Below are 60948 nucleotides of genomic sequence, written 5' to 3'. Positions count from 1 at the left end.
TTTTTTCATTGTATATTACTGATGTCTAATAAACTCTATATTACATATGCTGCTAATTATCTTTTTTATCACTTTACAATCTTACTGGATTAGCATATGCATTTCTAAGAATTAAGGCGAGTACCAGTATTAGTGATAACAACCTGAGATAGATGCCTTTTGCCTGGGGCTAAACATGTAGAAACTCAATTCTTCTTTTACTTATGGGAATAAAGATTACAGCTATCTGTAGTAGTGAAAACTGGATTATATTACTCACTCTGATGACGCATGGCAGAATTGGGGCCAGATGGTTTTGACACTCTCAACATTTTTCCACTTCTTTCTTCCGAAGAGACAGAGGAGACCAAACAAAAGTTTTGGATTAAGCGCTATCTGGTTGCAATCTAGTACACTGGGGGCTACGTTTATTCTCTTCAGTGATAAAAGTTACGGTATCTGGAAGTCAGTGCTTTGTGCCGTGCTTTATCTTCCTTTCCAGCCATTCTTGTAGTACCAGTTGTTATTATTTGCACTCTAAGAGTGCTTGAAAGGCTGACAAACAATAGTGACGTTGTTCTGTGCACGTGCAGAAGAAAGTTTCCAGACTATAAACAAAAGAGAGAAAACTGTGACAGGCTGGATGATTTTAAAGTTGACTTATGCCCCGAGCGGAGAATTAGTGTCTGTGCCTCCTTCCATAAGAAACCCGAGACAGTGACGAAGCACTGTGAAGGCAGCGGTGGCTGTTACTGCTACTGCTCTGCCTAAAGCTGATGCTCAAGAATTGGGTAGCGACCGACCGATAGCTATTATTAGTTGCTGGCTGAGCAACTTACACGCTTCCTGGAGGTTTGTTCCCTATTTCATATCAGAGCTTTAGGAGACTTCAGGTCGGTAACTTGGGAGGTTGTCCCCTGTAATTGTAGCTAGGGGAAATGAACCCAACGAGGGTTGTGTGACGGCTGAGCTGCCTTGGGCAACACTGAACCTCTGCTCACCTGCCAGGCGGGAGGAAGGGACGCAAGCAATGGTTTCTTTCAATAATGGGCAATGAAGGACAATATAAAAACAGTACCATGAGTGAACGTTATTCATCTCTCTCTCAAGCAAAGACTTGAACATTACAAACCCATCTATGTATCTGGACTGTGTTAAAGGAAGTAATTTAAATACGAGGGCATCTTTCACCTCAGGGATTCTATACATAAACAATAATGTAGTTTTCTACTACGCTTGGTTCAGCCTTCTTGCTTTCACCAGCAACGTGTCTTCAAACACACATCGTTTTCCTCACTATGAATCAAAACTCCTAGAATCAGCACGTTTCAAACCCACAAACGCCTGCTTTTGGCTGAATTCGTTCCCTTCAAGCCCAACAAAGCCTCTATTTGTGATTCCCATTCCCATCACACTTTCAATCTGCATAATTATAACCCTGACACCACCAGGCTCTAATTACGCGGCTCACGAGAGGAGCGGCGTCCTGGGCCAGATCCAACCCGGGGGTGGGGTAAAGGCACCTTTGTTTAAAGACCCGCGCCGGGGCGGCCCCGCCGCCCCCAGGGGCTACCCGCGGAGGTGGCCCCCGCCGCCCTTCCCCCGGGCGGATGGCGGGGGAGCCGGGCGGCTCTTTGTTCCCGCCGTGTGCGTGTGCGCGGCGCTCCGGCTGCCGGAGTGGGAGGGGATCCCACCCGCGTCCTCGTCGCCGCTGACGGGAGGCGCAAGAGCGGCGGCGGAGAGGGGGCGGGCAGCGCAGCGCAGCGCAGGGCCGGGCCGGGCCCCCAGCGCGGCGAGCGGCGCTCCCCGGCGCTCCCGCCTCCCCGTCGCCCGCGGGGGCCGGGCGCTGCCCTCCGGCGGCGCGGCGGAGCAGGTGCCGGCGGCGGGCCGGCAGGATGGAGGCTGCCTTGCTGAAGCCGGCGATGATGGCGGAGGTGAAAGGGAGCGGCGCCGGCCCGGCCGTCAGCGCCGAACTGGAGGTGAAGAAGCTGCAGGAGCTGGTGCGGAAGCTGGAGAAGCAAAACGAGCAGCTCCGGAGCCGCGCCGCCGCCGCGGTCGCCGCCGGCCCGCCCAGCCCGCACCTGCTGCTGGCCCCGCCGCCGGCCCCCGGCGGGCTGCGCCCCGCCAGCCCCCCCTGCGCGGCGGGCGGCGGCGGGGCCGCGCCGTGCATGCCCAGCCCGGTGCCCACCCTGCTGTGCGCTGCCGCGCTGGGCCCGCCGGAGCCCCTCGCCTATTTCAAGCCCTCGCCCGGCCTGCCGGCGGCCGGCGGCGGGGGCCAGGAAGCCGGCGGCGGTCCGGGGGCGGCGGCGGCCACGGTGCTGGACGAGGTGGCGGTGCTGGAGCTGGAGGACGGCAGCTGCGGACAGGACGAGGATACATGGTACATGCGGCTCGGCCCTGCCCCGCCCCGGCTCTGCCCCCCAGACCCAGGTGTCCGTCGCCCCCGGTCCCCGGCCGGGCTGGCGGCGCCCGCCGCCTCCCGCAGCGCTCAGCCCGCTGGCGCTCTCCAGGCTCTGATTAGCATTAGCCCCCAAATCCACTTGATCTCGTTCTGCTTAAACTTAAATCTGCCTTCCCCCCAAAAAAACCCCGTGTCATCAGTGCGGTTAACCCTACGGGCGGAAGGGGGCCGTGTCCGGGAGGGGGTTCGGGTGGGGGCTTTACCCCCCATCCCGCCCAGGGGGTCGCGCCCTCGGTGGGGCATGTGTGCTCGTTTTCCCCTTTGAGGAAAATCGTCTCTCTTCAGTCTCAGGTCTCCCTAGTTTCAGCCTCCTGTTTACATAAGGAATTAAAAATAGGGGAATTGTTCCGGGAAAGCCTTTATCTGGGCAGCGCTGCCTCCCCATCATAAAATCTCTGCCCAATTGTCTCCCATTTTCAGGGATTTGGGAGGGCTTTTGTCTTTTAGACATTGATCTAAATGGTTGGTTGTGTATCTTAAGCGCCCCTGTAGCTCCAAAAGGCACGGTTGGGTGCTAGCAAATTGAATAAAGCAGAAATGAATAGTGAATGAATAAAGCAGAAAATAAAATCGACCTAGAGGAATGATTATGCTCACTTACAAACAAATAGAAGGGGAAATTACAGGCTGAAGATATAAATAATAAGTGAGCCTGGTGCTTCAAAACTTGTCTCAGTAACGTGGACGAACATCGTAGGGACACTGCTGGAATACTATGGAAATCACTGGCTGCGTAACCATGTTAAACATAATTGACGCTCAATTGTTTTAAAGTGTCAGTAATAAAATATATATTATCTGCATTTAAATAACTGTTTCAAGCGTCTGTCGAAGCTTCAGTGTAGTTTTTTATGCGGTTAGTTTTTAAATCGAGGTGAAGCTTACGTCAGCTGAGAATGAAATACTGTATAATGCAGCTGAGATGCAAGTAAACATCCTTACTTTTGGTAGCAGAGAAAGGATTTAAGAATTAATGCAAATATCATAAATATTTCTTGAATGATGGTTGTGCGTACTTTCTGGTACAAATAATACCATGCTGCAGTTCCGGAAGATTGCTTTTGAGAGTCATCAGCAAATTGTACGGACATTTTTGTCAGTGTTGTTTCATTGTGTGTACAGTTAGCCTGCGCAGGGCTGTTTTGGGGTTGTCGATCCGGACTTGAATCAAATTTTACATCGGTTCTAACCCCTAATTTTCCTTCACATTAAGGAATATCGAATTTGTTTGATCCCGTCCTGTTAAACAAAACATTTTCCCAGTTTACATTTCAGGGTGGTAGAAAGTCATCGTCATTTTAGGTGCCTTAGTAAAATTTCCTATTTGATTTGCCCCCTGGAAGCGATCCTGAATACTTTTTTTGGGGGGCCAGAACTTACCTTGATGTCACACATGTATGTGTCCACAGAAAGAATTTGGTAACAGTGATTAGTTAACTAATTTATTCCGCTAAGAGTGAGTTGGTTTAGCTGTTGAATGTTTTTAGTTCAAGGCTAAATGTTGTCCATGAAAGGTCAGCTGTGTGATGGCAGCTGCTTGGGGCTTTTTTGTAACGTCAGGCTTTAAAGCAAACTGCTATCTGGAAAGCCAAAGACATGTGCATATCCTAGTTGTTGATTAGTAATTTTAGGCCTTAAATACCTTTCCTTTTTTTTTTTTTAACTGCAGTTACAAAAAAACGTAGAATTGGCATCATTGCAGACAAGTCAAACCTCTTTTTGCTGTTCAGCTTTTTACACAAACGTCTGATCACTAGGAATTCATCAGTCAGATGTTTAGCTTTTGAAGCACCTCTGCAGGTTAACAGGAAAGCTGAAAGCTTTTTTTTTTCATTTTTCTCAGTATCATTTTTTAAATGTCTAGCCAGGCACCACAGAAAGTCAGGGGAAATGGGTCCTCTCCTCAGAGAAATTCAATAGTTGATCTCTGCTGGGATTGCCAAGAGAGGCAGCAATCGCAGTGAGGATGTTTATTCCTTGTGAGCTGGATAGAGAGTGCCGATTAACTTCACAGAAAAAAAAACAAACATTGAGCAGACACTGGAGAACAGTTGCTCTTGGGGGACTTGGGTAGCTGTTGAGCCAAAACCCTGAAGGTGAAAGGCTGCTACTTGTTAGCGGTCCTCTGAGGAGCTCAATCCTTTTTTTTTTGTTCTTGCCTTTTGCACCCGCTGTGTGCAGGCCAGATTCCTTTGCAGTCCGTGGAGTGTTTTGCTGGTGCCTGAGAATCTGCCTCTGACTGTCTGCAGCCCCATTGATCAGAAGTGGTCAGGCCAAGGAGCTGCGAGCCGTCTCCAGCGGCCAAGAATAGTTGCCTTCCCGGGAGATCTGCGCTCTCCCAGGTGACCCGGCATCTGCCTGTCCCCGCTAATCTGCAAGGGCAACAGCAGCAACACAGATCCCAGCTTCAAGAATTTCTCCATGAAATCTGCTTTGATACCTGGCTTCCTAATGCTCTTGACCATCTCATTAGTTGTCTACTCTTGTCTGAGAATAACGCATACGCGGTAGCTTTTCTTGCATTTTTTTTTTTCAGCCGGAATTGAATATCGAAATTGGATTTTCATTGTTTCTCAGCAAATGTTTTCTAATCTTTAAAACTCTGACTTGTACAACATTTGGTTCATCTGGGAGAAGATACTGTGTGTGAAAATTAAATTATAATCAGCATTCTGACAAGTTGATTAAATTGTTATAGGTAAAAGGGTGAAATAGATAACAGTGAAATTGTGATTTATATGTAAAATCAAATACTGAAATTATCTAATCTCCAGTACAGATAAATATAAAAGGGAAAACTGGTGGCATCTTTGGTGTGTGTACAGCTCCTAATGCCTTTGAACTTTGGGCAGTGCTGGAATTCAGACTGTGGTAATGATGAGGTGTAAGATTTTTGGGAAGTCTCCTTGAACTTTGATTTGACATGCCAGACCTGTAGAGTTCATATTTTGCCACCTACTTTTCTGAGGAGGGAAGAAGAAAACTAATGTAAACGCTTCTACTTCGTAATATCTTTTGTTATTAGAATATCATGTTGCAGGGCATTGCACTGTTATACATTATTAGTAGGCAGGAAATTGAGAATACAGAAGTAGACTTTTAAGTATTGCATATCTTGCTGATATTTGTGTGTATTTTGGTTAAGGTTGTACGTCTTGCCTAGCAAGACTCTCACTCCTCAAGAGAAATCACTGAGTCCTCTGCAGTGGTGCAGGCGTGTTCTGGATCATCCAAGTCCTGAGATAGAGGCTGCAAAACGTTCCCTATGCTTTAGGTTGGAACAAGGTAATCTTATTCTTTGAATTTCTTTACTAGTAAATTGGCACTTTTGGTCTGGCATTTCACTCATGTTTTGTGTTTTTCACCGTTTAGCAAGCTTTACGAATGGCAGACATGCAGTTTTTTCCTATGTATGCAAGTCTTCCTCCACTACATAAATGCTAACAATTGTTTGAATTTTTTTTTTCTGATCTTGCATTTTTTAAAGCGTTCTCCTCCTTCGTTACCCTTTTCTTCCCCTGCATAACTCATGATTTTTAAACTTGGCACTTTTCATCCGTTGCTTAAAATAGCGGACCTCTTGGCAAGAAAACTTTGATGCTATCTTTACTATCGGTATCTCTATTAAGATTTGAAAAACAGTGCTTTTGGTTTTTTGTAAAGCCAAAATTATCATGGTGCTGTACATTTTCAAAGGCCTATTTGTCCACATCTAATGTAGTATCGGGACTTTAAGTATTGGACAGACCAAGAAGAGCTGTAACTTGACTGCTAGCACTGCTTTGTTGGGCTCTCGGTAGCCTCAAGTACTGGGATCAATCTGATGGCTGTCTGGTGCCAGTGAACTTGTAGAGTTATATCTGGGTATGCTGAATTTTATTCTACATAAATATCAGCCACCATTATTCTTACTTTTTTACCATTTAGGGTCCCATTAAGATTGTAGTAAGTGTCATTGAAGAGAGTGATTAAGGTAGGAAATACTGTCTTAAGATTTATAACTCACTAGGAAAGAAGATGCAGATGAACAATATAGGAAGATGACAGGAGAAAGAAATAAAGCTAACGACAATATGAGCATGTGGTTGTATAAGCTAGCTACAGCTGTCATTAAGAGAGATTGAGCATGTACCTTTATGCTTTGGATGATATGGGTAGTTGTGAATTAGTCTTATCCAAAATCAGGCATTTAACTGAATCAGTGTCTGAAGGCATCTGTCGCTTTGCATTGACTATAAAAGATCCTGGAATGGTTATTGTCCTAGCAATATGCAGTTGAGCTCATTTGCCTAAAGTTAGGTGGACCAAACTGTGGTTCCTGTGTTGGTAATCATCCCACCTAGCTTTAGGGTGGAATTTGGCTCACGATTTGGACACCTGACTTTAGGTGTCTGTAGTGTGAGCTGGGTGTCAGTGCTTGGCAGTCAATGGGAGTTTCGTCCATAGAGTCAGAGGAATCAGGGGAGCTGCTCAGGTGACGAGGTGTAGGTGTTGGCCTTAGGATGAAGTCAATAGCTCTCTCGAGTCCACTGACAGTAATGGGTGCTTGGCACTCAACTTCCATCTGGTCACCTGAAGGTACATCTGTGTGGTGGAGGGTGTCCCAGTCTGGCACTGAATCCCAGTGTAGAGGCTCCATTGAGTTTGCCCCACGCAGTGCCATTCAAGATGTCCTCGGTTACCCTGGCTGACCTCCAGCTTCCACTCAGGATGGATATAGACCTTCCATAGGTCCTGTGCCCTATCTGCCGTTCCTGTGATGATATCTTGGTCTCCCCAAGGGCCTCTCAGATGGGCCAGCACACCTAGGTATGGGCAACTGAATCCAGTCCATAATGTGAATGTAGAAACAAGCCAGAGGAATGCATGACCTGTTTTTCCCTTACAATGTATTATTTAAATTTGATAGGCAATAAAGACGTTAGGCAAATTTATTGTTTCAAATTTAAATGACTCTATGGTTATCAGGTCAGTCTCTCTCTCTGCGGAGGTCACAGTGAGTGACGTATGTCGCATAGAGTTATGTTGACAATGAGTTGCTTTGATCCATATGTTCTACTTGTGGTGATGGGTTCATGAATTTGCTGGGCTCTGTAGAAAGTTTCTGAGAAGTTATATACCACGTATAAAAGCCATTATGGGAGCCGTATGTTGAAGGATGGAATGGACTTGTGTTTCTACTGCAGCAATTCTATGCTAAAATTGTTTTAATTAATAATTCAGTTAGACTTGATTAACTCTCGTATTTCTAAAGATTTTCTTTTATCACCTATACCTTTACAAACAATACGTAATAGCAAATGTCATATTTCTCACCCTAACTTTGTAGAAGTTGGTTTCACAATATTTATTCTTCTCCAGTTTTGAAACCAGGTGTGCGGTTGTTGTAAGAATCTAATAATTCTGTTTTAAAGTACAACAAACTTTCTGTAATCTGACTTCCCTGGGTTTTCTTTTTGCAGTCCACTCTATCATTAAGTATATGTGTATAAATACGTATACATAATTTTATCCTATTTTTAAAAGTGACTCAGTAAGAATGGCATTCTTCTTTTCTGGTACTAAAGTTTCAAACTTTGTACTTTTAAGTTGAACAGCGTTTTCCCCCTTTAGCCATGTGCCTTGAAAGGGCATTTTAAAGGGATTTTGAAATCTAGTCGTGCCTTTTCTGTTTGGCAGTGAGTCAATGGTAACACTGATGTAGTTGAGAATTATTAAATGTGTAGTCAAAAAACATTTATAATGTACCAATCTGTGATTTCTGAAATGGCTTATAGGTAGAAATCGCTTAGTAATTTTGTCCATGGTGCATTAGCCAAAAATTAACCCAGTTTAGATTGTCATAGCTCTTTAGGCACTATAGTACGCATAGAAATAAAAAGCAGTAAAAATTTATTTTTGTCTACAAAGTCAGCGTATCTGAATGAATGCACACAGAGAGAAGAGCTGTGAGCCAAAAGCAGTAAAATTTTGTCAGGCTATTTTTCTGACTTTTTACTAATTCCTGCTCTCTTCTATGATTTTTAAATCTGTGCTCGTTTATTCCTGCTCATGTAATTTTTCGTATTACATTATATCCTTGTTTTCATAAAAGTACCATTTGTTGTCTGAAATATCCCAGCATTAGGATAGCTCATACCAAGGCTAAAGGTCTGGTGAGAGACTTCTGCCAAAGCAATCCTAGGTAATGAAGTAATACAATGACTACTTGGTCTTTCAGGCTGGAGAATCACTCGAATGATGCTAGTTTCATCAACAACCTTTCACCTTGTTGTACTCACCAGCCTGTTTCTTTTCTAGTGAAAATGACTGTTTTAAGTATTTCATGGTGGAAGTAAGATTTCATTTTGGCATAAATCTTTAAGGGTATAAGCACAGTGGTGGTCTCCAGCAGGTGGTTCTTCTGTGAACTGCTGTGAGAACTTGGGCAAGCTTCTCAACGTTCCTCTGGTCTACCACTATGTAGGTAAAGCTTTTATTGGGTTTATAATGAACTAGGTTTATTACAAGCCCTATTTCTGTGGATTAGGCATGCTAGCTTTAAGGAGGATGAAAGTTAAGTATAACCTCCTGTGGTAAGATCTTTGCTTGGAATTGTTCCTATATATATATTTTTTATATATATATATATTCTAGTGTCGAGGTAAGATTTGTTTGGTTGTTTTTTTTTTTTTTCCTCTATGGCCTGACCTGGATCACTTCTTTCTTTTTGCTCTTCTTCAATCATCTTTTGTTTGAAACCTTTCTGGTTTGTTTTGTTTACAGCGGTTCTCTATCTACTGTAGGGTTAGTTCCCTCTCCCTTCGGTTTTTAATCTTGCTGTCTATTTTATTTCTTCAGATGCATTCAAATCAACAGGGCCACATCACAGTCTTAACAGTGTGGTGGAGCTTCTTCTGTATTTTCTTGGTAGTGCTTGGAGATGTTGGTATATGTCTTTTCCAACCTAAGCGAGTCTATGATTCTATGTCAGTATCAAGCCCAGTGAGCAGAGAGACGCGATGTGTAGACTTCCTAGCTGGTGCAGATGGGTATAACTCCTCTGAAATCGATGAGATGGTGTTGGTTGACACCCTGGCTGAAGATATCCTGTATAGCTTCACTTCTGTAAAATGCTCTGGAGGAGGTGGGTGGATAAACTGAGGAGTTAAGAGGCTTAGCAAGGAGTCGGTCTGTAGGAGCTCAGCTTTTATGCAGGGCTTCAAAGCGTATCTCATCCAGTTCAGCCTTCCAGACAGAAAACTCCTCTTTCTTGGAGAACATGAAGTATTGGCTAGATTCAGAGTTTGGCTTAGATGAGTTCTTATTCAGAAATGCTGCTTCAGATGTTTAAAAAGAGGAGGCAACAGAAGTTTGCAGGTTTTGCAATTGGCTGCAGTAATTTATAGTCTTAAGATTAAACTCTGCTTCATTTGTTAAAATGAATAATGTGCTTCAGGATGAATGCTGTTATGTCATCTGTGGATGATAAGGTATGTTGTGAAACAGATCCATTGTAGTTTCTCTCCAATTGCTTATGATTTCACAAAACCCAAGAATCTCATCAGTGAAATTTTAGCTTTTATTGTGCTGGATCTCAGTATCACATGTCAGTTCAGTTGGATATCCAGACATATAACATCCAGAAGAAAAACTGGGGGGGAAGATTTAATTTCACAGTACTGTATTCTTTTTACCTGTAAAAATAATCTTACAGCTGGTAGGGCCCCAGGCAGAAGGTTTTTACGTGGATGTGAAACTTGCTGCTTACACAGAAAGAGGTCAGGTTCTGTCCCATTCTCCTAATTCACTTCCCCCTCCCAAGGGTTCATAGTGAAGTCATTTAGTTTGGAGTCTTTATGATATAAAATACATTTCATCAACTAAGAATTGCTGTCATAGGGAACTTTTAAACTGTAGTCTGTTAACAGCAGAAGCAAACAGAAAATACTGTCAATGGACAAAAGCTTTTATTTTGTATGCTTCAGCTGGATCCAGTGCTGCACCCAGTGCAGGGTGGGATTTTTTATTATTCTAAAATAGGTTTAAGTTTATTTGCTGTCCATTGATGCATCTGAGATGTATGTTCTAGCGCTCAGGACTGGATTAATAAAATTTAATACAGCTTTCTCATCCTTATTTTTCATATGTAATGGAGATTAAAGTTTTATGTAAAACACTTTTGGGGTAGCAAATGATAACGTGCCGAAGCTTGCACATTGTTGTTAAATAACAACATTTATAAAGCTCTAGAAGGAATGAAAGAAGTGGCATGACTGATTCGGTTCCTTTCCGTATATGTTTCTGATACTAAAAGGCGATGAGCAACAGTAATTCCTATCAGCATCTGAGCATCTTTCAGGGAATGTGACATCTCGGAGGACAGGATGCATAGCAGTCTTTTGCTGTAGTACAAGCTTAGTGCTCAGAGCGCACGTATACATGCACAGGAGTTATTTCCTATTAGATTTCATTTATTTGACGTAACCTGTTGTAACAGCTGCATAATTCCAAGTAGTTCTTAGACGTTTTGCAAATGCTGATATCACTGGATTTTCTAACACAGCTGCTGAGGATGATTTGTATATTTCAATTGGGAAAAACTCTGTTTTGATACTCTGTTTAGAAGTGTGTGCTTGCATTTCAGATAGAATATTTCTCTCTAGCACTGGAACATTTCTATTCTGCCAGTACACCTCAAGATAGAAGTGTTTGGTTGAAAACCCTTATGGCAACAAATGCGTAGAAGATCAAGACGCTTCACTTCTTATTCATTTCACAGATATCCCTTGCCTTTTTCATATGCCTCCTAGATATGACTTCTACTTTTTATTAAATTATAATATGCATACTGTTTAAGAGTTTCATATTTGGGGATTGATTGTTGTACAGCTCATAATTAAATATTTTCTTAGAATTGATTTCTGGTTGTCATGATACTTACAGGAAGATGCTGAATTCTGAGGTCTGTGTAAAGGTTGGTAGAGAGGTGGTATTGGATCTTACCTCAGTTGAGAAGATATCCATCCCATTTTAGAATATGCGCTCTATTAATCCACACCAGCTACTGAGCTGGGATTATGAGCTCATCATGAGTGGTTAAACAGCTAGAAACACTGTAAAATTTAGTGTGAGGATTTCAGTAAGCTTATTTAAAATAAGAATAATATGCTTGCAATATAGGCTCAAAGTCTGTAATGCAGTGTATGTCTAAAACCAATAGTAGTAGCATCAACCCTGACAGTTACACTAAAAATACGGGCACAATTAGTGTTATCCAGCAGAATACTAATCACTGGTTTTGTTTCCAAAGTGCACAACTACTTTCCTGGATAGAAATGTCCTGGTTTTGGCTGGGATAGAGTTAATTTTCTTCCTCGTAGCTGGTACAGTGCTGTGTTTTGGATTTAGGATGAGAATAATGTTGATAACACACCGATGGTTTAGTTGTTGCTAAGTAGTGCTTACGCTAGTCAAGGACTTTTCAGCTTCCCGTGCTCTGCCAGCGAGAAGCTGGGAGGGGGCACAGCCAGGACAGCTGACCCAAACTGGCCAAAGGGATATTCCATGCCATATGACGTCATGCTCAGTACATAAACTGGGGGGAGTTGGCCGGGGGGGCAGTGACCGCTGCTCGGGAACTGGCTGGGCATCGGTCGGTGGGTGGTGAGCAATTGCATTGTGCATCACTTATTTTGTATATTCTTTTATCAGTATTATTATTATTCTTTTCCCTTCCTTTTCTGTCCTATTAAACTGTCTTTATCTCAACCCATGAATTTTACTTTTTTTTTCCCTCCCCGATTCTCTCCCCCATCCCACTGGGGCTGGGGGAGTGAGCAAACGGCTGTGTGGTGTTTAGCTGCCTGCCGGGATAAACCACAACAGGAATTAAAAAGAAACCTAGGTTTTATTAATGGACCTGGGGGCACTTGACAGCTTATCTGCTGAAGATATTTTTCTATGGAAAAGAGGATCTTTTCAAAACGGGGCTGTCCTGGAAGCTGTCATTTCATTTTTGCTCCTGCTAGTCTGTGTCTTGCTCATTGTTTCCTAGTCCCCAAGTTATTGTTATAGCTTTTGTCTTACATGCTGACTTTCTTTCACTGCCTATTTTTGATGTCTGCAGAAGAGAGCTGGGAATAACATTTCAGAATGTAGACAAGCCTTCTCCATGTGGTATGTAGAGATAGCACTGCTTCTTTACTAAAATGTTGTTTACTTCTGTATTTTCACTTTCAGGGAGCGCTTTGGTTCTTGTCTTCATAGCATTGCATCTTTTGGGAAGCTTTTCTTCAGACAGTTTTATGCCATGACCCCTAAGTATCTTTTTGTTGGTTACTTCTGGGATGTAGTCCACAGTCCTGCAATATGCTATACAGTCTTTCTCCTTGGCAGCTGACCTCGCGTTTTAATACATTAGAAAGAAGTTGATTATCTGCAGTTGCTTTACCAAGTGTTCCACATCCAGCGTATCTGTGTTCATATTGTGTGGAGATAAAACATTTACACCAGTAATTTGCTTTTACCTAGGGATCGTGCAAAGGTTCTTGTAATACAATAAAACTTCTTTGACTCTACCTGATAATGAAATGTAGTCAGTAAGCTCTCATCTGAATACTTGTGAGGCCTGGGCATTCACAGATTTCCTTGATCTTTTTTATGTTGCAAGGCAGAGGATAAGTTAGTATGAATGAAAGAGACATAGGAGTTTATAAAAATCAAATTCCCAAGTCTTTTATATAATTTTCTCTCATGAACCTCCCCTAAAATGTGATTTTCTTAATTTTACTTCTAGATGGAATATATTTGTAAAATTTGTAATTACAGAAAATGTTTTCTTGTGGAATATTCACTTTTTGGGGGGTTACATTCAAAAAGTCTTTGAATGTGGCTTGATCAAACACTGTAATTCAATACTTAATTAAATGAGAAGACCGAGGGAGAAAAGTAGTATAAGTCTGCCTGCAAGAGTAAAAATCACTTTTCTCAGCAAAAAGAAAAGCTGAAACCTAGGTAATTCTTGTTTTGAAAAGCATTTACAGCAGTTTAAAGATGACATTTTTGCTAATTTTAAAGAATCGTAAGAAAATAAGTCACAAAATAGACTTCAACATGTTCTTGAATATTTTATTTTATGATTGAAGTATTTGGCTATGAGATGTTACGGAAAACTGATATGGGGTAACAATTGATTTTAAAGTGACATTGAGCTGATAGCTTAGGCATTATTTATTTATTTTGTTGTTTCATTTATTTTATTGTTCTACCACAATTAAAAAGTCATGTAAACTGAGACACGAGGTGAATTTGGACCACCATTACCACTTCTACAATGTACCTGAAAACTGGTTCTACCCATCTAGCTGAGCTGAGATTGTACCCACCTTCTAACACCAGAGAAATCTGTATGGTAACACCATTTTGGGATAGCTTTTTCTTGAAAGTAGAAGCATGGAAGTACAGCTGATGCCTGAACATACTCAACCCTCTGTGCTCCGCTGCTGCAGAGGGGCATTGCAAATTCTAACTTGGAACAAGTAAGTTTTCCCACATTTGGAAAGAAAGCCAGCTTCTTTTGTATTAATTTGTCTTCATTATGTAGTACCGATATTGATCTTGCTACCTGTGCTATATTAATTCAGGATGAGAAGACTTGTACCTGGAAGTGCACATTTCTAAAATGGTCACACATAGAGGTAGAGGTGGCTAACTTTGAACATGTCCTCATGTAGTCAGATAAATTCCAGTATGAGAGTTGATGAGTTGTATCCTCTGCTGCACAGGAGAGAAGATCAGTTAATTTCTCTTCTCACTTAGCTTTGTCTGCAGCTTCTGGAGGACAGATTGTTTCTGATTAAGTAGGTTAAGCATTAGTAACTTGCTTGTGTAATTGTTGGTACTAAAAGTTATGATTAATTTAATCTAACTTCAGTAATTAAAGTTAGATAGCTGGAAAAAGCTAGTTGTCCATTGACTCTGAAGAAGCCAACGGGCAATTCATCCAACTTGTCTCACTCCATTCTTAGGCAATTGTCTGAACTGAGTCTGGAGATACTCATTTCTCTCCACTAATTAGAAAAAAAATTGGGTAGTACTTAACATTGGAAGGAATTAGATGACAATATTCCTTTATACTTTTAACAAGCCTTGAATATCCTCTGCATTTTGCAAGAATAGTCCTGATGCCTTTCATTCAGAGATGGTTTCTCATTGTCTCCTATTTCTTTGCTCATGGCACTTCAGACCTTGCTCATAATCATTTGTTTAGATGCCTAAGTTCATTCTCCAGAATGGGGACAAGCAGAACACTTGAGGGTTTTTTGTGTGTTTTCACATACTTGTAGCTGATCTGAATCTTTCTGTGATAGTTAAGCACAACATTTTTGTGCCAGAGTCCATACACTGGTGAAGTAGTTGGTGTAAATGCTATAGTATGTGTCTGCTAGTCTTAACTGAGATACATGGGGTATCGCTTTGTGTTGCATCTGAATCACAGGGGAAAATCTGGGTGATTGAAACCCCCTGGAAAGATTTTTTTTTTTTGCGTCTCTGTTACCAGAGCCAGACATAGAGCTGTTTCTGTTGAATCTGACTGTAAGTACCTTGTCCTTGGGTCTCAGGCATTTATTATGTCAATTCATAGAACATATTATGGCCCAGATTTATTCCACCTAATTTTAAGCATGTGTCTAGTATACCTAATTTAATAGCACAGTCACTTTGGCCATGATTCATTTATCTTAAAGGTGCTAAGTGTAATTTGACATGCTCTTGGGTCCTTGAGGTATCTAGATGGGTCAGATGGGTATGATACAGGAGCTGCACAACAACCTCACTCATCTGAACCATCTGGAGCACCTCAAATGTCATTACATTCTCGTTTTAGACAACTGAATCATGCCCCTGCTGTTTTGTGCTGAAGAGTAGGCTCTGCTCCAGACTGTAGGTATTTAAATGAAGCTGTCTAAACATATGAGGTATGTTTAGAGTGGCCAAATTCAGTAGACTTCAAGACGCAAGGGAATGCACCAGTCCATTTCTCCAGAGCTGAAGTTGTTGGAGTCTCAGACCCAGGAGACTCCTCGTCTCCAGTCCACTAGATGTGAGGCTGCTGCACTTCCCCATTCCAGGTCCAGCCAGTTGTAAGGCTGAGCCTTGCTGGCAGATCTCACACCCACACTCGTACATGCACGCCCCATGTACCTGCCCAGACCTACGGTCCCTCAAGTATCAGACCCCAGACCCCCACTCTCAGGTAGCTGACCGCTAGACCTGTTGTCCCTGTGGTATCCATCCCCCAAACCTCCAGTCCTATCCACTGGCTAGTCTGACTTGATGTTTGCTGGCATCTCACCTGCACACTCATATAGACCTCTGTTAGCTGTCCTAGACTGAAAGTCCCTCCAGTGTCAAGCCTTGTAGACCTGTAGTTGCTTGACAGCGGGTTACCAGATCTTGTGTGCTGCTCACTGGCTAGCGTGGTTTGAAGTTTGCTGGAGTCTCATACACAGGGCACAGAGGGCACCCTTTGCATAGAGAAATAGTTAGGAGAAGAGTTCAATAAGAAGTAGAAAGAGACTGATCAGGTGCAGGGCTGGCTCAGACCAGTGGGCTGACCAGCAGCTTGTTTCCACGTGGCCAGTGCCTCTCACCCCCCTTCTCTTCATTTCCCATGCATATTCCTTACCCATTCGTTGTGATTCCCCCCCCTTTCTTTGTCCTTGTCTCCTCCTGAATAAGCAACCTGTTCCTAATTCCTTTTGCCCATTGTTCCTGATTTTGCTACATCTATACCCGGATTTGGTATTTCTGGTGCTGTTACCTAAGTCATCTCAGCTTTACATGGTGTTACAGATGGGGTTACCGAGACACTGCTGACCTTGCAGGACTCTGCCCCCAAAGGTCCTTGATGCTCCCCTTCAGCTGCCTGTGATGTTCAGCTGTTTCTCATGGAACCCCCCTCAACCCCACGTGAGACCCGGCCATCCCTTGTGGTGCTGTTGGTCACTTTTGGCAGCTTCACAGCCTGTTCTTGTTATGTTGAACAACGTCTCGTGTCCGGTCCTGTAGTTCCTCATGTTGTGTCCAGTTACCTTCACCTCCGGCCAGGGAGGACAGGCTATCTCCTGGCATACCTTCACACAAACAGTATTTAAATTCCCATTATAGCCAACAGAAAGACAGGGCTAGGTTTGGTTGTCTATATGCACGGCACTGATGCCTTTGAAATGCCCTGACCAGTTGTCTAACAGAAGTCTGTTATGGGTGCAGGGAAGGATTTTGTGACCTGTAGTGTGTGGGTGATAGCAACTTAGTCATCTGTTGTGTTGTTGCCTGCAAATGCAGAGGACTGTGCTCAGCATCCTAACATCTTAAGGTCCTTTCTTCCTAGAAGTCCACCATGTCCCTCAAGTAGCTCTGTGAAACACTAGCAAACCTTCTCAACGTTCTTTGTTCTGCTTCCCAACCCACAGGAAAGACAGGGGAGAGAGCGATTTGTAGGCCAGCACGGACTAAGACAAGATGGAGTGGTGGAGGGAATCATTGCTTCACCCTGTTCCTTCGTAGTGTCCACCAGTTTTCTTTTTTGTCATTTCTGCATCATGTGTTGCAGTCATATAGCCAAGGTTAAGAGTGCCTCATGGTTATTTCTTAACGTCTTGTGAAACACTGGGTGTGAAATACTTCACTGTAATCACAAATGGATCTTTATTTATAAATAAAAAAATAAATTTCAGTTTGTAAGTAGGCACATATGTTCTTGTTGTGTTGGCCTTAGTCCAGAAAACTTTTTGTTATTTTTGACCTATGTGGGTGCTGGTAAATCTGAGATAATTACTTGGAAGAAACAAATTGTTTTTAAGGAATAGTTTGAAGAAACATCTCAACCTTTGTTGTTCAAGCCCATTTCTGCTTACTGTGGACATGACTGGTTTTGGTGGTGGAAATGCTTAAAAGATACTGTAGAGTGCCTTTTACCCTGAAAAGTAAGACTTGGGCAGAAGGATGTTGCAGCAGCGTAATAATTGTATTGATGGTACTTTTCCAACTTTTGTGCTTTGACTCTTGTCCTTTGTGCTTCTCATGCTTTCCCTGTTGTACTGTACTCTTGGTTGATAATGTTACACTCCTCTCTCCTTATCTGTCAACTTATACCTACGTTACTTGTTTGCGAGGAGCAAGGATTGCCTCTTTGTTAAATCTTGTGTAGTTCTCACTGCAGTGTAGGTACCTCTGGGAGGTACTCACAAGGCAAAGTTTACTTAGGGAGTCTCTCTCGAGGTGTCTGAAATCACCCCAGAGGAGCCTGAATTTAGGAACGTGCTCTGAGTTAGTGCCAAGAGGAGTCAGTCTTTCTCTAGGGAGTCTGAAGAGACTAGTGTCTCTAGGCTAAAAATTGTCATTGCAGAAGCCCTGACCCCCATGACAGTAATGATAATGGTAATGGTATTTGTATCAAACATCTATATGTCATTTTATCCATTTTTCTAGAAATAACTATCTGGTTAGTGCTTCTTAATGTGGCTCTAGGTTGGTGTTGAACCTTAATTCTACATGAGGATGTGGATTCTGAATACTTTATTATATTTGGCAGCCACTTAAACCTCTATCAGAACTTTTCTTCACCCTAAACTTTCAGGATTTTTTCCCTGTTTGGCATTTTAGAAGTATGAAAAACCTATTTTACAGTATCATTTATTTTTGAAGGGTTTTGTATCTTTTCGCTGATTTGGGTAATAGTGTTAACACTTTCTCATAATAAGCATATAACTGTGACACCTGCTATATTTATCCAAAAAGCCACAGGAGTCCTGAAGGGTAAGTGCTGCTTTTGGCCTAAATTTCAGCCTAACTTTTAGCTTTTCCAGTCTGATTCAATGTAGGGAGCAGGTATACTTGTGCAAAGAAAAAGGAGTGTGGCATCCTGGAATAGGGTGTCAGAAGCTGTCGACAGAGAAGCTCCCTTGCAAAACCCTCTTGCCAGAGGTTTAACCTGTGAATGAAGATGGCAGGTAGATACAGTTGTAGGGGAAACAGTAACGTGTTTAAGGGTGTTTCTTGGATGTAGGGGAAATTCAGGGCTAACCGGTAAGGTTAGAAAAAAAGCAGTTTAGGGTTAACGTTTGAATTATGTAATCTTTTTTTTAGTTATGATAAATGAGCAAGAAAGTTGTATCCCAACAGGCACATATACTTGGATTCCACCTGGTATGTAATTATTATCCTATACTGTTAAGAGAAGGATGGATATTGTCCTTCTATGAGTGTTATTTACAGAGCAGGTTCCTTACCTGTTATGCTTACCACCCTTGCAGATGGTAATGTACAAAAGAAAAAAGAATTATGCATGCTACCAGAAATTTTAAATTTAGGAAATGTAATTAGCTATATTTTTCCTGCAGCCACCTGTTTTCCTGAGCAGACAAATTACATCTTTGATTCAAATTGTTGCTAGCATATCTGTTTAGCAGTATAGTACATGTCCACTGAGGAGAACTGTTGTACATCCTGCGTGGCATGTGGAAATGAAGTTCTCTCTTATTAACTGGAGCAAAACGTATCTACCTTCTCTGAAGTAGTGTACTAACCACTAGATAAGTCTTTTATTTTTTTTTCCTCTAGTCCAATGAATAGACTAAAGGAATAGGACATCTTCAGCAGAAGAACATGAGAGCACCTTGTGTAGTAGCTGAGCTCTGGTCTGCAAGGGGAGTTGAACTAATACCTGTTCTTTAAATCAAGCAGAGAAGGGATAAGTGGCCTTGCTCCTCATCCTAGAGGAATCCCCTAAGCGTGGACTTACAGAGTGAAAGGGTGAAGGCGCCCTTCATCTTCCTCCTGTTTTGTGAATGGCAGCTGAGCCCTTCTTGAAATCTATATTAAAAAAATCTGGTTTATTCCCTAAAATAATGCTTTCAACATGTTTAAAAAAAAAAATGTTTACACTATGGTTGAATGTTTGCCCTAATTATTACGCATTTGTGAAGAGTTTTAATTGATGTGCTTTTATTTTTTTTTTCCCCGGAATGGTACTTTTACTACTGTCTCCTCCAGTTTTTTATTCAACTCCTGAGACCAAAGCTGCAGAAAGGGAGCCTGTCCAGCAGAGTTCTGTGGGACTGCTGTGATTGCAATGACTCAGCTCCTGTACTGAATGCACAGGAAGATAAAGACGATGGCACTGATGATCTTAGACCTACCAGTACAAAGACACAAAGACTCAAGAGATCACAAAGCAGCTGTTGTTCCCTGAGGGGTGAAAACAGCATTTCCAAAAGAGTGGATGCACTGCTATCATTGGGGTTTTAAAACTGCTTTTGGCTGATTAAACTGGAGATGTCTAATGTACAGTTGCAAGAGATTAGAGAGATTTATTTCTGCACAAAAAAAGCCCTATTAGGTTAACTGGTTTTGAAAACAGGCCTCCTTCTCAGACTGAAGTTAAGAAATATACAAGACCTGTAATTTTTTGCTACGTAGAAACCAGATTGCTGACAAGATAAAAGCCTCTCATGTTCTTAGTAGCCTTGAGGGGTATGCTTGTATACAGGGCACATACAGGCACACAGAAGACCTCACCCTTCGTTGTTGTGTTATCAAAACATAAGAAGACCCTAAGAGTTGATCCTGTCAATGCATACAACCTGTCTACACCATGCAGAGGCATGCCAAACAGCCTAGTTCCAATACATCCACACGCTGCAGTGCAGTGCTGCATGGATAATACACATCGGTATAGCTGTCACTTGGATCCAACTTGAATGAATGTCATGATAGTCCTCGTATTTCAACTTTCAGGTCACACCTTTTCTAGCTACCATATATGTTTCTGTGTGTTAAACATGCTATAAGTGCTTTCAAGATGAGGTTCATACTACTTTATTTAAGCCATCTTAAACTTCAGGCTTGAAATCAGGGACTAGTTCAAAAACAGAGACATCTCCAGAGCATGAGATCTGTCTTCGTCCAGTGATAGGGACGAACAGAGAGGAACATAGTTGGTTAGGTAGAACTGGAGGTCAAATTTGAACATTGAAAACTAGTTGAGGTGAATACAGACCACAGAGTTTATTGAAGTCGGAGGACATGCTGCATTTTACAAAATGTCCTTCCTCCACCACTCCCCTCCTGTGTGGCTAAAATTCAGATTGGCTTCCATACCATAGCTTTTGTAAGAATTTTTAGTCATCGAACAAAGTTAATTTCCAGCCTTTACTTATGCTGTGGTAAACTGGAATTAATTCTGTTGAAAGCAGGCCTTCCACCACTGTAAAATTAACCTGAGACAAGAATAAAGTGAAGTGTCTCCAGTCTTACAGTAGGAGGGGAGGTAACTAAATAAATAGTATTAAAAAAATGACTTTTTGTAATTACATTTCGTATACTAGATAGATGTAGTAGAAAACTTACAGTAGTAGAAATGTAGTAGGAAAAAGACCATGTTGATCCCAAACCTACTGAAATCACTGGAAGTCTTTAACTGACTTTCTCATGGTTTGTGCATTGTCCTTATGTTAGTTCCTTAAGGTATTTTGCCTACTAATTGTATGATTTTTGGGATGAATGTCAAATAACGTTGAGAGGAGTCTTCTGCTTTATATTTGAGGTTAAAAATATGATAAGCTGAGATTCAGTATTTACTGGTTCCCACATGACTGAAAATACAGTAAGTTCATGCTCTTGGTTTGGCTGGCAGTGATCAGTACAAAGTATTTAAAACTCAGGAGCTTAATTCCCCATAGTCAGATACTTTGCTTGAGGAGGTCTTTGCGAAGCTTACCTAGACGCTACAGCGTTCTTCTGATGCACATTACAGAGGTACAGACCTGCTTTGGCAGAAGTCCCTGATACATAGATATGTTTGTTCTGGAAACTTTTCCTTGTATTGATATAATTTCTTTAGTTCATGGCAATGCTTGTAGAGTGTTCACATAAAGAATGATTTTCCTCAGTGGTGTAAGTCATTTACAGGTCCTACCATACTGTATTGGCAAAGTACCCCTGCACCAACAGGCTTACTTGGTCTTTATTAAGTAATTCAAAGAATTGAGTGGATGTGTGAAGTAGACTGGTTTGGGGAAACAAGTATCTTTGAGCTGCAAGAGAGAGGCCCAAGAAAAGCATCATTATCATAAGTACTAGTTGAAGGAGTCACCTGACAGAGAACTGTCCAAAAATGAATTTACCTTTACCAGCTTATACTGCAACTGAGGAAGATGGTCACTGCACCTACATGACTTGTACAAGGGTGGATGCAGCCCTCGTGTGAATAGGGGACATGAAACTGCTTCTGCTTCCCCTTGGATGCTGAGGCAAACTCCACACGCAAGGGTAGCCCCAAGGGACAGAGCTGTGTGGTTGGGGAAGAGGAGGACCTGTAACAAGAGTCACGTACCCAGTATGTGTACCAGATGGATTAGTAGCTTGAAAGCCTGCTCCTGAATAATAGATAACCATGTCCAAAGAAGCGGCAGGCCAGATTTCTCTAAGTCAACTTTACCACCAGATACTTTGTAGGATGATGAAGTGCTTACTTAAGTGCACAGATTTATGATCGTGGGCCCATATTACAAGCACCCCCCCCGACCTGAACATGCATTATTAAGCTTATGTATGATACTAGGTTTCTCGCTTCATTGATCCAGAATCTCGGCTAGCCGGGGTGGTGAGTTAGAGGGCTCAGCATGCCCCAGGGGACATGCCCAGGAAGGTTTGTAGAGCTACAGCTCCCCAGATCCTTTCTCTAAAGTGGTTTGCAGAGTCTCTGGTAGCTACTCTCCTTCTCAAACTGGAATTACCCATCCTTGTGATTTGGTATAGGGACAGCAAGTGCTGCTTCTGGAGCACAAGGAATTTCTGCCCCCTCTTCTGGTTAAGGCAGTTTAATTAGAATTTTTGCTGAATATCTTGATTAGATTATGGGCCTGGCTTTAGACTTTAAACTTTCTTTGTTTCTTTACAGCATACCTGAACATTAGTGGCATAACAACACATTTTATATAGAAATAGGAAATATTAACTGTGTATATTCTGGTCAGTGCTCTATAGCTGTGTATAACCTTTGCACAGGGACAACTGTAAAATACAAACCCTACAAACAACGTGATTTCAGGTGGGGTTGCCAAGACTGCACCTCCTTCCCCCTCCACGAGCATATATCGTTGATCCCATTAGAGTTAAAGGCACCTCTCTGAAAGATTATGACAATATAGCAGGTTTGAGTCAGAGAAAACCTATTTACGTCCTCCTCCTATTTTTGATAACGCTGTGCTCCACAGAACTGTGGTATTAATAATCTAGCACAGTAGTTACAAAACGGCTGGTCACCAATGCTTTACTGTGCAAGAGCTGCATTCTGGGCAAGCATTTCTGATGAGCATGCTGCAAGTGTTGAATTATGAAGGCTGCGGAGGTGACTCCCATGGCTGCATACTCCTCGCTGCTGCTTATCTGCAGACATTCCCTTGACTCCTTCAGACCTAGAGAGCATATGTCATACTGGTCTGTGGAGCAAATGTCCACTGGATTGAAAAGGTATGAGTTATATGGCAGACAAAGGTTGCCAGGACTCTGCAAGCAGCAGGCAGCGAAGAGATGTCCTGAGACCCAGGCACGCTATTTCTCAGACCTGGGAGACGCTTCAGACCCGAGAGCCAGCATTTAAAGAAAAAGACAAAAAGAAGTTTTTCCGTTCAAAATTTAGTTCGTTGTACTATTTGTGGAGTATTGTGGCAAACGGAGCATTTAAACCACTGCTGAGTGATTGCAGAATATGCTTCCCACAGTACTCTGTGGGATGTTGCTGTATCACACTGTCACTGAAAAACAGACAAAGCAGTTACCAAAGGTAATGAGTTCAAGAAGGAAAATAAGGTTGGGATGAGTTTCACAATGCTTATGCAGTGAGCATGAGAGTTCAGATTTTGCTTATGATGACGTTAGAGAATACGAATGTCTCTTTCACAACAGTAATGTTCGAGTGTGTGTAATCAATGATAGACCTGTGTTTTATAAAGGAAAATGTAAACTATTTCACAAATTGTGCCAACCAAAATGTTTTTCCTTTGGACTAACAGGCAGTGAGTAAAATGTGATTCACGCTGGTCATCATGCTCAAACGATGTTGAAGTGGTATATGTCATGTCTTCTGACATAGCTCTGCTTAAATCTAATGCTTTGCCATGCTGTAGGCTGCAATACCATTGTCTGTGTGAAGACACCTGTTTCATGTTAGAGGAGTGAAGCCACCACTCATAAATTAATATGTTGTGGAGCTTTCTGCAAGATTATTTGAACTATTTGAGACCAGATTAGTTATACTCACCAGGTTGGGTGGTAGTGAAGGTATGCTGATTGTGGAAGAGATGCTAGTTTCTTGCCACAGTCCTACCTTTCTCTAGGTAGATGCACGAGCCTCCTCAGAGCTTCTCTAAGGGCTCTTGGACACTCTGCTCTGCCGTATGGTATAAACAAACCTAAAAATCTCTTGTGGATCCACTACATTTGGAATAAGATGATCTTAGATTGCTGTGGTTGAGTCTTCCTCTCATCCCTTTACAGGGGAATGTAACCTACTTTCTTTTTGGCAGGGATGTATGTCCTGTTCTAACTTCATTTGTGCCTGCAGAAATTGCTGCCCCTTCAGATCTACTAGCTGAGATGATCAGATGATGGCTTCCTTGCCCATTTTAGTCAGTACATGCTGGGTGAGCTTAACCAGAGACCTGGTATTTTACAGCCAGAACCAGCGGAGGCAGGTCGTCTATCCAGCTGGCACAGCAAGAGTTGGAGGAAGATGTTTTCTGTGGCCTTACGTGCATTGTCTGCACATCATGGTGATAAATCTTTACCCTTTAAGTGACATTGTAAGGTGGTTACCATTTTGTTCCCTTTTTTGTTGCTAATTCTTAAAATACGATGAAAGTGCTGTTGTTTTGCTCTGCACTATATAAGTAAGCAAACAGTGTCAGACATTGAGTTCATCTCACCTGCCTTTACACACATCGTGGAGGCTGCTCTCTGACAAGCCTTTCTTTTGGAGGTAGTGTTGGCTTCAGCAGCCCCACCTTCCTGCTGCTGTTTTCTGCTTCTCCATCTCTCCCTTAAATGCCCTGGTACAACTGGGCTCCATCTTCCTGGTAAAGGGGATTGAGGAACTCTTCCTTGTTTAAAAAAATAAATTAACAAAAAGGTCTTTTTACTACCGATTGGATAATTGATCTGATTTAGCATGAAGTCTTGCAAGGACGGTTGTACTTGCTGGTGCAGTGTGCCAGTACAGCCAAGAGGATGGCATGGGGAGGACCGGGGTAAAGCATTAGCCTGTAGGGAGGTAGCAAGGGTTTCCTTTTCAGCTGGAACTGCTGCCGAGAAATATGTTCAACAGCTTCAACTGGATATTTACAGCTGTTTCAGTAGGATGGACGCAAGCATTGCAATGCACTTGCGCTGCAAGAGTCCTCTTTTTCAATAGCTTAGAAAAAGGGAAAACTGAATGCAGTCTCTGAAATCTGTTTTTAAGCTCTGTTTATTGTTCCCTGTAATGAATGTTGTCAGAGTGAGTTTTGTTTGAATATATGCAGAGATCTGTATCCGAGCCAGTCACGCTAGGCTGCCTTTGTAGGCAGCGCAGACAAACAGGCACAGCTCATGTCCTTTTAAAGTGGAGGTGAGGTGAATCGTGCTCCGTCCTTTCTCTTTGGAGCATATTGCATCCCGTGGTGGCTAGGTCAGCCATCACTGTCTATACATCCTGTACATCCACACATCTTTATTGTGTCTGTGTGACACAGGATCCTGCGTCCAAAAGCACCATAAATAGATACTAGAAGAAAGTGAGAATACAGGGAAATACAATACATGCCTGCCCCAACACCCTCCCAGATGTATTTCCAATTCAGAGACTGACATCACATCATTAGATGTGATTTATTAACCTTTGGATTCCTCTTCTGTGAATTTCTGTAGTCTCCCCGTGTAAATTTTTGCATTCACAGTGCCCTTTGGTAAGAAGGGCACTGTTTTGGAAGGCTCCTAATTCCTTATTTGAAGGCTCCTAAAATTAACTGGGGTAAATCCTCTCCTTAATGAATGAAATGCTAATAGTTTGGCAGAATCTGGGTCTCTATTTTGTTTCAGGTTACCTTATGTAGTAATACACGAGAATGAGTCTTCTGCTCAGAAAGGTATATTTTATTTCAAACTAGCTGAAATGTCAGAGCTTGTATGCTCATGGGTTCTGGTTAAGAATTCACCAAATGGAATGAAAATGCATCAGACTGGCAGTTTACATAAAATGGCACTTGCTGAGTATGGGAGCTGGGGAGGCAACAGACATTTGGGCCCTAGGTCATGCCTAGGGCATAATACTTCTGCGTAATATTTGTCCAGTTTCTCAAAAAAGGGATGTTGGGAAGCCAAGTTTGGCTATTACCTCTGCTCTGAAAATTTGCTTTTGGACTTCTGCATGCAGGGAGAGTTGTGCACACAGAAAGAAAATGAATGCTGAGACAATTACGTTTTTCACAAAGCGTCTGTGCTTGTGTGTTTATATAGCTGTTCGGTAAAAAGTTTGCCTTAAAAAAAAAAGAGGCAAGTTAAAAACAACAAAAAACCCAACCCTCCGAAGCACATAGCTAAGGCGCAGTATCCTTTTATGTAGGAGTTTTGTAGGAGGTAGATTGTACGTCTCAATTCCATTTCCTTTCTAGTCTTTTGAATGTTTTGATGTCATAAAATCATTTTTATGACAAAGTTGGGTCAGAGAATGGTGGTTAGAGTCTCTCTGCCCTTCAGCACGCTGCAGTTGCGAAGCAGTGTCATCATTTCTCCAGTATGTAATGTGTCCAAAGACAATTTTCAGGTCAGCCTTTCACTGAATTACGTTGAAATGGAGTAGTTGTGCATCTGTCTTGAAAAATACAGATTATTCCCTGCTCACACTGGTAGGTAATCATTGGCACAACTGGAATATGTCAGACAAAGTGCGTCATTCCTGAATCTTACTTAGATTTACATTTTTGTCACCAATTGCAGTATGCCAAACACCACTGCTGATTGTACTGCTTTGCTGTGCTGGCTGAAAGTCCTGGAAACTGCTGCAATTTAGATAGGCTTTCTGATTGTACCTTTAAAAGAGGTCTTTGCTATTTTTGCTGGGGCAGCTCTTGAGGTATATGAGTTGTTGCAGTTCTATATATTTAAGCAGTTGTATACCAATACATACCAACTGAACTGCTTTCTCAGTCTACACTAATATTAGATCCTTTTATATCATTTTTCAAAAAGGACTTGCTTTATGTGAATGAATTGGGAAACAGACTTTTTCAGGTACTCCCAGTTCTCACATACTTTTAAAACTAACATTATTTTTCAGTTTTCCTAGGCTTAGAGGAAAGGGGGCAATCTTTATTCATTTTCTCAGCTCCTCCTAATCTATCACTCTGTGTCCAAACTGTAACGGACGTTGTTTTCATTAGACATAGAAAGCTGAGCTTGATTGCTTTTTATTATTTTAAAGTAGCACAAGACAAGTATTTAATCTCTTTTTTACTGTATATGGCAATCCTGTATATTGACTATTAAAACCACTGTGAAATTTAGAATTTTGTAGAGGAATCCCATTCTTGCAAAATATAATCAAATGAAGACATTTCATTGCCATGTAGTTTCTCACTAGCTGATCTGTGTTAAGAGCTTGAGAAGCCATAGGATTTAGTGTAGAAAACTAAAACCGAAGAAAAATGTTGGCATATATTTGTTCAGCTGTTGTAGTCTAATTATGGAGGTTCAAGGGTAAGGATGTACACTAAATTGTGTTTTGGAGACCCCTATTTACTGATTCTTGAAAGAAGTTCCCTTGTGCAGTCTACACTTAGAGGGTTTCTCTCTGTTATCATTGCAGCTGGAGAAGAGGGGGTGCTTTACCTCTCTTGACCAAGAAATCAAGGGACAGAAATAGCAAACAAGCCCCAAGAGCATTTTGTGAGCTGGATATAGCAGTGCAGGGAAATGGTTTCAGGCAAAAACAGATTCAATGTGACTGAAAACGTGCATTAAACGTACGAAGTATAGCTCTGCTGATGGCAGAGTTTCTACCACTGGCTGGATGGCTGAGGAAGCTACAGCTGTGGTTAGGAAACCATATGTGCTGGAACAAGCTGTTGAGATGACTACGGCTAATGGCTGTTGGGAGACTGGAACGAGGAGTGCGCTGCTTGAAAAGTCAAGACGTTCACTGTACAATAGCATTCAGCAAGATGGGAATATGTACGTGCCCCAGACTAACTTCCAGTTTTACAGGTACAACTCAATACTCTTACTCACAGTTACTAGAGCTGAAAACATTGCTGTCTTGGGCCCTGAACTTGTAATCTCGTAACTAATAAAAATGCAAATTTTTCAAAAAAGTAAGTTTTTAGGACTCGTAATTGTAAAGGAAAGCTTTGAAGCACTGGGTTCAAATAAACCCTGGAAGATGTTACAATCCTCCTCTTTTGAGCACAGAAGCTGAAAGCCTCACCCTGTGAAGTAGACCTAAGGATTGTACGTATGTCTAAGGTCCATGTGTTTGGGAGCTACTGAGGTACTTGAAAGACAAGTATCTACTTAGGCTTTGCTTTGAAAACACAGCTACCTGAAGATCTGTTCCTATGTGGTGGCACCACAGCATTGGTTGCAGCTGGGTATCTGGCACCTCTCTTCTACCTCAGACTGCTTCAAGTTCTTGCAGGAGCTCTGGCTTTTCCAGGGACTCGAGTAAATCTCTTCAGGCTGGCGAGTAGTAGGAGCCCACATTTCCCGCTTCTCGAGCAAGTGTTGCAACAACAGTGCTGTTCAGTGAGTAGTGGGACTACCTTCATCTCCTCGTCCTCTGGCTGTCTTTTCAAACACATTACCCACTTGTCTGTTCCCAGATGTACGTCTAACTGCAGGAGGAGTTTTCAGGCTCTGAATCACCGTTTTACAAGGACCGAAAGCGAAGGTTAAATACCTGTCTTTGGGAGGGAGGTAGTAGGTACGCCTCACTGAGGTGATACCTCTTAGCTGGTTTAGATACTCTTATCTACAGTAAGGAGAGGGTTTTGAATTCCCTTCTAGCACTCTTAAATTTCTCCAGTGATTAACAAAATACTTCTGTTTCCTGTGCAGGACTGTGCACTTTACTCCTGAGAGAGATATTTTGCTTTTAAGCGTGGCTGCTGTGCAACTGTGTGCGTGCTGAACACACCAGGGAGGTGGTTTGGGTTTCCTGCTCTGAGGAGACTATGTCGGCAGGAAAGTGCTGTGTGTTCATGTCCTCGTTTCGGTTGGGGGTTAAACCACGACAGTTCAAAACTTGCAGTTACTGGATTGACAGTACTGTAAATATTCCTCCAGTTGCTGGCTCAAAAGAGTGTTTTTGTTCAGGCTATGTAATTAGTTCCCATTTTCAAATATCTGCATATGTGCAATTTAATTTGTTTTTAGCTTGAGCTTAAAAAGTATTTTTGACTCTGGCCTGAAGGCCTATATAAAACTTAAGCTAATTGAGTGAATAAACGAGCTAGAGAGCACCTCAGCTATAATTTAGTATGGTTAGTCAGTAGTACAACGCAGTTATTTATGACTTTATTGTTTTCTGTCTTTATGGCAAAGATATTTTTTATTTGTGTCTCTTAGAGTGAAAGTAAGTTAGCATTATGTCAAACTGAGTTCACTGAGTTTCATAATGGAGTTATGAAAATTGAAGGTGTTTAAAATGTGCATGTACGTTTGGTTTCTTGGAAACCCTGATATCCTTAGTTAATATAAAGTCCTAGGTATATCTGATTCATCAAGTACAGGACCTGTACTCAATCTGTCTCTGTTTACATCAGTGTAACCCCACAAAATTAAAACAAAATAATGGGAATCTATGCTGTTTATACCTCGTGTCCCAGCTTATGAATGTTCCCATTGGTTTGAATAGCAAATTTTGTCTTCACTTTCAAAAACATGCTTCTATATATGTTTAGAAATTGTGTACCTTATACGGCTTAAATGAGAAATTGCTTTTAGTAAAGGAATTGCTTTAGATATGGTACAGCATGCTCTGGTTTTGCAGGGTGCTCTGTTCCTTTTGAGCCATGCAATTCTGTAGATGTTTACTTGTTGAGGTTTTCATGTGAAATTTTCCATCAGTTCTTATCAAACACTGATTATTCACAGGAGTCAGTATGGTGAATATTTGTGTTTGTGTAGTGGCTCATATTTTTCTATGTGAGTTACTATTCTCGTCTATTTTAGCATTTTGATATCTCCAGGGAAGTTATAAAAATAAGGTCTTAATTAGTTTCTAAAGCTTCAGTTGTGTTAGTAAATATTTTAAAGTTATGAACAGGCTGACTTGTTGCTGATTTTATTTTTTAAAGGAAAGGTTTTGTTTGATTGATTATGTAGTCATTTTGACAAGTCCTTTTTAAAAATACTACAGTATACATTGTGTAACGCAGTACGTTATCAGCAGTCTAGTTACTAAGAATTGATCAAAACCAAGGAAATCATACCCAAAATGTTGGGCACTTCCAATCTAACTGTAGACTTTGATGACTGGGACAATTTGAATATTGTGTTAGAGAATATTAGTTCCTTTGTTGGTGTGAAAGGCCAAGGGTTTCGTGCTTCAAGAAGTCAAATTGTTAATGCATTTAACTCTTTGCCGTCAGTAAATCAAATGGATTTTTTGGCTTCTTTTCTCTGATGGTTCTTTAGACGCCCCCGTTTTCCTTTCCACAGCTGGTACTTTTTCTTCCTTCAGTCCATCTTCTGTATAAGGTACTCAGAGGAGGATTATTCATGTTTTTGTTCAACTGCAAGGGTTAGAAACTCCCCTTGTTTTTTAAAGGTACCCGAGTTTCTTATTTCATCTGTGGGCAACCAGAGTTGGGGCTTTAAGAATAAAACTACAAATATTGTAAAATTCAGAACTTAACAGCTGGGCTTTTACATTTAAAATAAAGGTCTTAACAACATTGTCTCATTCTCTGGAAACAGCCTACTGGGAACGGGTAACAAAGAGCAAATCCATGCATACCATAGTGGTGTTTTACCATGCTAACCAGGGCAGTCTCACAATCAGTTTAGAGCAAAATAACTATCCTAAAATGACTATCCATTGCACAATTTTGGGATTTTACAAATTTTACATTAATTTACGTATTTGCCTAGATGTATGTAGCACTTGCTTCCTACATACCTTTTGATGTTTTTGGCATTAGCACAAGACATCAGTAAGTCTAATTTTGCTGTCTTTGTCAATACTGCAGAAGTACTCAATATGTACTTTGATATTTCCATTTGAAACCTAATGAAAACATTTTTCTACATTTGATCCTAAACAATGGAGTTGTGTGCTTAAAAAGTGTCAATCCTTTGCTGACACTTAAACACTATGAAGTTTTATTTTAGGCAAGGTGGCAAAAGTTCTAGAAATGGAGATATTTTAGATTGGTACATAGAATCATAGAATAGCTTGGGTTGGAAGGGACCTCTAAAAGTCATCTGGTCCAACTCCCCTGCCGTGGGCAGGGACATCTTCAACTAGATCAGGCTGCTCAGAGCCCCGTCCAACCTGGCCTTGAATGTTTCCAGGGATGGGGCATCCACCACCTCTCTGGGCAACCTGTGCCAGTGTTTCACCACCCGCAGCATAAAAAATGTCTTCCTTATACCTAGCCTAAATCTACCCCCCTTTAGTTTAAAGCCATTCCCCCTTGTCCTGTCACAACAGGCCCTGCCAAAAAGTTTGCCCCCATCTTTTTTATATATCTAGAGATTTCGTATATAGAGAGAATAATGTAGATAGAGTTTCTTGGCTTCTTCATCCATCTTTCCTGGAGAACGCATACTATTTGAAAGAGGAGTGTGGAATCTGGTTTGCCATAAATACTAATTATATTCTTCATGTGGGTTCTTGCTTTCACAGTCATGATAACTGTTGCTTTGTGCTTAGTGGGCCAGCTCACAGCAGTTATTGTAGAGAGTAATGAATGATGTTTATTTGTGCTGTACGGCTGACCACATCTGGGGGTGAGAACATGCTGGCAGCTAATTGGCCTGGCAAATGATCAGGCTGCTACAAAACAGGATCTTGTGTTAGGAAGAAAAATAAAATCACAAGGAACTGTCATCCCTTACTCCTTACTGATGGTTTCTAGTGGAGGTGACAAACATTAGCTGTGGATATGATACTGAGATCTACTCTATCGCGTGCATTTCTTTCAATGAATGCCTCAAATCAATTTGCAGTTATTAACTCCTTGTGAGTTAATCTCATCCCCAGCGATCTGTGTTAATTAGTAGTTTGTAGAGTTGTGTCCATCTGCGTGTGCTCTGCTTTTTGTCCTGGAACACTTGCGTACTTGATTTTTGAACTGATCAGGTTAGTGAACGTTAAGGGCAAATAGCCCTGCCTGGAAGTCGGTGTCGTGTTGCTTGGCATCGAGCAATTTCCTAGAAGTGGTGCTGATGCTGCTGCTAGTTCAGATCTCAGACTTTTAGATTTCTTTAAGCTTGAAGGAACTAGAATCATGAAAAATGAGGGAATTGCAATAGTTCTGTGATGAGGGGACAGCAAAGATCAGAATTTGCATTTTTATGTCTTACTACTCTGTAGTTTAGCTCCCTCCCACAGAGACTGAGCCTTGCAGGTACTCCCCTTCCCCGGCAGACTGCTTTGTGCCTGTGCTGGAACCAGGCGGTTGCCTTCGCTCCAAGCTTAGTAGCACAAGTGGGAAGAGTAGTAAAGGCTGGTTATTTCTTACAAACCCAGGAGTACCTCTGAGTGGGGCAAAGCAAAAGGACTAGGTGGGAAATAGCATCTTTTGGACTGATGACAAACCAATTGCTCCAAGAGGTTGCGAGGATGAGATTGACAGCCTGCCAACGAGATACACTTCCCTGCTGTTCCCACAGCCGCTCGGTGTTGATGTTTACAAGAAGGAAGAATAAAGTTCGTATGTCCTGCTAAATCATTTTGTCGACAGTGAGGTTTTAAAATAGAGAGGACTTCAATATTATTTGAATGTCTGTGTTTAAAACGACTGGATCAACAGGTCCAAATAACATGGCAGATTTGTGGTATTAACTAGCCGTGTGATGGAGAATAGCTTTTGAGGGCTTTTGGTCCCTTCTAGTTTTGAAAACCGGTTTGCAGCATCTGACACAGCAAAGTACACCTGCTAAGCATCAAGGTTATGCCATTGATTTCTAAGCTAGGCATAGGTATGTTCCTAGCTCCCTCCCTTGTATCACTGTACATAGCATCTGTCAGGACAAAATAGATCCTGTCACAAATAAACATGCAACAGTATCATTTGTTTTTCATCTGCACAAACTTTGCTTGTATCTGAATGGGTTCTCTGAAATTTACATTTTAAAGATTTTGCCTTTTCCTTCTGCTTAACTTTATCTCTACTATTTATTTATTTTCTGAAGAGGTGTGGATATTGTTTATTTTACCTTTTGAATGCATGTTAAAAAATAGGCAAACCAAAGGACAGTTGTATTCATATTTTACTGGATAAGCTAAGAAAACGTAAATTAAATAAGCCTTTAGCTTTTTTGCCTACTCTGAGCTCTCTGTGGTGTTACTGAGCAGACCAGATGCCTTGCAAACTCGTTGTAAGCAATATGTAGAAAAAGAGGTGCCCTGTTCTATTATTTGGTTGATCCTCAAAAAAGAATGAAAAAAAAGTCATGCTTATGTAATCAGGAATTTGATGCTGTAAAAAGAGAAGGAAGACTATGGTAGTCTAAAAGCTTGCTATGGGATTACAGTTGTTTTTAGCACTTGATGGTTAAGTGTCTTTTACTGCTGTGTCTCTGAACTCTCATAACTGATAATTTAACTGCGAATTCAATCGTGTGATGATTGGTTGTCATGAACAGTTCCTTGAAGAGGAACTGTTTCTATATACATAGAAAATGGTAAACAAGACATATTTGCTAGAAAACTTTTTGCAGCACACTTTTAGATGTAGAAGGCTGTGCTGATCCTCTGTTTTGCTGCTGAACTTTGACCATTATTTTCCTTTTGCCATAAGTAAAAAATGTATAATGAACAGATTAAGATGAGATGATTTTTCTCTCTAACAGCACTGTTCTATTTATAACTGTAAATCTTTTTTTCCCCCCTCCTCCCTTGCATCTGTAACAGCTAGCCGATGGCGGAACCTCTTCTCTACACCTGTCTCCTTGGCTTTTCCCTATAGTCCTGTTGCGAGACTCACCCCATATACCAATGGCTTTAATAGTCCCAGCTTCTCTAAAACCTCCAGTAAAGCAATACTAACACCTGAACGGACAGGTAATGCTTATCTTTTTATTGATTTATGGTGCTTACAAAGTTGCTTAATTTAATCTAATCTTGCTAGCATTTAACAGCAATACACTGTTTGGATGATTGTATATAGACTCTCATCTCAGAGGGAGGGTTTTTTTTTAAATGACCTAAAATTTGGCAATTAACTAGTAGAGTAGGTTATCTCCTGTGCTACACAGCATGTTATGGGAAAGTGATGCTAGTAAACAGAGCCTATTTCTCAATAGCGGTTCACCTGAGAGTGTAGTTGCAACTGTGTCAGCTTAAACAGTCCCCAGCTTTGTCTGCCCTTTACTGCTCACTTCTGCCCCTCTGTGCCCCTTCCTTGTGTCTACGGAAACATTTATGCAGCTGTGTAATGAAGTTGCAGGGAGAACTTACCTATTATAAAAATAGCCAGCAGAATCATGGCTGTTTTCAAGCTGGCATTGTTGCTACCCTCCAAGATTTATTTTATGTTTGTCACTGATTTTCAGGGGACACAGGAGTTTTAGGAGAAACACAAACTTTCTATGGACTGTAAATTGCAAAGAGTTGCATTTTTCCTTCTTTGCTACAGTTATCAGGAGTCAATTTATATCTGTGACTTCTCTTAAGGTGCAGTGGTAGTGGAGAAAATAGTCTTCTGGGGAAGAGGCATTAACATTTTATTGCTGGTGGGAGCAGGTGTGGTCTAAGGAAGTTAGCATCAGCGTCACGCTAATCTGTGCGCAGTTTTCTTCACAACGCATGAAATCAGTGCAGAAAGCCCTGTTAGGGATATGGGCACTGTGGGTGAGATACAGCTGCAGACTGAACACCTGGTGTAGGTGTCTATGTGTGAGCGAGATGTCTGAGCTCCCCTATTCAGTGGGATGTAGTTTAGCTCCTAAATGAAGGCATCTCATGCTATTTGAGATACCCTCAGGTATCTTGTCTAGCTTCCCACTGCTGCTCCAAAAGGGCACAGCTGTTACTACCTCTGCCAAACCGAGAGGACCATTGTAACTTGCAAATTTAAAAAAGCAAACACATTTAGCCCTCACAATCCTTCCAAAGCAAAGTAATCCCCTGTGTGTCCTTTTCTGTCGGAGATATTATTAGAGAACAGCTGAATTTAGGATGAATTTTAGGTGGCTGTTCCGAGCAGCGCTAGGGGATGCAAACACATCTGTGATATAAGCACAGCTGATGAGCCATCGTCACAGCGGTTCTCGCCCTGCAGGCTGTGGGCCTCTGGTAGTCCAGAGGATACTAGAAAGTGATTTCCTGTTTTTTTTGAAGAATTCTTCTTCAAAGTTGGGCAACAACTACCTCATGCAACTAATTGCAATTTAGTTTATATTTTACTATCATGCAGGGAAAAAGTAGAATCCAGAGCCCTCTCCAAAAGGTAGCTCTGTGAAGGAGGAAATGCTTTCTCTGTTGTTGCATAATGTTCAGTCTTAATTGTTATTGTCATTGATTTGTCTGATGACTATAAACAATTAAAAAAAAAAAACAGTGAAATGTAGGTAAATGGCTCTGATATGGAATTGAGTACTGAGAAGTTGGTGACACATACACACTTGCTTTTCAGAACAGAGTAGGGAGAACCACAGGCCCATAAGAAGGATTCAAATGCAGATGTGTTTAGACTACGCTAACTAATCTGAGCTGTATCAGAACTGTACTGGGTAAATTTTTCATTGTCTGGGCTATGTGATGTTATTTTGGGAACAAGCAGAGGAATTAATGATCTATTACTACACTTACTACTTCTCACGAGTATCAAAGCCCTTTGTTAGTGGATTGCACTACACTTCTGAAAGTTTTTAATCTGTTATACAGAAAATAGTTTAAGCTATTGTAACGTAAAGGGCAGATGGTCATGAATGAAAGATGGCCAAACATGTTCACAGACTAAAGGCTGTGTTTTCTTACATAGGTTACGTTTCTAGGAGTTCCCCTTTGAGCCCACAGTCATCAATAGACAGTGAACTGAGCGCCTCGGAGCTGGAGGATGATTCCATCTCCATGGGATACAAGCTGCAGGACCTCACCGATGTTCAGATCATGGCTCGTCTACAGGAGGAGAGTAGGTGGCTTCTTTCATTTTTCAAAATAGTCTGAGGAAGATTTCCCGTAACAGTCAAAACTGCTCCAGTCTGGTCTCAGTCAAGTGGATCTTTCTTAAACAGTGTCACCTGTTGAGTGGCAGGTGGAAAAACTTCACCTGCACGGAGAAGGTGCGCATGTTGTTGGGTTCAGGTTAATGGTACTGGATCTTTCAAAACTTGATGCTTATATATTTCTGAATCCCAACTGGTAGCTCCGTACCCGTTGAGTACATTTAGATTTGGAAGATTTATAATGTCTTACCACACTACTTAAAATAATTTTATTTCTGGGGAGGGAAAGTGCTAAAGCATTTTTCTCATGCATACAGTTCATGAGAAAGGTAAAAATAAGTAGCTCTCATGGATTTCTTTGCCTCTACTTTGATTTTCTTAATTGTCAGATGAATTTTGAAATTAATTCCCCTTTAAATCCTGAATTGGGGCATTTAAATTTAACATTTTGGTTTAAGACTGGTGATTACGCACAAATCTGAGCCCAAAAGCTTGTTTGACATAGGTTATAGTTTGGATTGATAGTAATTTTTGGAAAATGTCTTTATTCATAAAGAGAGGGCATTTGACTTGGAAGTCACTCAGACAGTAAGTACAGTATCTTTCTCACTTCCTATTAGTGCCAAGTGAGACATCAAGGAGGAAATGATGAGATGAAAAACAAGAGAAATTCAGAGATGGTGACTGAAGGAAAATGCCAAGTAATAAGTGATTAAATAAAATAAAAATGAAATGTGAAGAAAAAATTAGAGCTGCGATCTGGCTGCAGCAACCAGACGGAGCAGGTCGGCACAATCACTTGTCAGCAGTTGAACTTGCTGAGCATCTGGTAGCACTCGTTATGTTCAGCAGAGAAATTAGCAAGTGTGAGACTTTCCAAGATAGCTGAATTCTCAGCTGGCAAACGTGTGTGGTCACAGCTCGGAAAATTTCTGATATTATGTGAAAGTTATAATAATTTAAAAAAAAAATTATGACTGTCAAAGACACAAAGGATTGCATTGCTTAAATGACAGCTGTTGTCATGTCCTTCAGAGTGAGGTTTAAAAAAGACTTCAGGTACTTAGCTCTTTAAGGAATCAGGTCATTGGTAAACTGGAAGGAAAAACACTGTTTTTCTTCTAATCTATGTCAGGTGTAGTGGTCGTATCTCATCCTTGTAGTAGCAGCTGGTACAGAATGTTTGAGAACGTGATGGTCGTTGTCCACTTAATCCTGTGGAAAGTGGTAGTATTATATGTGCACACAGGCACGCTCTCTTCACGGCCACGAATAGAAACTCCCACTCAAGGGGCAGGGGAGGGGTGGGAAGCATATTAAGATGTTTCCATTAGGAAGCAAAGATATCTGTCAAAGCTGAGGGCTTTTTGTAAATCTGGGAAAGTTGTTATCTGCAGCTATTGGCGGAATTACTCAGCTCTTAGAAATAACGATGTACATCCCCCTTTTCCCTGGCTGCTGTGCTGTCAGGAAAAGGGGGATGTACAAGGGCTGTAGAAGTTTCCCTCTCACTTGACCCAGAGCAAACATGCTTTTCTGGGGCAGTGCTAATAGTGGGACGGTTTTCAAAACCTGGCGTTCTGAGAAGGGGGTGGTAGGATGCGTACCTGTCTAAAACACAGCTGTGTTACCACTAAGTCTTGTCCATGAGACCGGCTGCTAGCAGGAACTAATTCTGGTTCAGGGAGGTTGGAGAGCCAGAATATTTACATGGCTCTTACATTTAGGAAGTGTCATTGTCAGCATTTTCATTGCATGAATATAAAAGTTTAAGAGCAATAACTTGGAAGACTAATAGAGTGAGAGTTAATTTGTCTAAGTAAGAGTGTTTAAAAGTTAAACACTTAGTACTCATGTAGTCTTTCTATTGGCAGACAAATAGGTGCCTCCTGAAAGCAATTCATCTTATGTTCACAGAGGCATCTAAGATACCTCACAGGTACTGCATTTTGGAGATGCCTGTATTCTATTTTTATTAAAAAGAGATCTCGAGGGGAATAATTCAGGCTTAGATGCCTGAAAGGTAGACACGGAAAGTTAGATCAGATGGATCCCACCTCAGATCTTCAGCCTGCTGACATTTTAAATCCAATTCTTGCTGTAAAATTATGTCTACTTACCTGCTTAGTTTTCAAGATTGAAGTGCGTGTTAAGGGTTAATCGCTTAGCAGAAGCCAAATCATCCTCTTCTTGGAATTTACAGGCCTTAGGCAAGATTATGCTTCAACTTCAGCATCTGTGTCAAGGCACAGTTCGAGCGTCTCTCTGCATGCGGGAAAGAAAGGGACGTGCGGTGACCAGGAATACGACCGCTATAGTCTTGAGGATGAGGAAGAGTTTGACCACCTCCCACCTCCGCAGCCGCGGCTGACTCGCTGCTCCCCTTTCCAGAGAGGGATTCCTCACTCACAGACTTTCTCCAGTATCCGGGACTGCAGGAGGAGCCCTACCTCCCCGCACTTCCCTTCAAATACTTATCAGCAGCCCTACTACTCTCCTCAAGCCCAAACTCCAGAGCAGCAACCAAATAGGATTAATGGAGGTAGGTTGCATGCTTTTCTGAGAAGTGGTCTTTTCTCTGTGCAAAGTGCCAGTGCCATTTTAAAGATCAAGTTGTGTCAACAGAGTGAAGTGCGTTTAGTGTGTGACAGCTAGATCAGTCCGTGAATTGTAACAAGCAATTTAAGCCTGTGCAAATGATTGAGGTATGTTGTTGTTAAGTAATTTGCTACAAAATGTAATCTGTGACCTGGTCATGAAAATTGTTGCTTTCGTCTGTTTTAAAGTGCTGCAAATATGACCACAAGTGAAGAAAGAAGAAAAAGGAAAGAAGAGCATCTTTTAGCAGGCTAATAGTTGGTTAGAAGAACTAATTGGGCTTTTGAGCTTGACCTATGCATGTCCCTCATGGATACAGTAAAATACAAAATAGGGTTTTCAGATTTTCATTCCCTTTCGTATTCCTGACTTTGCTGTTAATGCAGCTATGCTGTGAATCCGCGATGAGTGCTTACAGCAGGGGTCAACGCTCTGCTCCTGTTCCAGGTCTGGTAGGGCAGACTGTTAAAGCAGTGGGCAATAATGTCACTCCCAAACTATCCTGAGCCATTGCTGTTTTTTGCACTGCATTTGAGATGTATTCCAGAGTCTCTGGAAGATTTGTCTCTCGGTGCTTACTCAAGACTTAAGTTTCCCTCTGTTGTTGCTGTTACCTTCCTTTCATTCTTTATGATCACAATTTTCTTCCTCCTGCTACATCTTACTTTCCTATTCCTTCAGTCTTTTCCCCAAGCTAATTCAAAAGTCAGTTTTCAGTCAGGGTCTTGTTTGTAACATTACAGGTTACAGCTCACCCTTGGGCAAGAAAATAAATGTGGTGTTCAAAACAACGCAAAGTTGCTATTTATAGAGCGCTACAGGTATGGATGTTGCTTTCCTGACAAATAAGACATGACAGGTTGGTGCCAAAAGCACTTGCATTCAAAGTAAGACATGGCATGGAAGTATAATCGACAAGTGGCAGTATATAAAGAAGGCTGACGTTAACAGAGGGTAGAGCGACGTGGGTGTTTATTGGTACAGCATATGTGCCATATTAATTTCAATGTTATTTTTCTTGCTGGTGAAGTTAAAGAATGGGACAGCACTGATGGGCTTGCAGAAAATTTGTTGGGGAGATAGAAAGGAAGAATATGGGGCATTTTTGATTCAGGAGTGAGGGCAGGATGTGGTGCCGTGATGTTTTTGTACGGTCCCCAAATGCTTTTTCAATTATTTTTTCGTGTTCCACGTCAGTGGAACTTAAGCATTGGATTCCCACGTGGAAACCTCAGAAAGTACTTACAGGGCACTAAAAATACTAAACTCCTAGTTTATTAACTAGAAAGTGTATAAATGTAAAAGGCCACCAATTTTACCACCTGGTTGCCTTTTTTTGCAAGAATTTTGAGGTGTTAGATAATCTGTTTGGTGTCGCTGAGAAGACGGACACACGTGACTTCAGTTACATGTTTGCTGGAGCGGCAGACAGTCCTATAACAGCCAGTACCACTATCTTTAGAGAGGAATTATCTTTTCAGCTTCTGCACCTTCAGACTCTGACTCGTGCAGCGCTCATCCACATAAGTGGCAAATACTGATGGTGAGAAACATTTACTTTGGCTGTGTTCTGTTGGCAGACAAGGGGTCAAGCGTTCACTGTGTTGAGTATGTCCGAGTAGTATTACGACAACATCTTCTCATCGGCACTTCTCATCATCTGGGCAACAATTTCATTGTCTTTCAGGAACTCTACACATTGAAATGGAGGTAGACTGCAAAACAAGAACTTGTCTGAAGCTCAATATGATGGACAGTGTTGTGTCCACGCTCTTACAGTTTACCAAGGCAAATGAGAAAAAGGGGTGTGATACATGGAGGGGCTAAAGGGTTTAGTTACTGTTTTCAATATATGTGGAGAGCATCATCCATAATTAATCAAAATTGCATGTGCCGCATGCTGTGCTGCTCTCGGTTGTTCCAACAGTCTTCCCAAATCTCTCTTCCCCCAAAGAGATGACTTGTGTCCTTGTATGTGCGGGCAACAGTCTGGCCACTGATTCATGATTCACAGAGCTCTCCGTAGAAGAAAAGTGGCAAGTAAATGTTGAATTTTGGCACTCAGTCTGGGGTGAAAAAACAGCGTTCAGCTTTGACCCAGTGCCTCCCCAAAACTTGTCTATGTGTTTAGCTCAAGTACAATTTTTTGCCTTTAGGAGCAAACGGTATCAGCGGTGCTGTCCTACCTGCTTTTAGTGAAGTTTGGTATGGCATGATAGTTGAGGTACTTAATTCTAACTTTAACTACCTGTACTGTAACAAATATGCTGAAGGTGTGATAAATTTGGAAAATTTTAATAATTCTTTTAAGAGTATAATATTGGTCGCCTGATGAGGAGCGCCTATGTTTAGATGCTGAGATGTAGGTGCCCGCATGTGTATGAAGGTCCCAATTCAGCTGCCCACATGTAAGCACTTAGTGCTGTATGAGGTACTCGGTTGCACCCTGCTTGGCTTCACCATTGCTGTGTGTCAGTGCTTTTCAGATGCCTTAGACAACCCACGGTCTCTCAAATGGCATGAGGCATCTATACATAGGCACTGAATTGTGCACTAGGTGTGTCTCGCTGTAGCAATGGTCTGCTTGTTCTCCATCCACAGGATTGCATTTTAGGTAGCAGAGAGATTGTCTGGTGTTTCTGGCACCCTAGTAATCTTCTGCCTGAGCTTGGGGTGAGAATACTCTCACAGATGTTTTCCAGCTGTGTTTGAGGCCATAATTTTGAACTCATGCATTGTTCTTGCCAGTGTATTTTAGCAAAGTGCTGCCTCTTGGTGTAATTTTGACACTCTGCCCTGTTTTAAATTGCCGTACATCTATTTTAAAATACAGTACCATACATCTGTTTTAAAATACCACACCATCTAGCCCCCACTCTCAGGCCCAGGTTCTTTCTCTCATGTTATTCCGCCAGTACATCGTCTGAGTCAATGGTACCAGTCCCGTTTACTGCCAGTCTCCAACAGCTCGCTGTACTTGAAAGGCTCCTGGTAAATGCTAGCATAGGGTGGCAGATGTGTGCGAATGTAAATATGGTAGGATGTGTGTAAAATGTATATGGGGCCACCTGTAGCATAGGCTGCAGGAATACCTATTGTTACCTCCCAAACAACATTTTGCAGCCATCACCTGTAGAGTGTGTGTGTGTGTGTTATCTTTGCTTTCAAATAAGTTTTATTTCCAGTTCTGCCAAGAAGTTACTGATAGAAAAACTTTGCATGAAATCTGCTTCTTTTCTCTTCTTGTTTAATTTACACCCTCTCCCTAAATCGGCGGAATTGTCTGTAACGATGAGTTATGTCAGAAAAATTCCATCTCTGAACTTTTTAAGGCATTCTGGTTTTCAGGGATTTTGTAATCGGTTAGTGGGTCAGAAATAGATCATTTAAAGAAGATCTGAGAGAGACAGGAGGTGACTAGCTTTTGAGTATCTATCTGTTGCAATTAGCTAAAATGAGTCTGTCTAGTTAGTGTGTGTTTTGTAATTTAACAAAGCTTTTCATATGTTGGCAATGGAAAGATTTATGTTTGTACCTCTCTCCGTTTCCTCTAATTTGAAGAAGTTCATGGTTAACAACTTAAAATGTTGCTAACTCTGTTAATACTGAGTACTTCAGTCATTTTCGTATAAGAAGTATCACCAAATTTCGTAAGACCAAGCTGTTTTCTGCTTTATGTTGTCCATAAATGTACACTTCTCTTTTTTTACTTTGACACAGAAGTAATCTCTTTCATTTTAACTTTTTAAAAAATACTTTTTATTTCTGTTTGGTCACTTTATTCCTTTTTAATTTTTATGCCCTTTATTAGTTCTGATTTTCTGAAACCAGAAGTAACATAACTATAGTACTGTGAAAACATCCAGAACAGTCAAAATCCAGAATAGACAAGATACTGAAAATGGGATTGGTCTTCTTGTGTTCAGGCCCACTTTCAAGATCTTTAGATAAGCTTACTCATAAACTTTTATCCTGGCACCCCTTATTTCATGTGCATTTTAAAATGACCATTGGTATAATACCTGAAATTTGGAAACTTTGTACTTTGGACAAATTATCCCAGCTAAAAAAGAAATTTATTATAGCGCAGTAAGAAGGGGTAGATGAAAACCACATCCTTCACTGAGTAGCAGTGCCTGCAATTTGGTTAATTTTAATTTATATTTTCTGTTACCTTTTCACGTTGATTTTTAACTTTTTAGCTTGGTTGATACCTTCATAAACAGCCCACGGATACCATTCACTTGAAAAATGTTGGTTTTATTTTCCAGAAATTACTAGTTATGAGTTACTTGATTGCATACACTTTTGGGGAATAGCTTTTCTCAGGCAAAATATTATGATCATTGTTGGCTGTTGCAACACCCTTGCCTCATTTGGAAAGCTGCAGATGATGATGATGTTGGTTTGTTGGGTTTTTTAGGCAAGCTCCAGGCAGATACAGAAGAGCAGCATTTCAGGGGCAGTAGGTCTGTGTTTAGATATCAGTTCAGTATAGACTAACATTGATTGGTGTGTTTGGAGAGGTGGGAAAAGCTCTGTTCTTACTTACTGATTTACAGAGTGTTTTTCTGCTCATAACCTCTCTTGTTCAGTAAGGAAGGGAGAATTCACTGTAGGAAATTGTTGCAGACCCTTTATTAAAGAAAAGGAGAAAAAAATCTTACTTGGTCACCTTTGAAGTTTTATTGAGAATAGTAATCAGTGGGGAGAAGTCATGGAAGGGTAATGGAAAAACCTTTAATTTGCTTGTAACTATCTGTGGAGGGAGACGTATGCCTGTGAAGCCAGGGTGAGATGAAAGAATAATTCTAAATAAAATGGAAGTGTTCAACGTTAGTAAAATGTAGGTATGGACAATTATGAAGAAAGGTGTCTCTTGCTTAACTGAAAGACTTGTTTTTAGTTCTTAATCTGTATTTGTATTTTTACACGCTGATGTCCCTGTTGTATCAACTGATGATTCCACAGACCTTTAATTAGACCGTGGTGTATTTGGGATGTCATAAATGTTACAACCATAACAAATGTAATGCAGATACTGAACTCAGGTCTTCAAAGATGATGAGGAGAAATTAATGCCTTAAAGTTAAGTTGTAATTGAGTCTACAAGTTTGTTAAGGATTTCAGAACAAACTCTGAATATCTACATAATATAGCACATAATATTTAAAATAGAAAAGCACAGATTTTTTCCTTACGGTTTTTCTCCAACTTCTTTGTGCATGCAATACAGATAAGGCAGAGCTGAATTTGCAGGGTTTGTGTGAAGGATTTAAATATGTGTAAGAAACTGCTAATGTAGCTTAAACAGTGAGATGGATTTCTCTCAGACACTAATAATTACGATTCATTGTATCACATTTCTTAACGATAGTGCACTTTTGGTGAGGCTTGTGAGTCCTTTTGTTCAAATAAAACATGGACAACGCTTGCGGAGAATAACAATGAATGAATAAACGTGTTTTAAGACGCTTCACTGTAGAGTCAACTTAAGCTCTCCTTGCAAGGAGAGCCTCACTGGATGAGGTATCTTGGCAGAGGGAAGATGATACTTAACAAGAACCGCTACAGAACTCCCAGTCTGGCAGCTCACCAAGAGCGCACCTCTTCTGGGGCAGCTTTGCTCCGAGGGCACGGTCTGTGTGCGTGCTACGTGGACATTAATCTTCGGCTGGTGATAGTATTAGGTCAGGGAAGGAAACAAACAAAAAAAAAAAAAAAAAAAAGGAGCGGTGGAACTGGGGCGGCCACCAGCGGTGCTGGGACCGGAGGAGAGAAGGCAGGTGCTGCCTGTTCTGGTGTCCTGCCAGAAAGAAGCTGGGCCACCGATCCCAGGCTGACTTCAGAGAAGAAATGGCATCAGAGGAAGAACTTCCTGCAAAAAATCAGAACTGAAGCAGCTGGGTAAGAGGCAAACCGCTGTCTTTATTGTAATTTTGTGGAATGTTTGACAAAACAAGGGACGTTTTTGCCTGCTTTTTGACCCGTTTCTCACCAGTAGCGAATATGATCTGTGCTGTGGGGTGGTCTTTTCATGCACATTTTCAGTTGAGGGCAGAAGACCCTGTATTTCACAATTCCCGGTTTTTCCTGTGCTGTAGGCAACAGACAATTCAGCATGGATGCCACATGGAGGAAAAAGTGTAAACATGCAGTAGGCGATTTTTGGTGTATCATTCCGCTGCAGATACGTGAAACAAGGACAACATATGGCACCTAAAGAACACTCATGAAGTGACAAGCACGTGTGTGTATGCGTGAACTATTCTGAGAAGGTGGTAATAACCAAGAACCGATTATTAACTCCCTTGCATGACCTATCCTTGCATTTTCTTCACACTTTCAAATATCTCAGTAATACAATGTCTGTAGGTCATGCTATTACATCTCAAAGAAGGCTGGGAAAAGTGAAGATACATCTGTGATGTTTTATATGGCTGCATCCTACTTAAACATCGTATTTGTTTTGGCCTAGATTATAGTTGAGACTCAGTAGTGGGTCACAATAACTTTGGATGCTGTAGAAGGTGCAGGTCCTTCGGAGTTCCTCGCTGGTGTTAATATCCACATCTTCCTAACGGAATGAACTGTAAACAACCGATGATTTTTTTTAGGCTTGCCACTGAACCAGATTAGTGGAGAAGAGGTAGCAGAAACTATAGCAAATTTCAGCATTCATGATAAACAGGACTATTTGGGCAAATTACTTCTCACCTGAGAATACATCTCAGCTCTACTCCTCCTCTCCGTTAATTTTCTCATCAGTCTTAGGAGAGCAAAGAGCTCTAGAAAGGGAAGGTTTGCTACTAGCGGCTTGGAAAAATATTTTTGTTTTTTTCTTATATATTTCCAGCAAGTTCGTATCTAGTCATGTCTCAGCAGCCTGAAATAATATTAAAATCATGTAAGTCCCACCTTCTGCTTCCATATATCAAGCTCAGAAGAGCCAGTGTTTCATTTACAAAGAAAACGTCTGTAAGGCTCTTTCCACTGTTCTTAGGAGGGGAACAGGTGACAGAACAAACTTCAAGAAAGAGATGAAAGAGGATGCATCATCCAAGCAGATGAAAGCTGCAAAATGCCATCAAGATGAACATTTCTGGGTTTTCCCCAAACACAAAACTGACCTGCTATTTTCATTGCTTTTCAGGGCCATTTATCTCAGCAGACAAAAGGACCCATCAAAGAAGTAACGCAGATGCTCGATGGATGAGAATTTGCAGGTGCAGCAGGAATCTGCTGCCTGAGGACTGAATGAATCAGCAGCAGAGCAGACTGCTGGAACGAGAAGGGACTGATGGACAGGAGGCAAAAGATGTGGCCACCCATGACATGGAGGAAATCCAAGCTACTTCTGTACCTATTTTTCCTGCTATTGTAGCTGCATGCACTGGACAATTCAAGGCACAGATCATGCCTGTGGTGGCTGATGCAGTCCCTGAGTGGAAGAGCATGAGTCCAAGGAATTCTGCTTATACGACGTGATATGTGGATAGTATTAGAAAAGCTGTTTTATGCAGTGCCATCTTCCCTACTACCGTATTGCAGCTCAAACCTTTTTTGCCAAGTGCTGTAATGTTGACCTAGGATTCCAGGACCTAGGATTTTAAAGGGTAGGCTAGGGCTCCAAAATTAACAGTAGCTACAGACATCCCATATTCATGAATTTTCTGCCACTCTGAGCCAAGGATCCATCATAGGAAGACAGTTCCCTTTCCAGTTTGCAAAATCATGAGTATTTCAGAAATAGCGGCATATAGTAGCTGTATGGATGCCATTGTTTGCATCCCCAGGCCAGTTTTGGAAGCCTGATAACTGTTTTATCATTGTTATATCAGTGATATTAATACTTACCACCTGACCGAACCACAGTGGTAATCCCTTTGCTAACGTTCATTGCGGTACCACTGACAGTTTCAGCCTGCCAGTGTCAGTGAAGAGTCACTGAAGCACAACTCTAACTCTTTGGTGAACGATTACCCTTAAACTGGTTCTTTATTGGGATTTGGCTGTACTCTAGTTTCCGGGAACTCAAACCTTGCATTTCCTTTTCCTGCGCTGAACTCCTCCCTATCTTACCTCACATACCTACTGTTTGATTTCAAAAATGTGAAAATGTGGTGTATTTAATTCACGGGAATATTTAAAGGATTTCCTAGACAACAATGGTTTTCTATGTCAGACCATCTATGGTAACTGAAAGTCAACCTTAGTTGAGATGGAAGAGAAGAAGGTCTCATCATTACAGGACTGGTGTCAAGGGCAGGTAGGCACTGGTAGTTGGGACTCAGGACATAAGGATGTTAGAAATGCTGGACCTTTGAAGTACAAGGATGTTTTTGACTACTTGCAGGATTCTGTACAAGTTCTTATCATGAGGACCAGTCATAAAAAACAGCTGGAGTTGTAGCCTTGCTGTGACTCAGTTTTCTGGAGTTACATAGGCATCACATATATTGAAGTTACTGTTAGTGACTACTAATACCTTGTATAGATAGAACTGTACTGTCACATCTTATTACTCGTCAGTTGTTAGCAGCTTTAAGGATTAGAGGAGTTCATGATGGTGCTAAATAGGTTATATATTTATGTGGACTGAAACAGAGATTCCTAAGTCAATTCGTTGCTTCTGTGGACTGAACTTGCCCTGTGTGAGCTAGGTCGACCCAAAACAACAGTTCCAAGCCATGTGTGATGTGTCGTTCCTGTGCATAAATCCAAAACGCCGATCTTGAAATGCCCTGCTTGCCATTGGAGAGAGCAGTCGTAGCTGCCTGTTAAGAAGACAAGCGTACGCCTGCTTTCTGTTGCAGCGTAAGAACTGGAGGCAGACATCTGCCAGGCGCTGGAACCTACGGCAGGGGCAGGAGCTGGTGGCCTCCATGCTGACTGCGGTACCAGGAGAAACATAGCCACCTCAGCACAGCACTTGTGCTTCTGAACCTGGCCAAGAGGCCAGCGTTAGTGGTGTTGCCGATGACAGTTTAACGAATGACCTGTTATTTCCCCACAGCGGTGCTTTACTGAAGTCTGTCACGTCACAGGAGGCAATTCAGACCAGGTCATTCAGTGTGTGCCTTTCTGCCCCTGCCAGTCTCTTCTGATTATACAGAATTGAGTCATCTCCCTTTGGCCCTGCGGCAGAAGAGACCAAAAGAGCTCAACCTTAGATTACCTAATGCTGTTGTGGTTGGGAAGTCTTCTTGAGATGTCAGACTTGGTTTCGGCTTCTCTTTCCAAATCAGCTAGCATGAGTGGGGTTGCAGACTTCTTCTGACCTCTTAGACACTTGCCTTAGCTGTTGAACCTGCCCCAAATGTTTTTGGGGCATTTGCAGCTTTCTTTTTGTGAAAGGCCCTACATGCCTGTTCTGAAAATGCCCACCAATCAGGCACCACAAGTGGGGTAGGAGGGAGAACCACCAGATTTGAAAATCCTGATGGTCAACCCAGTGCTCCAAGCAACTGAACAGCATCAAGACTTAGCAGGTTTTGCGCATGGCCACCTGCCGAAACTTAACATGCTAATAAGGTTAGGTACTGAATGGAATTTTTTAGCATCTTATTGGCACCTGAAAGCAAGACTTTAGTCACTTAAGATGGGTTCATCTCACCTGCCTTTAGACATCCACAGTGTAGATACCTGTGTCTGACTTTTGTCACTGCAGCCTTGCTTTGTATTCACTGCATGATTCATCTGACCTACTTTACACATTTACGTGAAACTCATCCTTATTATGACACTTTAGTGTTTAAATCCTCGTGATTCTGAAAACGTGCTGCCTATTGGTGTCTTTAAAATTATTTGTGAATAATTGTGCTGTTACAATAGTCAGAAGGGTTCGATTAGTAGGCTGTCACTAACGTATTCACATTCTTTCGCCGGAGCAAAACTTTTCTTTGTGTTGAAGTAATTTGTTTTAATTTTGATTTTTTACAGAAATTATTTAGAGGCTGCTTGTGTTTGTTGGAAATTCTGACATGACTACGGATGTTGTCTTCTTTTGCTTCAGATAAACTTCGAAGAAGCATGCCTAACCTCGCTCGGATGCCAAGTACCCCCACCATTAACAGTAATGCTGGCTTTGCTAGTTCTCCAGTCACTGTGAGGAACAGTCAGAGCTTTGACTCCAATTTGCATGGAGCGAGTAATGGGATTTCAAGGATGCAATCATGTAGTAAGTACCTGTGTTCTTTGGCTGCATGCAAGGAATCGATAGAGTGGTAAAATCACTGATCCTCTGCTTTATGAAAAATTAAAGCAGACTGTGTTCCTTCTGCACTAGATTTTAATATAGCTCAGGATTTTCAAAGTTTCTATTTTGGAAAGCAAATTCTGCCGATCTTGTTATGCAGTATTGGGAGTTTCATCGCCTCCTTTTTTTTTTTTTCTTTGCCCATTCATTTTGTGCCAACTTTAGAACTAAAATTATAACAATAATTATTAGTAGTATTGTAGAAACACCAATAATACAGTTAATTCATATAAGCTTACAGTTTTAGTTTTGATACTAGAATTGAAAACCACTTTTCTTGTTAATTTGTACAATGCTGCTTTTATAGTACACTGTATAAATACTATCTTGAAATACATGACCTTCCTACTGAAGTTGAGCCACTTTCTTCCGACCAAATGTGGTAAACAGAGGGTTATATCCTCAAGTATAATATACTTGTTGAGTGGGGGAATTGAAATAACTCTGTAATTAGTTTAACTTAGGTGACGTCTTGATGGGGGGATGAAGGGAGTATTGATGTAGTGGGTGTTGAATTGTTAATGTAGAATGTGAACAAGATAGATCAAGATCCAAACCCATCTTTTGTAGCACAGTGGTTGAGGTACTCAGAGAAAATGGAAAAAGTGGATTTCACTGGACACAGTCAGGAGAAAGGGTTTAACTTATGCTTCCCATGTCCTGTGAGATTTTGGAGGGAGAAGTTGGCAAAACCTTTTCCTGTGGGTGTTTCCTTTCAAATTTGAGCAGAATTTACAAATGTCTTCAAAACTATTAAACTGCATCTTTTCTTGAAAATATACTTGACCGCTGGATTTATTTTGTTTTATTTTTGTCCTGTTTGAATAGGAGAATGGAAGTAGTTGTTCAGGTTCCCACTTGAATTTGCATGGTAGTGCATTGAGGGTTTAATTTTATTTGCTATTTTAGAAATACATATTTCTCTGTGTGTTTATGTGTATATATATATATGTGTGTGTGTATAAAATGTGATTTTTCTGAAATAATTTTTTGAAAAACATTTCTAATAAGTGGCTGTGCTGGCATATTTAAGGAACTGTGTTATGATAAGACTTCCATAGTAATATATTGCCAGTATTGTTTAATTGAATCACACTCCTCTATTTTCCCCTGTGTCTTTAAATGATTTTAAGATGTCCTTTTTCAAAGACTTGAAAAAGTATTGGCCTGTATGTGGTATGTTAGTTTATGTGCTTCAGGCTTTTGACAATTTGCTTTTGATATGTGGACCCTAAAACAGATGTGTGTCTGATGTCCACCAGAGGGCAGGGTTGTGTAGAAAAATCTATATATAAAGCTTCTGGAACCCATAGCATTGATTTAAAATGATAGTTTACATAACATCGTCCTTGGAATATGCTGTTATGTTCAAGACCTTTTTATAGCCTTTTTATTGTTTTTATACATAAAGCTTAGACTTCTGTGATGTTTTATAATGCTTTAATGCAATGATCCTTAAACAAGATGTGGTTATTGCAAGCAACCTTACAAAAACCTAAATGATCTAACTAACTAATTTATACCATCAGCAATTTCTCCTGTTTAAAGCTCTAATTGCATAGGTGGAATTAGTGTGCTTGTAATGGCTCATGAAACCTCTTTTGAGGGGAGAAAGAAGGATGAATATGGACTTTTGTTCAGGATGGGGATGGAAAATGGTATTTTAGGTCAGTGCAGTGTTACTGGATACAGTATTGCATCCAAGGGGTTTTTCAGCAGTTTATAATTAGCAAGTAAATTGTATAATGATGTGTTTATGCCTATTCAGATCTATCTAGAAATGAGCGTTACTGCCTGGCCTCATCTGTTGCATACTGACCTTGTTACTTCCTTTTCTACCACTCTTTACAGTTCCATCACCAGGACAGCTTCAACACAGAGTTCACAGTGTGGGACATTTTCCAGTGTCTGTCAGACAGCCTCTCAAAGCTACTGCCTACGTAAGCCCAACCGTACAAGGTAGTAGTAGTAGTAGTAGCAGCAGTATTCCAGTGTCCAACAACTTGCAGTTATATTCTAACACTGGGATCCCAATGCCAAACAAGGCTGCCAGTCAAGGGATTGTAGGGCGCAGTGCTCTTCCAAGACCATCGCTGGCCATCAATGGGAGTGGCATACCCAGAAGTAAAATTGCACAGCCAGTTCGAAGGTGAGTTAAACAGGCCTCCTTCCCTATGTGGACGGCTTTGGCTCAGATTGTGGGGTTTTTTTTCTCCTGAATATGAAGCTGGGCTATAAAAAGGAAGAGTTTCTAGCTCCCAATGCTGAGTCACTGAATGGGTGAAGATTTCTTTCCAGAAATAGTGATGGACAATGGTTGCTGGTGGTTCCTGGGAAACTATGATAATTGATAGAAGGTAATCACATACAAATAAGAATGGATTGCCGCCCATCAATAAGAAATCAAAACAAATGGAAACCTCATATCATTAACATATGTGGCTTGCCTTCTTCCAGACTTGTGCCAGCTGCTATTTCGATATCACAGAATGAGCAAATCTTAGAGTACTTAAATAGTGAGTTGCATCCCTGTTGTTGTAAAAGGCGGGAGACTCTAAAAATGCAACTTGTGACATTGCAGCATTGTGAGGAAGGAAATATCCTGGATACTACGGTCTTGGGTTAAACAAGCATCTTTTCAATTCCAGCTGGGAGACAATAGGCAAACAGGGAATCCGGCAGTATCACATACTTGCAATGATCTATACTGTTAAGCAAATGCATTTTTGCATTTTTCCAAGAGAATTTCATCTCCAAATGATTTTTTTTAGGGCAAGCATTAAAATAAACTTGAGGAAAGAGACTGTATTTTAATCACCTTATCACAGCTGGGAGTTAAACTCTTAGCTGTATGTTTTGTGATTAATAGGTGATGGAAGTTTCTCAAAGAGAAACTTCTATCAACTTGTGTCAATTCTTCCAACTATTTCTTCCCATCACAGGCATCCCTCCTCTGGTGAGGGGCCACTGCATGACCACCTGGTTTTCTGCTGGATGAACTGTCACCGTTTAGCTCTCACCATTTTTATACTTTTCACTAGATACTGGCTAGATCCAGAATAAGTTCAGTTGCTCACATTCTCTCTTTGGTTGAGTTACTTGGGGATTACACCGATGTGACTGACAACAGATTTTGACCAACTGATAAAGAGCTGTCAGGTTTCTTCTTTAATGAAGACTGTGCCATGAGATTTCTATTATAAACTCCTTCACTCTCTGCTGGAACTCCCTTTATTAGAGTTCTTTATAGTAGAGGGTTTTCTTTCTCTTTTTCCTTTCCTCAACTTTGTGTTCTTCTGCAGAGCTCTTCAATCTTTGATAGCAACATGTGAGAAAGACAGAGACTTTCTGGGTCGTGAAGACCGGTCCCTTGCTATTTTGTAACTTTTCATACAACAGAAAATATTAAAGAAAAACTAAATTAAGAGGTTTCAGTGGGAGGGTGAGACACTACTCTCAACACTGGTTTTATTAGAAACTGATTCAAATCAGTAACAAAGTTATTTATAGTCCAGAAAGTCTGGGCTCCTGTCTTCTCACCTTCAAATGTACCTTGTCAGCATCATATGTTGCCGTAGAGCCAGACCAATGATCCTTGAAGATAGATGGTCTTTGCGCTGTGGGAATGACAAGTTTATAGGACTCTAAAAGCACAGGCAGATTGGAGCTCAGCCTACAGTTCTTTAAGACCCTCATTTCATTTTATTTATTCATGTGGAAAATAAGGGCGGTTTCAGTTCACATGGAATTTTCTTGGAAAGAATTCAGCCGTCAGCAGCAGATTTTCTCACTGTTGATTTTTGTCACTGTGGTCATTTCTAAGGAATGGTATTTCTGATTATCAGTTTAAGAGTCTAGCTTCTGTTAGTATACTGAAAATTAAAGTGGTTTTAGTCATAACTTGATTAAAAGTAGAAAAGGTCTTTTGTTGTTGGGTGTTTGTTTGGGTTTTTTTAATCAATCAGATGTTCAGGGAGAAGTGCACATTCAGAGCAAAGCTGTGTCTTCATGCCTACGGCCAGAAGTAGTATTGTGGTATTTTAGAAACTTAAAATAGGTTGTTAGACACTTTATACAGGGCCTGCATTAGAGAACTTCAGTATTTACTGCATAGGATCAAGCATGTGAGGGAGTGCTTTTGATAATTTGTAAAATAAAATTATAATGGCCAAGATAACCAACTTGGCTAAATATTAGCTGCTTTTCTCCTTGCTGTCAGAAATTCATGCATCCAAAAGCAGTGTAAAGAAATTTTAATGGTACAGTCCATCTCTACTTAGCCTTACAAGTGAGGCAGCATTTTTTTTTTTTGTTCCTGTTGAATGGATCCACGCAACCCCCAGCCCTTTCCAACTCCATGCTCTGGGCTTCTTGCAGACCTGCCTTCTCACCTCCCATCCCCTATCTGCCAGTCCTCCGCTTCCTATCCTTACCCGGGAGCACGACATGAGGGGCAGCCTCCAGTAAGGCAAGGTGAGCCAGGAGCCGAGTAGGACAGCCAGGCTGCCCCACAGTACCCAACCAAGAGCAGCACTGATGGTGACCCCAGGGTCAGCCAACAGTCCCAGTCTCCAGACAAGTCCACAGTGACAAGGCAGGTCCCAGCTAAAGCCAGGAAGTCAATCAGCGGGTCAGGGTCTGGATCATCCCAGGTACCAGGCACAGGCATGGCAGCAACATAAGCACCGCTCCGGAGCCAAGGTGGGAGGCTTGCTTGTTCCTGCTGCCTTGTGCTGGAGCCAGTCACTGTAATCCAGCTGATGGGAAAGTAGAAGGGGACTACAGGCCCTCCAAAACTCTGTTGTCTCAAACCACGTAGCATCATACTGACAGCTTGTGCCTGTTTGAAACAGTTTTCAACGCTGGTGCGTTTTCCTGTTCACTGCCCTGTAGCAGAGATCCGATTCTGGATACGTACCGGTATTCTTATATTTATTTTCAACGTAGTTAATTTTTCTTTACTTCTGCCCTCTCCATTTTCTCTTGAAGATTGTTAAACATACTTTCATTTTTTTCTTTCTGGGAAAAAAGAAATGAAAGCAGCAGTTGCAGAAAACGGCAGAGGCAGGTCATGTTTTATGCCTCAAGTAACTTGATTTATATCAAAGATAAGTGATACTGCAACAAAGTGGAGCTGCACAAAAGCAGCTTGGCTGAACCTAAGTTTAAGCACCTTTTTTACTTAGGTGCAATTTTTTTGCCACTAAAAAAGCAGTTGTAGCAGAGAGGCGAGAAGCTGCTCTGGTGACTGCTTTTAACTTGCTGACTCTGCCTGCCTTCCAACATACCTCTGGCTTTTTCCAGCCAAGGGCATTTGGAAGGGAGAGGAGGAGTCAGTAACTCTCAGAAAAAGCAGAGAAGTGTGAGAACAAGGCTTAAGACCTGGTTTTATGAGAAACAGTTTCACAGAATTGGGACACTTTATTTTCGGCAAATTGTGCTGTAACTAAAACGTGGTTGCGGCAAAGTAGAGATAGCCTGCCTCGTCACCAGTGGGTTGACAGTCAGATCAAACATGATGGTTGTTTTTCCTTTTTTTTTTAATCTTTTCTGAAACAGTTAACTCGGTGGTATCTGGAGGGTTTGGAAGATGGTCAACAAGCATTTTTTAGTAAGTCCTCATTCACTAGTGAGAGATGCAGCCCAGGTGTGAGGGTGGGGGCCTGGAGGATGGCAGGTACCTTGCGGGGGTGTTGGTGCTGGGACTGGTGGCTCTCTGACTTCGGCTGTGGGCTGGAAACACGTCATCATGTGTCTGGATAAGTGTCTGGAGCAGGACTTGGTAGAACTCTTCAACTGATAAGATGCCTGAATTCTTTAGTGTTGGTGCATAGTGTTTTTATAAAGTGCTGTTTTTTGACGAGCATGCTGAGCACAACAGCTTTTTTAGCTAATGTTTCCCATTAGATCTCTGCTGTCTGTAGTGACAAAAATAGGGTTTTATTGCCTTTAGTCCTGAAGAACGAAATCTTCCCATTTAGGGGGGTCTCATGCATCATGAGAATTATTCACCAAATTCCTTTTTACCAACCTTTTACCCTGTTAAGACCAGTAACAGTAATGGGGTCTCATTGGAAGTGGCCTTAATTTCACATTTGCATTAGCATGGAGCCAGAAATATACCAGAGCGATGTCTCCAAGCAAGCCACAAAGTCAGTGTCGCTACAGAAGTAAATGATGTTTGTTACCTTGATCTTTCACATGAAATATGACTTCCTTTGTCTTTTTTTTTTTTTTTTTTTTTTTTTGGCCATTCATTTAATACAGTTTTCTTCAGCCTCCAAAGCCACTTTCGTCGCTCAGCACGATGCGGGATGGGAACTGGAGAGACGGCTGCTATTGATGAAGGATGCCCATCAACAGCGGAAAATAAATAATGCAGATTTCGTTACCCAGCTGGCTGGGTAACAACGATTTGGGAAAGGAGGGTCATACAGTATTATTTCCCCCAGGATTTTAAGATTTAACCATCCATAATGCAATGTCATTTTTAAAAAATGAGCATCTTATCAAATACTAAATATTGCACTTAATCAGTTACCTGAACAGCTGCATTGTTATCAGACTAACAGTGGCAGCGTTGGCATTTGGAACTGAAGAAAGTATTATATATGTGCAAAGTACCAGACTATCTCCTTGGAAAGAACTAGGAGACAATGCTTTCCGGGCAGCTTTGCCGTACTGAAATTCTAAGATAATTTATGAGTGTAAAGGCATCATGCATTTTATTTTGAATTTGGGGGGACTTATGTATGTGCTTGAATTCTTTTCTAGTGTTTCCTGTACATTTTATTTTGTATACTTAAGTTCACTTAAACTTGCCTGAACCTTGAACAACAGAGAGATAATTTAACTTTTCTGTGCCATAAATAATATTTTTGGGGTAATGTACTTTTTTAGCGCTAGGAACATACCTTACAAAATCGTTCCATTGGCAATACAAAGCAGTATATTTATGTTGCAGAAGCACAAAAAAAGTAGCATTCACTGGAAATTGCCATCCAGCTGGGTCAGCATGGTTTTGTTGGTCTTTCACCATTTGTTCAATTGTTAATTTATTGTCATAGTGTTTTGTATTTAAAATGGCAGCATAAGTCACATTGCACTTACAAAGATACAGTGATCTCTAAAACTACAGTTGGTTTTCAGTACTTTATTACAAAGAATAAAATTGTAATGTTTTATTAACAGTTGCTTATGGAAAATGAGTTTTAATGCGAATAAATCTTTTTGATAGCTCTTTTACAAAATCCAATTGCACTAATCAATGCTTTCTTATAATGGCATATGACTTAATATTTGATTACAACTGTGTATACTGCTGTTTTGGAATGTTTCAGAAATAAAGAATCTATTTCAGCAATAGTGCTGTTCTTGAGTGTGCAATGTAAACATTGTCAGAATTTAGCAACTGGCATCTATTTAACTCCTGAAGTTTTTATTACTTAGCACTTAGATTATGCTGGATTTTTGCAAATAGTAACTAAGTTAATCTGAAAATTTTTTAAAATCTTATAAATTTGTGTTATGAAGCCATAGTATGCATAGGAGACAAATAAGTATTTTGAAATCAATGTTGTTATTATCTTAATTTTTTTTTTCAATTTAATGTTCAGATTCTGCAAGCGCAAATGTGACTTGCAAGGGGAAACAGAGATTGTGTACCAAGTGAGTCTTTCACCGTGGCTCTGAATTCTGTCTGAATTTTGCTCTGAATTTGCTCAAGGACCTGTTTTTCTTAGAAGGGCAAACTAAAATAAAAAACAAAGGAGAAGCATTTAGTGGTGAGTAAAACCTTTATTACAGTGAGAAGTGATTGTATAGTAGTGCAGTGGTATCTCTGTGCAGCATAATATTGTTTGACAGAGACAAATCATTTTTCACACTTTAGTTCTTTTAATCCAGTTAAAATCCACTTTTTTTTTTCCCCCCCTTCAAAAAAAGCAGGACCGTTGAAGAGGGTATCAAGAAATATTCCAGCAAGGAAATTACCTCTGCACAGGTAAGTATTTCAGCAGGAGTATGTGGAACTCATCTTGTTCGTAAGAAACTTTAGTTGGAAGAAATTACTGCTGGTTAAAGCAATCGGTCATTTTTGGACAATCTCTGTTGTCTTGAATGGTTTGTCTCGCTTACAGACTGATTGTGGCAGGGGTGCAGAGCCAGCTCAGGGGGTGCTTTGCTATTTGCCTGTGACAAGGAGGGCTGCAGAACCTCCCAAATTAATAAGCTCTCCGCTTCTGGTGCTAGGGAACCAGTGCGATCTTTCTCATAAAAGATGGCTGGAGACCAGTGGCAATGATTAGCTTCTGCTCATTGCTGGCCGTACCAGCCCTGGTTTGAGCTGTCTCTTCACTCTGTTCCCTAGCGCCAGGATTTTATCCCTGTTCCTCCATTATCTGGGACACCACAGCCCCACATTACTGTGAATTTTTGAAATAGGTTGCAACTGTTGGAGGTAATACTGGGTTGTACACTGGAGGGCAGTATATACTTTGAAAATGTTTTCTTTTTAGTAGCTAAAGCTCTTCTATTTTCCAGGCTCTTGGTTTGAACCCAGTGCATATGTTTCTTTCCACTGTTGTTTATGTATGATGACAATGTGTTAAAGGAAGGTGCCCAACTGTTTGTGATTTGCATTTTTAAATTTCACACTACAAAATGTGTCATGAACTGGAGAGTCAAGCATTTTGGATATAATGAGCTCTTTGAGAAGATGCAGTTGTTTCTCCCTTTTTAATTGTCCTGTTCCCTTGCAATACATTCTTTCATCATGTCAGGATTTGGTAACCTTTTAGCTTAGCTGCTTTAAGTGCTTTTGCCAAGTATCTGTCACATCAGATGCCATCAAACTTTAGGAGGAAACCCAAGGTGTGAGCAGATCGATCTCTTCTACACTCAAAGGATCAGCAGAATCACATTCGTTTCAGCCACGGGCTGTGGTACTGCTGCTGTTTGCCTGTAGCTGGGGGAGCTGGCTGTCTCCCGAGATTAGCATCGACAAACCAGATACTACCGCACAGCGTGCAAAATGTCACGTACTTCACCGCAGTCTCACTGGGAGCAAAACACGTGGACTGTGCGACACAAAACCACTTCTGTCACACTCGATTTTGTGAGAGGCCGAATCTCTTCCAGGGCAATGGGAAACAGCAAGGCCACACAGTTATCTTTAAAAATAAAGACTCAAGCTTATTTTTCACAACCAAAGTTTCATTTCATTTCAAAATATAAGGGAGCATTTTTTGAATTCTCTCTTTGCCCCCTCTTTGGTTCTTTTTTAGTCCACTAATCCCACTGCTGTCTCCTTGTTGCTGCATCCCAAAAATGACCTACCTCCTTCTGTCCAAACTGTAGTCTTGGGCTCAGCTCTTGAGCTGATGGCTGAGTCATGACTCCTTTTTCTTGAACGTTTTTTTCCCCTTCCTTTTTTGTCACTGGGGATAAAACCTCTACATTTCCAGTCATTCAGCCCCATAACTTGGGCACTGTCTTTGACTTTTCTACAACCTAATATTCTGGTTAAGTCAAAGTCTTGCATACTTTGCATAATACATTGAAGACATACATTTCCTTTTTCATCCCTACAGATAGTGCATTCATCCATGATCTCCCCTGTAGACATCTTTGGCCTTGTAGTGTCTTCAGCATGTGAGATCTGTCCAAACTAAAACAATAAGATCATTTTCCTGTCTTCCTGCTTTGACCATGTCACTGCTTTGACCACTTCTTGTGTATTGCTACTGATTTCCTCCTGTCGGTGGAATACAGTTAAAAAGAGTTATAAGCTAGTTGTACTCTTTTACAAAGCTAGGGACACTATTCCATCCCACTACTAGTTTCTCATTGAGTATTGAAGTGGATGCCCCTATCAAAGTCCATGATGCCAGCCTGCCCTGTGCCTGTTGCAAGCAAAGCACCTCCTAGCTCCCTTCCATGTTGTCCCTCACTGTGGACGGGAATCCCCCATAAGCATAAGGGGACTCAATTTTTCTTCACCCTCAAATCCTTCCTTAAAGGTTTTTTCTTTGAGGTAGTACCACTAAAAGCAGGACTACAGTTAAACTGCCAGTGTTTTCTGACGGCTCTTGAGCCTGTTAAGGAATGCTGCCTCATCATTTTTTCTTTCTCTGACTGGTGTTTTTTGCTATTCCTAAATCACAAGTTGTTGGAGGCAGGGACTCCTGTCCTTTCCCTTTGTGTTTGTACAGCATGAAGCCCAGGATCTCGGGCCCACCATTACAATGCCTGTATGCTAGCACAAATACTAAAAATTAGCATCTTCCTATGGAAAACACTATTTAAACATCCACTATGAATGATGGGTAAGGCTTCATAATTAAAAATAATTGGGGAATAACACGCTCTCTCTTAAAAACAGATTTGTGGTGTTTAATCTTCAGGCATGACTTAATTAAGAAATTCTGGATAAAAAAGGAAATGACTAAGCCCAGATGACTTTCCCTGTCATGGTTGTGGTGAAAAGGGTATGTCCTGGCTGGTCTGGTTTAATTTTCTTTTTCCCAGCCAATCAGAATCACACAGAATCAAAATGTGATCAGAAATCACATTTCATTTGCAATACCCCCTGCAGCCCATCTGCTCAGCCATCTTTTTCCTTTCGTCTACACTTCCAACTCTTGCTTTTCCCAGATTCCCACCTTCCTTGTGACCTCTGTCAGTGGTTATGCATGCTCTTGTGGCTGGTGCGGTTCCTGACCATCCACCTGCAGATCCCACTGTGGTGGGTTGACCCTGGCTGGACACCAGGTGCCCACTAAGCCGCCCTATCACTCCCCTTCTCAGCTGGACAGAGGAGAGAGAAAATATAACAAAAGGCTCATGGGTCGAGATGAGATAAGGGCAGGGAGATCACTCACCAATTACCGTCACGGGCATCAGTTTAATTTACTACCAATCAAATCAGAGTAGGGTAATGAGGAATAAAAACCAAATCTTAAAACACCTTCCCCTCACCCCTCCCTTCTTCCCCGGCTCAACTTCACTCCCAATTTTCTCTACCTCCTCCCCACCAGCGGCACAGGGGGAGGGGGAATGGGGGTTGTGGTCAGTTTGTCATGTTGTCTCTGCCGCTCCTTCCTCCTCAGGGGGAGGACCCCTCACACTCTTCCCCTGCTCCAGTGTGGGGTCCCTCCCATGGGAGACAGTCCTCCATGAATTTCTCCAACGTGAGTCCTTCCCACAGGCTACTGCTCCAGTGTGGGTCCCTTCCACGGGGTGCAGTCCTTCAGGAACAGACTGCTCCAGCGTGGGTCCCCCACGGGGTCACAAGTCCTACCAGCAAACCTGCTCCAGTATGGGCTCCTCTCTCCACGGGTCAACATGTCCTGCCAGGAGCCTGCTCCAGCGCGGGCTTCCCATGGGGTCACAGCCTCCTTCGGGTGCCTCCACCTGCTCCAGCATGGGGTCCTCCATGGGCTGCAGGGGGATATCTGCTCCAGCACCTGGAGCACCTCCTCCCACTCCTTCACTGACCTTGGTGTCTGCAGAGTTGTTTCTCTCGCATCTTCTCTCTCTAGCTGCAGTTGCTGTTGTATAGCAGTTTTTCTTCCCTTTCTTAAATATGTTACTACAGGTGCTACCACTGTCGCTGATGGGCTCAGCCTTGGCCAGCAGCGGGTCCATCTTGGAGCCGGCTGGCACTTGCTCTATTGGACATGGGGGAAGCTTCTAGCAGCCTCTCACAGAAGCCACCCCTGTAGCCCCCCTGCTACCAAAACCTTGCCACGCAAACCCAGTACACCCACCCAGCTATTCTGCTCACTCACCAGCCCAGGGAGCAGATCCTCAGTGCATCTTCTGTCTCCATTGTTGGGACTTTCAGCTGTTACCTGGCAAGGTAAGCAGTTATACTTAATCTGAATTAACGACAATGGAAGGGAAGTTTAAGGCATGAAGAGATGCTAATAGGTCTGACAGGGTGGTAATTAATGCCAGAGTTGGTGATCCCTCAGCAGGGTCACACCTTTACTCTCTGATCTGACCAGGCTGCCCATTAGTTCCAAGTGCAATTCAAGGGGTTGGCTTTGACCTAAAGAGGCCCGAGAGATTATCTTTCTACATGTGCAGTTCAACATCACTTTTTGCAAAGCATCTCATGGAAGGAAGGAAGTGAGAGATTAGATAGGTTTGTTCTTGAAACCTCATTCCTCTTTTATATAAGCCATGCATTTAGGTGGTTTTGGCATTACAAAGCTCTTGCCCATAAACGAAACAC

The 60948-nt window shown here is 41.5% G+C and overlaps 1 protein-coding gene across 2 annotated transcripts; it reads left to right on the top strand.

Annotated features, from left to right (window-relative positions):
• The first annotated feature begins 1867 nt into the window (after nt 1-1867).
• SLAIN1 (SLAIN motif family member 1) lies at nt 1868-56073 on the top strand. Of its 2 annotated transcripts, XM_076362388.1 has the most exons (8): nt 1868-2359; nt 5586-5725; nt 33600-33749; nt 35671-35820; nt 38058-38396; nt 48468-48632; nt 50562-50859; nt 54978-56073. In XM_076362388.1, the coding sequence occupies exons 1-8, from the start codon at nt 1875-1877 to the stop codon at nt 55051-55053; spliced, it is 1803 nt and encodes a 600-aa protein (XP_076218503.1). In that variant the 5' UTR covers nt 1868-1874; the 3' UTR covers nt 55054-56073. The 2 variants fall into 2 exon arrangements, with proteins under 2 accessions (XP_076218503.1, XP_076218512.1); XM_076362397.1 differs by lacking the exon at nt 33600-33749.
• Nucleotides 56074-60948: the final 4875 nt, after the last annotated feature.

Source organism: Aptenodytes patagonicus, chromosome 1 (genome assembly GCF_965638725.1).
Source record: "Aptenodytes patagonicus chromosome 1, bAptPat1.pri.cur, whole genome shotgun sequence".
Taxonomy (NCBI): Eukaryota; Metazoa; Chordata; class Aves; order Sphenisciformes; family Spheniscidae; genus Aptenodytes; species Aptenodytes patagonicus.
Note: the sequence above shows the minus strand (reverse complement) of the source record. Positions and strands in the feature narration are given on the sequence as shown.

What these genes read in the sequence shown, in the direction of transcription:
- SLAIN1 (XM_076362388.1), top strand. Translation starts at nt 1,875, where the DNA reads ATGGAGGCTGCCTTGCTGAAGCCGGCGATGATGGCGGAGGTGAAAGGG. An exon ending in GGACAGGACGAGGATACATG is followed by an intron (nt 2,360 to 5,585) that starts GTACATGCGGCT and finishes ATTTTGGTTAAG; the next exon opens with GTTGTACGTCTTGCCTAGCA. An exon ending in ACCAAATAGGATTAATGGAG is followed by an intron (nt 38,397 to 48,467) that starts GTAGGTTGCATG and finishes CTTTTGCTTCAG; the next exon opens with ATAAACTTCGAAGAAGCATG.